The sequence below is a fragment of the Ostrea edulis genome, chromosome 4 (genome assembly GCF_947568905.1).
Source record: "Ostrea edulis chromosome 4, xbOstEdul1.1, whole genome shotgun sequence".
NCBI classification, from domain to species: domain Eukaryota; kingdom Metazoa; phylum Mollusca; class Bivalvia; order Ostreida; family Ostreidae; genus Ostrea; species Ostrea edulis.
In genome coordinates, this window is record NC_079167.1 from 39,285,583 (window position 1) to 39,352,000 (window position 66,418).

General features: G+C 36.1%; 6 protein-coding genes across 9 annotated transcripts in view; 5 read left to right on the forward strand and 1 right to left on the reverse strand.

Annotated features, from left to right (window-relative positions):
* LOC125669548 (uncharacterized) overlaps window positions 1-17,798 on the reverse strand; it is a 30,197-nt gene extending 12,399 nt beyond the window's left edge. Inside the window, exons 1-17 of the mRNA XM_048904133.2 lie at window positions 17,678-17,798; window positions 16,960-17,064; window positions 15,266-15,366; window positions 14,893-15,021; window positions 14,460-14,594; window positions 12,861-12,922; window positions 12,266-12,327; window positions 11,975-12,090; window positions 9,717-9,912; window positions 8,993-9,058; window positions 7,443-7,603; window positions 6,845-7,000; window positions 4,976-5,134; window positions 4,799-4,883; window positions 4,233-4,417; window positions 2,830-2,913; window positions 1,020-1,238 (exon numbers count right to left, since the gene is read on the reverse strand). Coding sequence (XP_048760090.2) covers window positions 1,020-1,238; window positions 2,830-2,913; window positions 4,233-4,417; window positions 4,799-4,883; window positions 4,976-5,134; window positions 6,845-7,000; window positions 7,443-7,603; window positions 8,993-9,058; window positions 9,717-9,912; window positions 11,975-12,090; window positions 12,266-12,327; window positions 12,861-12,922; window positions 14,460-14,594; window positions 14,893-15,021; window positions 15,266-15,366; window positions 16,960-17,064; window positions 17,678-17,768 — 2,112 coding nt within the window. The 5' untranslated portion in view covers window positions 17,769-17,798. The remainder of the gene's footprint in view (window positions 1-1,019; window positions 1,239-2,829; window positions 2,914-4,232; window positions 4,418-4,798; window positions 4,884-4,975; window positions 5,135-6,844; window positions 7,001-7,442; window positions 7,604-8,992; window positions 9,059-9,716; window positions 9,913-11,974; window positions 12,091-12,265; window positions 12,328-12,860; window positions 12,923-14,459; window positions 14,595-14,892; window positions 15,022-15,265; window positions 15,367-16,959; window positions 17,065-17,677) is intronic.
* Window positions 17,799-26,205: 8,407 nt separating this feature from the next.
* LOC125669556 (actin, cytoplasmic 1) lies at window positions 26,206-29,124 on the forward strand. Its single transcript, XM_048904145.2, has 2 exons — window positions 26,206-27,227; window positions 27,986-29,124. The coding sequence occupies exons 1-2, from the start codon at window positions 27,102-27,104 to the stop codon at window positions 28,988-28,990; spliced, it is 1,131 nt and encodes a 376-aa protein (XP_048760102.1). The 5' UTR covers window positions 26,206-27,101; the 3' UTR covers window positions 28,991-29,124.
* A 2,253-nt stretch (window positions 29,125-31,377) lies between these two features.
* LOC125669554 (actin-like) lies at window positions 31,378-41,858 on the forward strand. 2 transcript variants are annotated; one of them, XM_056162597.1, is made up of 2 exons: window positions 31,378-35,727; window positions 38,480-41,858. In XM_056162597.1, the coding sequence occupies exons 1-2, from the start codon at window positions 35,689-35,691 to the stop codon at window positions 39,488-39,490; spliced, it is 1,050 nt and encodes a 349-aa protein (XP_056018572.1). In that variant the 5' UTR covers window positions 31,378-35,688; the 3' UTR covers window positions 39,491-41,858. The 2 variants fall into 2 exon arrangements, with proteins under 2 accessions (XP_056018572.1, XP_048760099.1); XM_048904142.2 differs by lacking the exon at window positions 31,378-35,727 and adding an exon at window positions 37,864-38,041.
* Window positions 41,859-44,554: 2,696 nt separating this feature from the next.
* LOC125669555 (actin-like) lies at window positions 44,555-48,417 on the forward strand. 2 transcript variants are annotated; one of them, XM_048904143.2, is made up of 2 exons: window positions 44,555-44,826; window positions 45,166-48,417. In XM_048904143.2, exons 1-2 carry the CDS (start codon window positions 44,701-44,703, stop codon window positions 46,171-46,173), a joined length of 1,134 nt encoding a protein of 377 aa, XP_048760100.2. In that variant the 5' UTR covers window positions 44,555-44,700; the 3' UTR covers window positions 46,174-48,417. The 2 variants fall into 2 exon arrangements, with proteins under 2 accessions (XP_048760100.2, XP_048760101.2); XM_048904144.2 differs by lacking the exon at window positions 44,555-44,826 and adding an exon at window positions 44,847-44,986.
* Window positions 48,418-50,845: 2,428 nt separating this feature from the next.
* LOC125669557 (actin) lies at window positions 50,846-55,506 on the forward strand. Its single transcript, XM_048904146.2, has 2 exons — window positions 50,846-51,186; window positions 54,007-55,506. The coding sequence occupies exons 1-2, from the start codon at window positions 51,061-51,063 to the stop codon at window positions 55,009-55,011; spliced, it is 1,131 nt and encodes a 376-aa protein (XP_048760103.1). The 5' UTR covers window positions 50,846-51,060; the 3' UTR covers window positions 55,012-55,506.
* An 8,581-nt stretch (window positions 55,507-64,087) lies between these two features.
* Window positions 64,088-66,418, forward strand: part of LOC125669559 (actin-like) — a 6,001-nt gene continuing 3,670 nt past the window's right edge. The window contains exon 1 of one of the 2 annotated variants that reach the window (XM_048904149.2): window positions 64,088-66,418. This exon is cut by the window's right edge and continues 1,669 nt beyond it. The gene's annotated coding sequence lies outside the window, so the exon portion shown is untranslated. The other variant, XM_056162601.1, reaches the window with a different exon arrangement.

Here is a 66,418-nt window from a genome sequence, read left to right on the forward strand (position 1 = left end):
ACCCACGGAAAGGTCTTGTCACAAGGAATACTCATGTGAAATATCAAAGCTCTATCTCTTATTGTTCAAAAGTTATTAGCAAGGTTAAAGTTTTCAAAAAGTAGGTCGAACTCCAAGGTCAAGGTCACGGGGTCAAAAATGTTGGTACCCACGGAAAGGTTTTGTCACAAGGAATACTCATGTGAAATATCAAAGCTCTATCTCTTATTGTTCAAAAGTTATTAGCAAGGTTAAAGTTTTCAAAAAGTAGGTCGAACTCCAAGGTCAAGGTCACGGGGTCAAAAATGTTGGTACCCTCGGAAAGGTTTTGTCACAAGGAATACTCATGTGAAATATCAAAGCTCTATCACTTACTGTTCTAAAGTTATTAGCAAGGTTAAAGTTTCAGACAGAATGACAGACAGGACAAAAACAATATGCCCCCCAATCTTCGATCTCGGGGGCATAATTACCAGCAAAGTTATCAAAACTGTTTTATATCCAACAGTTTTTTAAGAAGTAAAATTCTAATGTGTTTGAGGTTGACCTTACATGATGTATATTCGATTTACGTTATGCATATTCGATGTCGATATTCTTCACATGCACTAATATGCATATATTTTGTTTGAATAAATTATCTAACTCAATTTAATTTTTTTAAATGAAGTCTATTTAAATACATTGCATTAATTCAATAATCATATGAACATGAGTTCAGATAAGCTCATGTTCATAAATAGGCTGATATCAAAACACCAATTAACTGTCAGGTTTCAAAATGCTTGCTTTGGATATATTGAGTATTGGTTATAAAAAGATATAACGTCCCGTACATCTTGAGGGTACAGTAAATCCAAAGTAAGGAAGCTTTCGTATTAATTCTATTGCGTTTGCTCCAGTGGTTCTAGTGTACAAATATTTTTGGAGTTACATATAATTCAGATATAAAAATGTTTCGTACATTCTCCATTTTATTTCTCTAAATCTTCAGAATTCAACGTATCTGAATGTGTAGCACTCTGCCTTTTGTTGTTTACCTTGGTAACAACCAGTTCCAGGTGCTGGTCTTCATATTCTCTGGCCGGTATGTCTACGCTGTATGCTGAGTAACACACTGCCTTTCCAAACAGTCTTTCACAAACGAGTCTAAAGCACTGGTAAGGGAAGTAATACTCTGGGTTTTTAGAGTGAGGGGGTCTGGGCAGGAAACGAGAATATCTAGGAATCAGCGTGCCCACCAATCTCACATCTTCTTTCTGAAACAAATTTAAGCTGCCAAGATGAGTTTCTGAAACACTGATGCCTTGTACGGTAGCAAAGTATTTCTGGTGCTCAAAGAAGTGTCTTGTCACACGGAATACACATGAGAAATATGAAAGCCATATTACTAACCAATTAAAAGTTATTGCCAAGGTTAACAAGATCGCTACGCGTAGCCCCCACTGCCGCAAAAAAAAATTTGAAGCACAAAAGTCCCATGTTAACTCCTGTAAAATTTGTTGAATTAAATGACGGCGCAAAATGATCAACTACATATGGTGACTAACAATCCTACAAAATTTAAACAAAATCCACTGAGCGGTTTTGGAGGAGTTGCAATGTGTTCCTAAATTGTAGCATGTACAAATTCAACAAAGTCCCATAACTCCTGTCAAATTCGTCAAATCAAAATGATGGTGCAATAAGATCGACTACATATGGTGACTAACACTCCTACAAAATTTGAACAAAATCTGTTGAGCGGTTTCAGCGGAGTTGCGTCCACAAAGTCAAGTGGGACGGACACCAGTATTTCTATGTCCCCTTCCGCGTTGCGGTGAGGGACAAAAATCTTTGAAAACCAACAAACAGGTGGACAGACCAAAAACTATATTCCCTAAATCTCCAATTATGGAGGCATAGAAATGCACCATGTTTAAACAAGAGGTACTGTGAGCAATGCTCACTAAGAATACCCCCCGCTTACCCCAATCTCCCAAAGGGTGTTGGTAATAGGTATAAACTACCTCTTTTCTGAGTGTAAAAAACAAATGGCATGACAAACCGAACCATATTGCTACTTCGATGTCCAGTGCACTTGACCTATGACCTCAAAATCGATAGGGAACATTTTCATCCCATGGGTAGTCCATATGTATGATATGGTGACTGTAGGTGGAAAGGATAACGCTTTAGAGCCCGGAAACCATATTGCTACTTCGATGTCCAGTGTGCTTGACCTTTGACCTTTTGACCCCAAAATCGATAGGGAACATCTTCATCCCATGGGTAGTCCAAATGTATGATATGGTGACTGTAGGTGGAAAGGATAACGCTTTAGAGCCCGGAAACCATATTGCTACTTCGATGTCCAGTGCGCTTGACCTTTGACCCCAAAATTGATAGGGAACATCTTCATCCCATGGGGAGTCCATATGTATGATATGGTGACTGTAGGTGGATAGGATAACGCTTTAGAGCCCGGAAACCATATTGCTACTTCGATGTCCAGTGCGCTTGACCTTTGACCTTTTGACCCCAAAATCGATAGGGAACATCTTCATCCCATGGTTAGTCCATATATATGATATGGTGACGGTAGGTGGAAAGGATAATGCTTTAGAGTCCGGAAACCATTGCGTCTACAGACGGACGGATGGACAGACGGACGGACGGACAGACAGACGGACAACCCGATTCCAGTATACCCCCCCCCTCCCACAACTTGTTGCGGGGGGTATAATTAAAGAAGAAAGTGTGTGCTGATTTACATATTCTATAGAAATGCACCATGTTTAAATTAAAGAAGAAAGTGTGTGCTGGTTTACATATTCTATTAAACTTTTGCTGACATTATCAGTTACCTACCATCTCTTCATCTGGTTTTTCAAACATCAGGTTTACAATGGATGTTCCAGCTACGTTTGCAAACCACTCCATAATGTTCTTCTCCTGTAAACAAAAGAAAATTAATTTCAAAAACCTGTCAGTGAGCATTTCAGGTGAGAGAAGGTATCATCTAGTATTGGACAATAGCTAGAGCAGTCTTAATGGGACTAATAACCCTGAGGGGGGGGGGGTGTGTCTCTAATTACACATACTGCATTATTAACTCATATCCAACTATTGCCATTGTCCAGTCACCTTGACCATGTGATGTAAAATGTGTTGAATGATTTCAATCCCAAAGGGGAAACCACAACAAAAAGTGTAGATGCTGACAAAACTGTGATAAAACTTTTTATTGAAGTGTAAGGCATATACATGTATGTACTCAGCTATCAGGAAGTAGACAAATCTGGGATCTGCATTAAGTCACACACAATCATCAACATTAAGTTTACACTATAACCAACCAAGAGAAAACTAAACACAACAATCCACAAAATTACAACAGAAAAATGTGTGATCTATGGACAGGGCTAACTTTTTATGTCACCAATCCAGTCGGACTGATAGGGTATAATTTCAACCAGTCCTCAGAAAAATTTACTAGTTCACCAGAGTTTTCCAGAAATAATTAAACATATTCTTTTAATGTTATTAAAATGAAACATGTAATTTAACTCAATATGCCTCAGACAATATTGTAATGTTTATGTGAGATTTATATTTACTAATTGGGTTTGCCTGATATCTACAGGGGAATGTCAAATGCGCGTTTAAGATTCATAAGTATATTTTTAAGAATAACGTTTTAGAAAATTGACCTGTCCCATCGAACTGACCGGCACAATTGTCAGTCAGTCTGCCAGACTTTTAACCAGTCATGGACTGACAAGCATATGTTAATTTCAAATTCTGATGGAGGGACAAATGGAAGGATACCAGGTTGTACAGGGGTGTACCAGGTTTCCCCTATGTTGGTGTGGAAGTCAAATGACTCCCATATCATTATTTCACAATCACCAAAACATAACCACTGAATGTTAAAAGTCTAATTAGCCTTCAACAAAACTCATTGCTACAGCTAAGGTAGCTCCATCCTCATGTTACATCAAATGTTTTAGTAAAATCTTTACTCATCCAAACTTTGCACATGATAGAAATATATCTTTTGGAGGAGTTTTATTCACTGAATAAAAACAATAAATTCAGTAAATTATTGATAGTGAATTTTTTTTTTTTTTTATATTTTCCATAAGTAATCAATTAATCAAAATTAAAAATTATTGTCAAGGGCAATAACTCTTGTGCTGCCCTAAAACCTGCTTATCAACACCTGTGGCAGATAAAATGTGTTTAACTTTCAAAATGTTACTGGTGCTTACCTGAATGACGCCATGAAAATCCATGCGTGTGTAGGGTAGGTGTTGGTTGCCGGGGGATACACAGTGGGAGTAGCCTAACCAGCCTTGTCCCCGGAATGCTGTGATGTAGGGGTATCCGCGAATGTTGTGTACCCCACACAGCTCGCGCTCAGTTGTGCAATTCACCAGATATAGCGATCCTCCATCTGTGTGGTATAATTATTCACAACATGTACGTATTTACGTGTGTGGCCAATTTATTAATGTTATACACTTGCATGTGTCTGGATTTATTCAATGTCTTCAAAATATTGTACACAGTTCTATTTTTCCTTCAAGAAATTAACTCCTTTACATAGCACTGAATAACATTCCTTCAATCAAAAACAGTGATAACAAATTTTCCTCGCAAAATATGAAAATAACCAAGATCAAATATACAGTGGGATTCTCTTGGCAAAAGTCATTCACAGTACCGGGTATATATAATTCTATTAAAATTGCTTTGTAATTGTTATTTAATCTGTGACAGGAAAGAAATAGTCAATGGTTCATTTGTTCACTAAACCCTGATTACAGAATCTTACCTAGAAAGCGAAGAGCTTTCTGCACCTTTAGTAAGGTTTCCAAACTGTTCGCACAACTCCTGCAATCTGTCTTCACAAATACAACCTAAAGTAGACCGTATAACGTCATTAATTAACAATAAAACACAAACATACAAATCAATTTATCCAAGAACATCAATTCTTCCTTGAACTTACCAGAGCTACTTTGGTGACCTCCCCTGCCCACTGGTGTCCTCCAAGCAGAGGGTGTGAGGGGGCATGAGACTTTTCAATGACCTCTGACCACATATCATGTGTCAAAAGGGGAATTCCATGAAATTTCTTCAGTCTCTTATCCACTTTTTCAGATCCATGCTGAATCAGAATTGTGAAAACTTTATTAATTTTTGTATAACTTAAAATAATCCACTAGTGTACTACAAGCAACCACCCAGCTGATTTCTGAATTCTAAGGATGTCAATTAAAGGAGGTTAAGTGAGTACTTGTTGGGGAATCAATGACCGAATACCAAAATTGTACTCGATAAATTGCAAAAAAATATGGTATCATTTTCTATTAAGAAATTCTTTAACTGGCAGTGTACACCTTCAACAAAACAGGAAAACATAGAGCTGGACTGGGAATTGAACCCGAAACCCTGCATTACTTGTCAGGTGCTCTAACCACTGAACTATCAGTTGATATCCACAGTCTACCTACACTACTACATATGTATAGCTATTAAGAGATAATGGTATTTAATCTTCATGCTACATGTACTTGAATTATTGTCTATCAGGTGTTTATAAAAAATTTGTAGTCAAAATTAAAATAAAATTCTTTTTTGTAAATTCATTTAAAACATATTCAATATGTCTGTTTACTGATCTTGGACAACATGCCACTCACAAATCTTCTTTTAAAGTTAGAAATATTCAAACTAAGTACCTGGTATATTTTTCTAATTGCAAACAGTACCATTTTGAATGCAAAATAGCAATAGATACACGTACCATCATTTTTGCTAATAAGATCTATAGGTTTTTTGCTAGCTTGCCCAATATACCAAATCGACCTATCTAAGGCCTATGTTTAAAGAAAATTGCATATGAAGATGAAAAAATCACTTTTCAAAAATTATCTAATTGATTCATGAGGCAAGTAAGGGGAAAGAAAGATAACTCTGTTTTAAATCGTTTGTATATAGCATATCGGGGATCTCATTTATTCATGTAAAGTATCTAAAATAATAGAGCTACCAGTCAGAATGTGCTATCACCCACATTCTGACTGGTAGCACTATTATTTTAGATACTTTACACGAATAAATGAGATCCCCGATATGCTATATACAAATGATTTAAAACAAATGAAACATATCAAACTATGTAATCACTTTCAATCAATTTTCTGGGCTTGATGAAAAACCAACATAATGGATGATAATCAGTAAACAAATTTCTGAATGCACAATGCTTAATGTTCGATTAGCAAAAGTGGTGATTTTATTTACTGTAACTTCACAACGAATGGCCTGTATCGATGCTTTCTGAAACATCTGCTAGATTTATATCAATATGACTTACACTTGCATGGATACCCCAGCCCTATTGACTTCATGATAGCACTAGAAATACCTAGGAATGTCTTCGGCCTATCTGCCAAATTGACCAATCTAAGAATTTTTCTCAGAAAATGGCTAAAAATATGCCCTTTACCCTATACACCATATCGACCCTATTTCTAAGAATTACAGCAGATCTCTCCATATTTTTTTTACCAAGATTTTAAATTCATTTGTAAGGAGTGATAATTAGATGTATATATGAGCCATTGCATCATTTCTTTATCATAAAAAAATAGATGGTAAATGGTGATGCAGATCTCAATAAAATAACGCTGAATTTAAAGTGATCAAGATGATGATGTTCCTTTCTAATATGCAGGTACTCAATTGGAAAAATAATCAGTTAATTCTATACAATCTGACATGACTACTTTAATACAATATCTTTTTGTTGTGAATTGATAAAGAATTTACTGCTGTGAAAATAAGCAACATAATAGGTTGTTTTCTCTTATACCCTCTCATGCCAGCCCCTCTCTGTGGTGCGTGTTTTGGTTGGTGGTGCCTTCCTTTTCCTCTGCTTGACCACAGGAAGAGGTGGGTCACTGTCTGTTCTATTGTGTGACCAGGGATGACAGAGTTGGCCCCGTGGCCCTTCATCCAGCAATGAATACTGAAAATACAACATATCATGTGATCAATCAAAATGGTGGGCAAACAGGCAAATATAAAGAATGAGAAAAAAGACTGGAAAAACACCACAGTAGAATCCCTTATACGGTGTTTAAAATAGCTTGTTCTGATTTTGTGGGCGCAGAGCTTTTGTTCTTCATGGTAGTTCATTTTCCAATTCAAGGAGGATTTGAATTTGTGTACCATGAATACAACAAAGATTACACTCCTACAAAAATAAGTTAAATTGCAAAACACTCCAAGATAGACACAACCGAACAGAAAGTGAACACTGCCAACTAGACACAACCAAACAGAAAGTGTATACAGAAAGTGTACACTCACAGCCAAACCCACCGAACAGAAAGTGTGCACCTGGTAAGATGTTAGGATTATTTGGGACATGTTTATTGATTTACAATACTGCATGAGATAAAACTGACCTGAGAGGAATCTGTTTGACCATAAGGAAGGTAATCATCGAACAGCCTCCCATCCCAGTATGTGATATTGATAGTGGCAGACTGGAACAGCTGATACAAGACAGAGGGGGTGGGGCGGTCCTCCTTCAGTCCATGCTGAATCAGGAAGTCATTCCTTACATCTGTAAAACCAATAGCTAATACATCCTTACAATAACTAATATATCCTCACAATAGCTAACATATCCTCACATCACAATAACTAATATATCCTCACAGTAGCTAATATATCCTCACAATAGCTAATATATCCTCACATCACAATAGCTAACATATCCTCATAATAGCTAACATATCCTCACATCACAATAGCTAATATATCCTCACAATAGCTAATATATCCTAACATCACAATAGCTAATATATCCTCACAATAGCTAATATATCCTCACAATAGCTAACATATCCTCACAATAGCTAATATATCCTCACATCACAATAGCTAATACATCCTCACATCACAATAGCTCATATATCTTCACAATAGCTAATAATATATCCTCACAATAGCTAATATATCCTAATGGGGCACATTTAAACTGGTTCTTATCTAAAATACTGTTTATTTTCATATCCTTATCTGTATCAATTTCTACAAATTCAAGCACTACAAAGTAATATTATAAAGTCAGAAAAAATGGAATTCCTATGACCTTGATCTTAATGTGTCGCGACCTATCAAATTATCTCCTGTAAACAGCTTTGCCATAAAAAGTTCAGAAATCACAAACATGTCATTTACAGATATCAGAATTTAAGAAAAAAAAGAGTATGCATTACATATATGTAAGACTCTAAAGTGCGATGGTCGCTCCAAAGTGCGATGGTCTGCGCCAAAGTGCGATGGTTTGTTAACATTACGGACACCAAAGTCCGATGGTGCGGAGTTCAGTAACGTTTGTGACGTCACGTCACTGTGACGTCATTCTCAACATCTTCATTCTCAACGTCTTTCAAAATGAAATCGAATAAATGCAACACGGACGACAGCAATGGCAAGGTTTACACTGTTGAGGATAGTGAGAACGGCAAGATAAATTTGTTGTCGAACTATCTACTTCGCCCAAACATTTTTTAATTCATGATCATTTATTACTTGTGGCGTACACGTAATAAAATCCTGGGGATATGCGATAATGCAAAACATTCTTCACGATTTCGCGCTGAACACTTTGTGTTTATTAACATGACAACTAGATGGTAACGAAATAAGTTGAACTTCTTATTTTTTATGCATGGATTTTGCACTGATATTTTAGTGAAACAACACACGGTTGGTACAGTCTGTACCAAAACACTGTGTCGTTTACAAAAACCAATGGATTTCGGCGTGTCACACCATCGCACTTTGGCGTGTCAGACCATCGCACTTTGGCGCATGAGTGTGGACCATCGCACTTTGGCGTGTCACACCATTGGGGTTTGGCGTGACCATCGCACTTTGGAGTCTTACATATATAATGTATCTGTATGTAGATATATAATGTATATATATGTAGATGTTAGTGTACCTGTATGAAACAGTATGGTAAATGGTACATTCCTAGATACCTCACTTCTAACCCATTTGGACACCACTGTAAAGAAATAATTGGCATATGCATTAGTATTCAAGAGGTGTTACCCAACATTGATTGGTAATGACAGATAATCTTCACATGTTAAAGTGGATTCTCATACTTTAAAAGATATTTATGCTTTTTTATCTATTACTTTGAAAAATCTGAATTTTCAAAGACTTGTTTCTCTCCAACCAGCATTAATATTCTATCTTTAATTTGGCTGTATCATTTTAGAGTGACATGTAAGGTGTGACATTATTCAGTTTATTCTCCCCCTCCCCCCCCTCCCCCCCCCCAATAATTCTGATAGTATGATAGTATAGGGCCTCCTTAAATTCAAGATAATGATTTTCGTGTTATAATTAAATTTTTTGCTGTTGATCATTAGACTTACACATGTCTTGACTATGGCGATGTCAATAAATTGAATTTAAAAAGTTTAAACAGCCCTACACCACATACGGTATCAATTGGTCGATAATTGACTTCATTCTTTTATTACATTCAATTCACATTGCTTTAAAACAGGAAAAGTTCAAAACAAAACTCTAGAAGATGAAAAAATTAAAGATTCCTGCCTTAAAATTGTCCAACCTTGTAACAGTGATGTTTACTTGAACATTCTAATACAGTATTTGAAACAGGAAGCATATACTCCTAAGTTTTGACTTACATTTTTTGCCAGCCTCTTGTGCGAGGTCTACCATCCCATATTCCACCAGTACCCCAAGGTCCTTGAATTCCTCCACACTCCGCCTGAAGGCGGACAGATAAGCTTGGACTTTCACTCCCCAGTAAGCATAGAAAACCATGACCTTTGGGATATAAAGGGTTCCTCTCAAGGTCATTACATTTTTTCCAAACTCCTCCTGAAAAATAAATTGATGCCAAAGTCTCTAAATCTTTAAAAAAAACGGAACATGAAGTGGCATCTGGCCAACATCAGACTTCATTTTTGTTTCATATTTTAATGATTATCTCCCTTTCATTTGCATCAGAAAGAACTAACAGATCAAATAGCAATTTATATGACACCAAAACAGTGATTTTTTAAGACCTATTTTAAGTTCGAATATCAGCCCTTTTCCCTCCTAAAAATTACCAATTTTTTCCCAATTTAACTTGCACCTTTCCCAATAATAGAAACTGGTGAAAACATATTCGTTTAAAACTAAGTTCAATGTGAATAATTTATGTGACAAAGACGCAATTCTAGATGATTTAGAAAGAATAGTCAAAAAATTTTAAGAGCTTAAAGAAAAGAAAGTTAAATATGTAAAATAAAAGAAGAATGACATCAATTTGTGTTTGATTGATATATTTAGCATGTTTACAATACTGTCTAGGTTTTCCCAATTTGATCAAAGATTTGACAATTTTTCCCAATTCGATAGCCACAGGACTCTTTTGAAAATTGTTGGAAAATCACTGCAAAAGCACAGCATACATACATGTACGTGTTTCAAATTAGGTAAAGTCGTATTACAAGAGTATCAAAGACTAACAAGAGCACTGCAAATAGTACATCATAGGCCTGTTGAACCGTGATATCTGTATCCATAACAGAGAAAAGTCTGAAAAACAGTTTGACCTACACTGTATTCTCAGACCTCAAGAAATTTCAACGCTGTACATGACCTTGTTGCATTGAATTTGAAAATTTTAGCCTGAGAATTAAATTATCAATTTTTGCCATCCTTTCAACAAAAAACATGTATCCCCCTCAAAGCATTTTTGAAGTACACGACCTTAACAGGAAAAGAGTACCAATTCATTTCTCATAGACCTCAATATTAACTTTTGGCCCTCTCACTAATGATAGACAAATGACCGCCAAACTTTGAAAGCTCATTATGACATTCCAAGAACTAATTAAAAATGACAAAAATTATATTGGGTCCCGTTGCTTTTATAGGTCATATTTATATTCTTTTTACAATCAGAACAATCTGCAGTAAATTACACCCTTCATTTCAAACATACTAGGGCCCTACCAAGGTAATCTCCTCAGTCATTTTTTGATTTTGTGCAAGAATTTTTCATCCCTACTATTAATCTAAACTTCTTTTAATATTTCTTTCCATTCCAAATAATTTCACTCTTGATATTAGCCAATGACGCAACACCTAGATATTTATTCCTCTGTGGGTAAACTGCGTCCAGGTTACGCATCTGGGGGTTTGGTACTCTCATTCCTAACCCTTTACAAGATGTTGAGCTATGTATGTACCTCTTAAAATGCTAAACTACTTACATTTTTAAAGAAAATCCCTGAAATTTATTTTTCTACATTCACATACTTTTCTGGTTTATAAAAACAAAACAACTTTTCATCAGACTTAATAGCGAGCAAAGCTCGTGTCGCGACGAGCTCGCTCCAATGATTACGCAATTGAGTCATGTGATTTGCTCTTCATCAGCTAAAAAATTATGGGGACTACACATAATGCTTCCAGAAAAATGTCGCCATCACTGCAGTATACTTCATTGACAACCTCATAGATAAAACAAATAAATAGTTTGGAAAGTACCACAAATGATTTCAAATTCCAGACATGTTTTCCCATACCTTCGTACGTTTTGTTGTGGATAATTTCTTGATTTGAAAGAAAAACAATCGCAGCTAATAATGACGTCAAAATGCACTGTTTACATCAACCGCATTATATTTTCCGCTTTAAATGAATTGCATCAAGTCATGTCGTAAGATGTTATGCACAGGGTTTTGACACAACCTGAGCAAACTGGTATATATAAGTGCTATTATGGTTCTTCGCTTGTCTCAACAGTCTTACCATAAACATATTAGTGAGAAATTAAGATTTATGAATGCTGGTAACCTATAAAATGGATGTCTTCTGGTACACATACGTAACTTTAAAAGATAGTCATTAGCAGTATAGCCCTGTAGTAATCAATGGTGGAACAAACCTCAGTGTAGCGGTGTACAGATCGGATCTGTAAAGCCTGAAGGTGGATATCTAGCATACTAGTCTGTATATGTTGTCTTGAAAATAAGCGAGGTACAAATTTGTTCCTTTTCCTACCTGTCAAACAACATAAAAAGTAAGACTGCAAGTATCCTAAAACTTTTAAAACACGGAGTATACAATGTTTTAGGTTTATTTCTTTAAACACAATGTGTGATCTTTAATGAAATTGCACAGAAAATAATGTTTCAATAAAAATTAGAGATGATATAAATTCTTTATGGGGACTTACTGTCTTTTGTTAGTACAAGAATTGCAGGTATATCTGGAACTTCATAGATCTCTCTTAGCTCACTACAATGACAAATAATATGTTCTACTGAAGCATGTCCTTTTGAAAAAATCCTTGTAAATATCAAGTCAATCAACCAATAAATCCACCATGTTAAATTAGAAATGATCAGAGACCGGCTTTACACATAGACTATAACTCACCTGGCGTGAGTGGAGTAAGGTAGACTATAATCTCATCTGGCATGAGTGGAGTAAGGTAGACTATAAACTCACCTGGCATGAGTGGAGTAAGGTAGACTATAACTCACCTGGCGTGAGTGGAGTAAGGTAGACTATAATCTCACCTGGCGTGAGTGGAGTAAGGTAGACTATAAACTCACCTGGCATGAGTGGAGTAAGGTAAACTATAATCTCACCTGGCGTGAGTGGAGTAAGGTGAACTATAACTCACCTGGCATGAGTGGAGTAAGGTAGACTATAATCTCACCTGGCATGAGTGGAGTAAGGTAGACTATAATCTCACCTGGCATGAGTGGAGTAAGGTAGACTATAACTCACCTGGCATGAGTGGAGTAAGGTAGACTATAACTCACCTGGCGTGAATGGAGTAAGGGTGTATCACAAACGCTTTACAGCTGAGGGTTTTCTCACTGAGCTGAAAGTAAAAGGACAACAGCTTTCACTCTGGCTGTCTTTACACTAAAAGGACAACAGCTTTCACTCTGGCTGTCTCTACATTTTTCTTTTCTTTGACTTTTAATCCCCCCTCTCCATATTTTCTACATGAAAAAAATGGCTAGTAATCAGCGTATCAATTACTTACAACTATAACAGTCAGTCACAGAAACTGTAATAATCAGTTGTGAAATACTCTGTTGGTATTGCAGATGATTAACACTGTAAATGTATTTATGCAAGACAAAATAATACTATCCAATAAAACCCCCAGATCTGATGATGTATTTGATCTGGCTGATTAGTAGTTTTGATAAAATTACTTGCAATTTGATACCAGCTTCCTCATCCCTTAACCTAAATAAGAATGATGTAACAAGCAATATTTGGAGTTGGTTTCAGAAAAAAAAGGCGACATCAAAGTCATGAATGCCATATTTTCTGTTGGATTTTATGTCTGATTAGGATCTCTGAGTTAGGTAGGGAAAAATCAAATGCAATGCAATAGATATTATCTATCTAACTATCCTCCCCCCCCCTCTCTCTCTCTCTCTCTCAAATTTTCATTTTTTAAACTTAAATGTATTTTATCAACACAGCCATTTCAAATGTCTTCTTGTCAGTAATCAATATGTATTATCACAATAGGAAATCAATAAATCCTTGGTATATTTGAATTAGATTAGAAAATTGTAAACTTGTATTTATAAACCATATACATTTGAAATAATCAGGTAGGAGATAGTTCCAGCACGCTCTTTTATATTGAAACCACTCTTTTTAAAATTTGCAGACTTAGACTTGGAGCTGGACTAATTTTCTTGACTTCAAATAAATGAAAAACAAAATAATTAGCTTAGTAACAAAAAATAATGAACTGCAGTTCTATTTTCTTTTTTAATTCTTTTCCGATAAGAAACTTGTGAGAAATGAAATGTGTTATCTCCCTTTAACCATGGAAATGACAAGCAGTCAGTGACTATCATGGTAAACTGTTGCTAGACTAATAATACTTAAAAAACATGTTATAATTCAGCAGAAAACAAATTATCCTTGTATGTCATGATGTTAACATTATTCCATTTCTGATTTGTCAAATCCTTGCAATACTTTCTAGTGAAGCTTGTCTATTCAATATAATCAGATCTGTCCTTTAATATGCAACCACACTGGGTACAATAAATATTTTACCAATACTGCATATCATGTTGTATTCATACTCATCTATGACATTTTTGAGACTTCAAAAATGTGAATTGCTAAATTTAGGATATACTACTGCCATATAACATTGAAACACGTTTGTCTCTTGTAGTTTTCAATTTTGATTTTTTCCCCCATTAACTACAACTACATAGAATACCTACTTCTTATGAACATCTGAGCAATAGTTTTCAGTTTGTGTCAATAGACAGAAGAGCATTTATCACAGTGCATTGTGTGTTTATTCATATTTCTTGCTTAACACTCTTTCACTTTCACAATGACAGCAGAGTTATTTCCCTTCACACTATTACCTCAAACACTTTTTCTTCAACATGATGATGATTGTAATGATCAGGAAAGGCCAGAATTGTCACATTATGTGTCTCCATAGCAACTCTCACAAGTTCTGGTGAGGCATCTTGAAGTTGTTCAGCATGCTGATCAACCTATTTAGAGAAATTCTATTATCAAAAAAAAAAATAAAAATAAAAAAAAATAAAAAATTCTTGTATATAATAAATGAATGTTCAAAATCAATTATCATCCTATAACATGTTCAATAAAAATGAATAATACATAATAAGCTGTGATTATATCATAACATACAAATAATTCACAGTGACATTAATAATCAATATCACTTCTGATATCATACCTATGCTGTATCCCTATTACATTGCATGTTTATGACAAATTGACTAACAATGCATACTTTTCTATATTCAGACTGCCTTGCATTCTTACCAATCTATTCAGCCACTGATGGATAAGAGATTTTTTTGTCTTTCCCTCATACATATATGATGAAGACTGCCCCAAGTAACATTTCAGGGCTGGCATTTGCTGGGGTTTTCTTTCCCTCACCATTTCACTCTACAAATTTCAAAAAATTTGAATTCGACAAAACCTACTCTCTACACATTATATGCATTTAAACACTGCATTTACTATTGTATATGGATTTTTACATGTATAGAAATATTTTATGGTTAATAATCTGATTACACTAGTATACAAGTCCTGTTTGAATATACACAGCTTCATTTCCATTAATTCAACAAAGAACAACAATAAGATGACACACATAAAACGTCACTTTTGTTCACAGAATACTAACTTTGTCAAAAGAATAGGATCCAAACTGCCAGTCTTTGTAATTGTTCGACTCATTTTTCCACAAGGTATAAACATGTTTTTCAAGTTTGGATCCATCAGTTGCTAAAAAACAAAATAAATAATATACCCTTGGTATGCTTATTTTCAAATTAAAATGTATTTGGAGAGAGGCATCAGTCAGATTAGAACTTAACAGACATAAGACTCTCACTGTTGGTTAGAACCTACACCCAAGCTGAAGAAAAGTGTCATTGAGGAGAATGCAACACCAAACTGAGATACGCTACCAAATATTTACATTTCCAATTTTTTGTTACCTTTGGTATGGATGCAATGCAGTTGCCAATGACTTGATAAATATAGTACATCTATTTCAACCGCTGGCAATTCCGACAGAAATGAAAGTTAATTGTAAAAACATGAATAAGATTTTTTAAAATACACGAGGATATGAACTGCAGTATTTCACACAGGCAAACTTTTTCATGAGCACTGTGCTTCACAAAGTATGTCAGCGTAACCATGGTAACATATCACAGTTCATGCTCCCATGTATTTTCAAAATCTTAAAATGGCAACATACATAGTCCTTAATGAATCACAGCCAAGATTCCTATTTACAATTAATTCACTGGGTAACAAACCACAACACTGGGGTAGAATGAATTGTTGCTGAAAATTAAATATTGGAACTATTAATCTACCTGTGTAATTTATTGTATTACTACTTCTGAAATAAATATTTTGTAAATGATTGCTGTTGGTCCCAGCACCTCAAATACTCCACTCTGCATGCCCACTCCACCAATATTACACCACCAACATAGGCCAGTTATTATAACTACATAAGAATTTGTAAGAATATTATACACAAAATCCTAGGAGTGAATGTCATGTCATACCTGTATATCATAGTTAATAAAGCTCTGGAAATGTTATAACTACAGTTCAAATAAAGATTAATATCCCACTTACTACGGCCATGATGTGCATCTGCAGCATCAGTATTCATAGCGAGCATCACTATTACACGTTACAAAGTATGTTGTTGTCACTGTTTCTTTTGTGTATCCTACTGTAATAACTAGCGAAGCTCACGTCACAAAACAATGCGACAAACTCATTCTAATACGAGTCACATTATTTGCTCTTCATCACCTGATAAATGATAGAGATTACCCATAATGCTTCCAGAAAAATGTTGCCATCACAGCCATAATCCTATACTTCAATGACAACCCCATAAATAAAATAAATTGTTTGGAAAGTACCACAACCATTTTAAAATTCCAAACAAGCTTTCTTATACCTTCGTATGTTTTGTTGTTATTGATAATTGCTTGGTTTGCAAGGGGAAAAAAGCAATGCAACTGATACGACTGTTTACATCGACTGCGCTATATTTCCTGCATTAAATGAATAGGCGGATTTCAAAAACTTCTGAAGTCGTTGTTGCAAGATGTAAAGGGTTTTCACTCAACTCAACATAGACACCGTAAAACATAAGAAAGGAGAAAAATTATGGCAGGACCACGAATTCAACCCAAGACCCCTGCATAACTAGACAGGTTCTCTAACCACTGAGTTACCCACACTGATATCCACGGTCCATATTGCCCTAACTATATATCTATGCTTACTTCTAAAAGACTCGCTGGTTAATTCTCAGCACATCTTATTTTACTAAATACCAACCACTTTTCCTAAACAAGATGCAGAGGGGTAGATGCCTCGCAGATTTAATGTGTCTCTCCATGACAGATGGAACAAAATCTCGAAAAAATACCGATCCATTTCCATCTGAAGAATAAAAGAACGTGGTTTTAAAAAAAAGAAAATACCCTAGATGATATATGATATCTATTTCAACTGTTAGTGTTAGCTGTTCAAACTTCAATGCATGGTATTTATGAATACTATATGTATAGAATTATATATATATTTATTCACCAATCAAGGGCCCTCAGGGGGCATATACAAATTAACAATTAAACATTATAACTACATGATACAATTTACACATGTGTACCACATACACGTTAAGGGTTTCTACATTGACATAGGTATTGAATTCTCATCACAATACTGATTGGAAATGTACTGTACAATAAGTGTGCTATATGGGAAGTAAAGTACAACAATATTATAAAATGTTGTCACAAGCACAGAGGGTACCAAGGGACGGTGCCTGAGCCAAGTCTATCAGACTGACAGTCTTGTACCCTAAGTGTTTAAGACAGCTTATTTATTGTATACACAAAAATAAATACATGATACCACAATATGTACACATGCACACCATACACAGATGTTATATATTCAAGACAGCTTACATGAGTATTGTATACAATTAAATAGAACTACACAATACGATAATGTGATAAAAGTATATTCGTTTTGAATAAATAATCACCAGTAACTGGGATATTAAAGAGAATTTGAAATGATACATAAATAAAAGGAAAATTAAGAAAAACGCATTTTTTCTTCGGTCGTGAAGTCATGTTTGGACGACCATAGTTGAGTATTTTTGGTAGCCCGATCCCAATCAGATAAGTCAGAGAGGGCTGATCAATGAGACCTCCGATGATTTTTAACATAGGACTGCGCTGTGAGGAAAGTCTAAGTACACCATATAAGAAAAAAAATCCTATCAGGGCCGTAAGTAGGGTTCTAAATCAGGGGAGGCAGGGGATTGGGGGCCGCCGATTGACTTTACGACTGAAAATGACACTTTTTAAATCCCAATTTATCATGTTTGTGTTTCATTTGTACTATGTAAAGAATCGTAATATGGTGTCAAAGACAAAGGTGCTTGTCTTCATTTTAAACATATATCCTATAATATAACATTTATATAATTTTATTTTCTTTTTTGCCAAAAAATCAGACGAGGCAGTTGCCTCGTCTGCCTCATCGGCAGTTACGGCCCTGCCTATGCTTACAGTTGCATGCCCATAAACGTGACCCACAGAACGAGAAAGATTTAGATTCAATGCACTTGTAAGATAAATGCATGGTGTTGGGTACGAAAGCCGGTAGTCCGAAATATCTGACGTTTTCCTGGCTTTTTTATGATTTTGATATTTATCGTGCCAGCAAACGTCAATCGTAACTACTCGGCTATTTCCGTAACCGTTTTGCGGTTACGGAAGAAGACGAGCGCGTGATCCGATTGAGCAAACGTCAGAACCGGCGCCATTACGTAAACTGGAAATTCGCCGCTTCCAACTGGAGGCGGTATTCTCGGGTCGATTTTAAATACTTTGGAGTGGAATTCAATGTTAAACTCATAATTAATTAACTCGGGCCGTATTTCCAGTTAACGTAATGGCGCCGGTTCTGACGTTTTCCTGGCACGGTATATATCAAAATCATAAAAAAGCCAGGAAAACGTAAGATATTTCGGACTAGAAAGCCGGATGAACTCAGTTTTGGAGGGGGAGCTCGTTATAACGATTGATATCCAACGTGTTATTTATCTCGTGATAAAAAGTAAGTTTTCTCGATGGAAAGAACACTTTGAAGACCAACATCATCCAATCCGGCAGACATACCACAAGCAGAGGAACACCTCCCCATAGGCGGCAAGACGTCCACCAGACAGGAAATCTGCAAGGTAATAAAGCAGTTGTAATCTCGGTTGAGATTCGGTTCGGCTGAATATTTGGACTGACGCCTTCAGTCCAAATATTCAGCCCAGCCGAATCTCAACCGATATTAAAGCAGTTGATGATCGGCAAGGCAGCGGGCCCAGACGGTATTCTAGTAGATACATTAAAGGCGGACCTAGACAACACCGTCGAGATGCTGTTCCCATCGTTTGAAAATACCTGGGAGGAGGAGCAAATACCAACAGATGAGTACCTTAATATTAGCATACCTAAAAAGGGTGATCTCAGCAACTGTGCAAATTACCGAGAGATTACTCTCCTGTCCGTACCAAGTGTTCAACAGGCTCATCCTGAACAGAATTAAGGACCAAGTAGATGCTCACCTAAGGGACCAGCAAACAGGCCTCCGTAAAGACAGATCCTGCACAGACCAGATAGCTACCCTCCGTATCATTGTTACAGATCCTGCACAGACCAGATAGCTACCCTCCGCATCATTGTTACAGATCCTGCACAGACCAGATAGCTACCCTCCGCATCATTGTTACAGATCCTGCACAGACCAGATAGCTACCCTCCGCATCATTGTTACAGATCCTGCACAGACCAGATAGCTACCCTCCGCATCATTGTTACAGATCCTGCACAGACCAGATAGCTACCCTCCGTATCATTGTTACAGATCCTGCACAGACCAGATAGCTACCCTCCGCATCATTGTTGAGAAGTCCTTGAAATGGAATTCGTCACTCTACATCAATTAACATTGTAGACTAGGAGAAGGCTTTCGACAGTCTGGACAGGAAAACTCTCGGGAACCTACTGTGACACTATGGGTTGTCAGGCAAGATGGTCAATGTTCATCATGAAATGACCTGCAGAGTAGTCCATGGAGGCCAGCTTACAGAGTAGTCCATGGAGGTCAGCTTACAGAGTAGTCCATGGAGGCCAGCTTACAGAGTAGTCCATGGAGGCCAGCTTACAGAGTAGTCCATGGAGGCCAGCTTACAGAGTAGTTCATGGAGGCCAGCTTACAGAGTAGTCCATGGAGGCCAGTTTACAGAGGCCTTCGAGGTTAAAACCAGAGTTCGTCAGGGGGTGCTTGCTCTCTCATTTTCTCTTCCTGCTCGGTATCAACTGGATAACGAAGATGTCGACGGTCAACACAACAACAGGAATCCAGTGGACACTTTTCAAGCAACTTGACGGTCTCGACTTTGCAGACGATCTGACACTACTGTCCCATACCCGACAATTAACAAATAGAAGAGATCAACAACATAGCATACACCTCAACGCAAGTAGTCCTAAACATCAACAAGGGGAAGACCAAGATCCTTAAGGTCAACACCGCCGGCAGCGAATGAATCAAGTTTGAAGATGAGACACTTAATGAGGTGGAGTCTTTGACATACAGGTACCTGGGAAGTGTCGTTGACAATTTGGGCGAAACTGAAGCTGGTGTGTGAGCTAGAATAGAAAAAGCCAGAGTAACATTCCTACAACTGAAGCTGGTGTGAGAGCCAGAATAGGAAAAGCCAGCGTAACATTCCTACAACTGAAGAACTTATGAAATTCCAAAGAACTGACCCTTCAGACAAAGATCAGGCTGTTCAACACAAACGTCAAGTCAGTTTTTCATTACGGGGCTGAAATCTGGAGGACAGCAATGGCAACAGTCTTGTCTGCGAAGGATACTCTCTAGTATATCCAAGGGTTCGTGTTTGCCCAATTCCTTATTTTGTATTGCTTATAGGAGTTATGATATTGATCACTGTTCGTTATCTTCAACTTTCATACTCCAGATCCGCTGGCTGAAAATCATCAGCAACCAGGACCTTTGACAGCAAACCGACCGACTCCCTGCAGAAGACGCTATTCTGAGGCGACCCTGGAGGTGGATTGGTCACACACTCCGTAAGGAATGAGAGTACCAAACCCCCGTATGCGTAACCCGGACGCAGTTTACCCCAGATTGAGCGGAGGTATAAATGTCTAGGTGCGTGATTGGCTAATATCAAGAGTGAAATTATTTGGAATTGAAAGACATATTATAGAGGTTCAAATTAATTGTCAGGATGAAAAATTATCGCACAAAATCGAGAAATGACTGAGGAAATTACCATGGTAGGGTGTGCTTAAAATGAAGGGTGTAATTTACTGCAGATTGCTATGTGTTGTAAAGAAGTACAAATATGGTCTATAAAAGGCACGGGACCCTATATATTTTTTGTCATTTTTTATCAACACTTGGAATGAACTTTGAAATGTTTGCGGTCATTTGTTTCAAATCGATATAGCTAATTAGTGAGAGGGCCAAAGGTTAACATTGAGGTCTATGGGAAATGAATTGGTACTCTTTTCCCGTAAGCCAGCATCAAACATCACAAAACAAGCGCTGACCTTGAATCTCAAAGGCAAGGGAAACAGAGGCCGAGAAACACGTGGCATCGAGACCTCTATGCTGACACCAAGAAAATGGGATACACCCGGAGACAGCTTGAACAGAATGATCAAGGCCGGGACGCCTGGAGATCTCTTGCCGGCGGCCTGGTATGCTCCAGGGGGGATAACAGGCATAAGTAAGTATATAATTAAAATGTCGATAGCCTGTGAATAACTCGTATTAACGAAATACTAACTCCTTAGATTATCAACTTGTTATAACGAGATACTACACTACCTCGTTATGATGAGATGCTAACTTTTTAAGACGATGACTAGCTCGTCATAGAGATCGAGATAGCTAGCGTTATGACGAGATTACCAATGTATTTTATTAATGACGAGATATCTAAAGCGTTATAACTCGACAAAACGTGATACTAACTCGTTATAACGTGACAAAACGAGATGCTAACTCGTTATAAGGTGACAAAAGGAGATACTAACTCGTTATGACGTGATAAAACGAGATACTTGTACTTATTCGTTATAACGCGACAAAACGATATACTAACTCGTTATAATGCGACAAAACGAGATACTAACTCGTTATAACGCGACAAAACGTGATACTAACTCGTTATAATGTGATAAAACGAGATACTTGTATTTATTCGTTATAACGCGACAAAACTATATACTAACTCGTTATAACGTGACAAAACGAGATACCAACCCGTTATAACGTGACAAAACGAGATACTAACTCGCGACAAAACGATCGAGATACTAACTCGTTATAACGCGACAAAACGATCGAGATACTAACTCGTTATAGCGAGTTTTCTCGAAAATGAGCCCACCTGGTTTTTGTTTTGGAGACTCTTAAAAGCATTTTTTTCACAATTCTAAAGAGAGTACTGGATGAACATTTAACAATAGCGTGTGTGTATTCTCTTGTAGACATTGTGAAGACTTCCTCACGCAATATTCAGGTTTCGTGGAGAGAGAGAGATAATATCGAATTAGGCTTTTGGGTTATACTAATAGTTAGATTAAGTGCAGCTGTATTTATATATATACCCTCCGTATTGAATTTCATGGAGTGTGATAAATCGACAATGGGGACTACAAGTTTTCACGCCGTCTGATTTTTTGTCCGTCTGCCACATATTATGTTTTCCACCACCTTTTGATTTAGGAAGTTGGTCTGTGATAAGCCAATGAATGCTTAATTCATGTGGAAGTTTAAATTTCATATAACAGTTGACTTATTTTTACAAGATTTACGGAATTTTGTACTTGATGCAGTTTCCGACCTTTTCTCCACTATACGCTTGGATATAGAAAATTGGCATGTGGTTGTCTAGTATGTAGATGCAGCATTCGGCACGGTTGACTTCTAACGAAAATCACAAGATATGTTTTCATGGTTGTTGAACTTCTCCAGCTCTCTACATTTATCAACTAAAGCGCACGTTGAAAATGCAAAAGTCCAACGGGAATGACGTTGTCCGTCCGTCTGTCCTTCTGTCTGTTATTAATCTCATTGTCAAATAAGCTCCGGTCAGCTCAGTATATTCCGTTACGCTACAACTCGAATATCATATTGATTCATAAGGGTGAACAGCAGACTGGAGTAGTCCGTGTAGTAGTACTTAGTAGTTACTAGTAGTATTAGTAATAGTGTCATTTATTAAATACTAAGTTATAAATATATACAGGCTTTTTGCATGCATGGTATGAGTGACATATTGACTAGAGCCATGCATTAGGGATCTGTATTTTACATTACTTGTCAGGAGTAAAAAACGAGATCACCCGTGGGTATCCGACGATGATTACTTGTGGGTAAATTTCAAATTCCCCTATTCACATACATTATAATTACATTACTTGAAAATTCTTTCCTATTCACATGATAACATGGAATTGAAAATTCCTCCTATTTAAACAAATACAGTAATTAACAATTCTCCCTATTTACATAATTGCAATAATTGAAAATTCTCCACTAAATTTGATTTGATTGTTTCTGGCAATGTAATATATCTTAGATTAAATTAATAATGATTCGATCTCTTTTTATGTTTATTAGTTTGTAATTATATTTGTGTGTTAACGTTAAGTTTGAAAACATAATGCATAATGTAGCACTGCCACACCATGTTAACTCTTAACCAGTATTATAGGGTCAGGATTGATAGGGGGTGTAACATACAAAAGTATATAACCAATTTCTATTCACAGGTACCCTCTCCCGTGGGGATCCGGGTTAGAATAGGTCCTCTTTATCCCTTGCTTGTCGTAAAAGGTTACTAAATGGGGCGTTCCCTCGGATGAGACCGCAAAAACCAAGGTCCCGTGTCACAGCAGGTGAGGCACGATAAGATCCCACCGTCAGCGCCGAGCATAGACCTAAATTTTGCAGTCCTTCACCGACAATGGTGACGTCTCCATACAGTGAAATCAATTTACAACCAACCAAGAACATATTTACCCCAATTACAATTACGACGTCAGATATCAAGGAGGAAAAAAAAAAAGAAATATAAAACATATATAAACTGATTCTAAATTGAACTTTGTTGTTTTTGCTAGAATATGATGAATGTTGATAATTATATATAAAAAATGAATAAATAAATAAAAAAAAGTATGAAATAAATTTATACAAGAAATTGAAACAAAGATAAATCCAATTAGAATTAGATTCTTTGGTATTCTCGTGTATATAGCTACACGAGGTATATGTAGCGATATGTACGTAAGTGTATCAAAGGCACACACACACACACACACACACACACACACACACACACACACACACACACACACAGATCTATTAGGAATTACTAGAATATCCACCAAATCATTACTTCCTTATTAAAATTCTTCCTTTTTTCCCTCACATTTTGTTAACCTCAATCTCCCAGCATAACACTATATTATGTCTATAATCAGATATACCCTGTTACACCACCAGGCCTATATATATACATTTATCTTCCTGTTGTTTTGATTTCCCAGCACCATTATCTGTCTAGTCTCCCAACCTTTCTCCCTCTGTATAGATGCACGAACTCACTATTCTCCTAACTTGCTAATATTTTGAAAGTACAGGCGGGTGGGGGGTTAACAGGATAGGAAAATAGTGCGTTCAAAATAAACACATATTTTTCAAGCCATTCTATGAGAAAGGGTTTCATATGATACATGATTTATTAGATACACAAGGCAACTTCATCCGCTACCAGCTAGAGTATCACAAATGATTATTCAATTCAGATTCCATTTACTACATATGTCTAAATGGAAATGTCTTAAATTTTCAATTAATGATAACAGTATTATTTTAAAACAATAAGTACTAGAATATATACATAATTTTCTATATCGCTTTCTTTAATCTGTATGAGAGTGTGAGTAAAAGGTGTATATGTATTTGTGTTGAAAATGATGAAAACATACCCCCAACCCCCTACACGTAGCAATAACACGTTCATTCTCGTATATGTACCCTGCACTTTTCGTCATTATAAACTAAAATCATTATTGGGTATACTGTATGATATAGTTTATTACACCGCCCGTTAGATCCGCCTCCCTCTATGAACTACATAATAGAGACAGAGCAGGAAGTACTTCTCGTGGAACACGTATCTTCTTCTGTTTAATCTGATTAAGGAAGATAGAACATTTCAACGGAGTCATATTTAGAAAATCCCCACCAAACTTAAAGGGAAGTGTAATACGGGTTTTTTGTTAATTTTAGATCTTTCTTGAAAGAAAAGTTCAAGGTTCTCCTATTGTATTTTGGGTCCTCGATCTGCCACAGAATGTAAACTCGTGAATAATCTGCATAGTTTACTGCAATGGTGCGTTCACAGTTGAAATGGCAAACACTATAGACACCTCGCTCCTTAGACAAGAATAATCAGGCAAGATTGTTTAATAATACACACCTTAACGTAGACGTTTTGTAACCCGTACCATCCTATATTATTAAAAGATTAATCGGTCCATCAGTTTACACAAAATAAACATATACTGATAAAGGATAAGAGTTGTGGAAGTGGGACCCGGAGGTGTCCATTAGTCCGATCCACCCACGTGTACACCGAGAAAATGACATATCAAAATTAAAGCACAACGATATTGAATACAAAACACAGTATCGAGAAACATATCAAAGAATTATGTAATTACATATACTAGTATTGTAACATGTTCGAGTATTTTTAATGAAGCTGGGCATAAAAGAAAATACTCTGAAAATATTATACAGCCAATCACTATCTATTTAGCATCATGTTTATGTGTGGTTTTGGAATATCTCCTTCAACTCATGTTGTAAAGTTCTAATTAAGTTTTTACTGAATCTCATAAGAATCTCTCTTACGAACAAAGCTTATTGCTTGACAAAATCTTATAACAGCAGTAATTGAGAGAGAGAGAGAGAGAGAGAGAGAGAGAGAGAGAGAGAGAGGGGGTGCATGGCATGGGATGTAAGCCTTTCCACCGGACGATTTAGTATCATGTCCCACTCATTGTCTAGAGATTTTCTCTATCGTGTATACAAATGTTTATGTCTATATGCAGAAGAAGAGAAACGCTTAAAATATGCCTGGCATTCGTGGTCTATGGGGAAGCATTACATGTTTTCAGTGGGAAACAATTGATCGTTACTTCCTTTTGATAGGGAAACCTAAACAAACGAATGTAAACAAGGCAAATAAAGTAGGTTTTCTTCTATATCTAAATCGAGGCCAAATCTATTAATCATTTAAAGAATAATATTCTTCAACTCAAAGGTGTTAAAATTTTTAATAGTACTTCGGAGAGTTTAGAATACTTAGTGAAAACATATTACTATATATAATTTGTTTGCATCTTTTTTTCTGTGTGGGTACTTAGTACTTATATTAAAGTTGTCTTGTATTGTATTGTTTATTGGCTTTAAGCCTTACGGCTCATCAGCATAATACATATTCAATTACAAAGTATAAACAAAAAAGATGTATACAGTATGAAAAGTGGAGTGAATATTAGAGGATGGACATACATGAAGAGAGTTATAAGACAAGTTTACATAAAAAAGAAACCAACAAAAACCAGCATATACATTAGACGATAGTTTGGCTAGATCGTAAGAGTAAAGCACCTTTTAAAAATTTACCCAGATTACAGATTTGTTTTCTATTATGAATTGACATCAATTGTACCAGTTTAAACATAGAAGCATGCGACCAATAATTTTTTTTATATATGCAGATCTGAGGTTTTTGTACAAAGGACATATTAAAATAAAATGATATTCGTCCTCAACTTCGTTCAAATTACAAAATTCACACAATCGATCTTGTCTTGCTGTGCCATTATATCTACCTTGTTGTCTTATTCAGACAGAGTAAACAAGTATTTATACTAAATATTGATTAGAAACATTGAGTAAACATCTTGTCATGAAAGGTCCCTTCCACCGGCCGTAGAAATGCAAAGTGTGTAATTATGCTTGCCATAAATAAGCATGGCGTGACCGCAAGGCCCAGATAGATTAGAGATCACAATCGGTTTAATCTTAATACCTACATCATTGTGGGGGTATTTAAATTATGTAGTCACTACATCGGCGATTCAACAGTATTCCTTATAAGGTAATGGGGGATTTCCTTATATGGCAAAGGACCGAGGACGTAGAGCATGATTTCGTGGAATAGGGCGTTACAGTTCGAATATAAGGTCAGTTTTACTACGAGATCGCTCACTTAGATCCGAGAAACGGAACAGTGACGATTGCTTGTCTAACCTTTCTACAATCAAATACAACAATTCATAATGGGTGACGAAGACGTTGCAGCTTTAGTTATTGACAATGGATCCGGAATGTGTAAGGCCGGATTCGCCGGAGACGATGCCCCCAGGGCCGTGTTCCCCTCCATTGTTGGACGACCCAGACATCAGGTATTTATTGAAATTATAATGTTAGAAATTTTTCTTTTCAACTAAAGTTCCATAGGCTTATATAGTATATTGTATATATTTGTGTATAGTAAACGATATTCCCCGGCGTCATGTTTGAATTTGCAACTTATAAGAAAAAAAGAAAAACCCTCTTTTTTCCATTCCGTAGTGAATTCATTGTACAAGTTTTAGAGAGGAAAAACGACATGATAAAGCATGAAAACATCATCTAGAGTTACTATCTTTTTTTCTGGAAAATGAGAGGAGAATAATATTTGTGTTCAAATAAGACAAACTGATTTGTACCTGGTACATGCATGTGGACCCGGAAGTGGGCGTTGACGCATTGATCGCCATGTACAGTATTATCGCTCCTTTTATCATTATAGAAAATAGATAGCTGATCTCAAGCAATTGGATATATGTCCATTTCTACTGCTGTCCTTTAGACCGATTTCCCCCGCAAGGTCGTTTTGATGTTAATTTCAAGATTAATTCAGATTATCATTCCCCTATCTTAACTGATCCTATTAAACTATTAAAACCGATTTAAATTAGTTACATGTAATAATCGTAAACAAATTGTAGTTTCGCTTCCTACTCGTGTACAAACTATATTTTAAAGAATCAATTATTTTCAATACGAAAACAAAGATCTGCTAGGCGTTAACAAACGAAAAGTTTTAAAATACCACTTATCCAAGATAATACGCGCCAATTATCAGTTTTAATATGGCTAATTGTGACTTAATTTTCAGGGTGTAATGGTTGGTATGGGTCAGAAAGACAGTTATGTAGGAGACGAGGCCCAGAGCAAGAGAGGAATCCTCACTCTCAAGTACCCCATTGAACACGGTATCGTCACCAACTGGGACGACATGGAGAAGATCTGGCATCACACCTTCTACAATGAACTCCGTGTGGCCCCAGAGGAACACCCCGTCCTCCTGACCGAGGCCCCACTTAACCCTAAAGCCAACAGAGAAAAGATGACACAGATCATGTTTGAAACCTTCAACTCCCCCGCCATGTACGTCGCTATCCAGGCCGTACTTTCCCTGTACGCTTCCGGTCGTACAACTGGAATTGTACTGGATTCCGGAGACGGAGTATCTCACACAGTACCCATCTACGAAGGTTATGCCCTTCCCCACGCCATCATGCGATTGGATCTCGCTGGACGTGATCTGACCGATTACCTCATGAAAATCCTAACAGAACGTGGTTACTCCTTCACAACCACAGCTGAAAGAGAAATCGTCAGAGACATTAAAGAGAAATTGTGCTATGTTGCTCTGGACTTCGAACAGGAGATGGGCACTGCTGCATCCTCATCGTCCCTGGAGAAGAGTTACGAACTTCCTGACGGTCAGGTTATCACCATTGGAAACGAGCGATTCAGGTGTCCAGAGGCTCTGTTTCAACCATCGTTCCTTGGAATGGAATCTTCCGGTATCCATGAAACCACATACAACAGTATCATGAAGTGTGATGTCGATATCCGTAAAGACTTGTACGCAAACACAGTATTATCTGGTGGTACTACAATGTACCCTGGTATTGCTGACCGTATGCAGAAAGAAATCACAGCTTTAGCTCCTAGCACAATGAAGATCAAGGTTATCGCCCCACCAGAGAGGAAATACTCCGTCTGGATCGGTGGTTCCATCCTTGCTTCTCTCTCCACCTTCCAACAGATGTGGATCAGCAAACAGGAATACGATGAATCGGGTCCATCCATTGTCCACAGAAAGTGCTTCTAAATTTACTATTAGAATCTGAACAAATCTTCAAAGTGCAATAAATAAAACTGTGTGCAGGTTATGTGTGAAATATTGAATGTTAAAGGTTGTGTATAAGTAATTTTCTACGTAATAAATAAATGTTGACCAATTGATTTCATTTCCTCTTATCTTAATTGTACTAACCATATATAATGAGGGTATTGAGATTGATCACTTCATTAGTGGTTTATCGGTAAGGACGATTTTCTTATTACAGGATGACTATCCTTGCATACGAATTAAAGGATATGCACATCAGATACTGAGTTATAGACATGTAGTCAAACAATCCCCTCTACCTACCCTAAAACAAAATACAGCCATTCATATTCATTTTAGAGAGAAAAAAAGCCACCCCGTCGATTTAGATCCTTTTTAAAATCTTGTATACTACATCTGTATATACAGCTTCCATAACAAAGTTGACATATTCAATACATTCATGCAAGGAAAATGGGGTGTATTTTATAACATTATATACATGTATAGAATGTTTTATTTCAATTAACCCCCAAGCCTTCATCGAAACATATTCGCACAACGTTTCAAGGTACTTGTAAAATTTCATTATACATATCGGCCCACAGGCACTTGTGTATCGGCCCTTGCATGACCTAATGATAAATTAATAGCGTTATTTGCGGCAAAATAGGAAAAAGAAACTTCTATTAATAAAAACCCATGAAATGTTAATGCATAATTTTTCTACTATTTGATTTAGAGTAGTTCTACTTTGACTAGTTTGACCTGGGTCATGCGGCTCATGACACTGAAATACTGTTAGATAAGATAACCTCTCGTCACGTGCCCGGTGTCGCAATCAGAAACAGCCACTTGACCTTTGAAAGCCAAGCCAAATTTTCTCCACATTTCCTGAGAATAATATCTTTATTTTGATAAACACGATCACCGATTCGATGTCTTAAAATCATCTCCATCGGAAGGAATAAAGACTGGATTTTTTTATGATGCCAACTTCACGTGATCGCCTTGTGATTGTCGTAATGTCATAAGACTGGGCAGGTGTATGTTATAAAACGATAATAGTCACATTTTTACGATAACATTTCATCGAGGTGCATACATTAGGCATTGTAAGCATTACTGAGGCTTTATAGAGATATTTATTATATATTTTAGTAGAAGATGACAATTATAAATAAAATGGGTCGCCATTTTGAGTGTCTCTAAATGTCGTGGCCTCTTGGCAAAATATTAAACACACACAGGTACACACTCTCTCTCTCTTTCGATCGAGGTGTATTACTTATGAAATACGTGTATTTATATTGTCAACGTTTTTGCCTTTGGTATCTTTATCAAGTTATCTTGATAGCCAGATCTTTATGAATGTGCCTCACTTGTGAATGATGCGCGTATGAATCTTGATAAATATAGTACGTACGCCTGTTTTAACGCATTGGAGATTGTAAAAATTAAATTTCAATGTTTGAAAAAAAAACCACATGATGGTATAAACCGCAACGCTTTTATGAAGCATGTTAACTTGCTTTATGACAAGTATGTCGGCGTGACGCGTTTCAGTTCACAATCTCATGTATTTCAAAATTGAAATTTATTTCTATAAAGTATTTCAGTTTTTGAAAGGATATCATATTCACTGTACATCTTGAAAATGGCAAATTGATTGGAACGCTTTATGAAATATAAGCCGGTGTGAAGAACCTCGGGGGTACATATCATCTCCTATGCATTTTTAAAAAACTGAAAGACTTTTCCTATATTTACATTTAGTAGCACGTGAACAATAACTTCGCATTGCCATACTCGATGAATTCCATTGAAGGAAGCATCCATGGCTATTTAATGACCGACTCGTTTGTTTATAACGTCTGGGGAATGGTCTTCAAAAAAAAAAAAAAAAAAAAAAAAAATAAACCACGTGTAAATCTAATGAAATTGTTGATGTTTTGACATTTATTGTTCTGTTAACAGGCAGCGATGTGCAGACATTGTTTTATGACGCATGTTATCATATGTTAGTGCTTGCCTTGTTACACTAAACAAAAATGCGTGCATAAGATAAATATTCATGAACTCAATAAATATATCACCAGTCGCATATATATATATATATATATATATATGAGAGAGAGAGAGAGAGAGAGAGAGAGAGAGAGAGAGAGAGAGAGTTTTATGTTGATGGCACAGTGAAGGCATCTTTCGTATCAAACAGATTTTGTGATTGATTATTACACATTATCTGGTAATAAGTTCCACCTTTGTGCCAAGTGTTAGCTTATATTGTCCCTTAATTACTACCTTGTTGCCTATACATGCAAAGTAGGAGGGATGCACGTACATGTTACATATAGCAAGACGCGGTAATTCTTCTTTAGATTGATTTTTATACGTTCTCTGAATTTGGGGGGGGGGGATAATAAAGAGAAAAAAAAAACAACAACCAAAAACCAACAATCTCAGATTTGTGGAAACAATGAATAACTTTTAAATTAAACAAGAAATAACAAAACAACAATTCCGTAATCTAGAATTCACTATACAAGATTACACTGAAAAAATATTACCAATAAACATGTTTAAATTCCTCATTTTGGGGGGAAAGCGACTGATTTTGCACACGAAAAAAAATCTCAGATTTCTTGAAACAATGAATAACTTTTATATTAAACTATAAATGACAAAACAAACAATTCCATATTTTATAATTTATTATATGTACAAGATTACACCGAAAAAATCTAACCAATGAATATGTTAAGAATTCCTCATGTTGGGGGAAAACAACTGATTTTCAAACAAAAAAATCACAGATTTCTGGAAACATTGGTTTCTTTGATATACCTGTAATACCTTACATAAGAAAAATAACGATGCAATGATTTGCACAACATTGGTTGCAAATATCAAAAGTATCCGATGATGCAAGAGTAACTTCTTTAATGCTTATGCAAGGTGAAGATAACGAACAGTGATCAATCTCATAACTCCTATAAGCAATACAAAATAGATAGTTGGGCAAACACGGACCCCTGGACACACCAGAGGTGGGATCAGGTGCCTAGGAGGAGTAAGCATCCCCTGTTGACCGGTCACATCCGCCGTGAGTCCTATATCCTGATCAGGTAAACGGAGTTATCCGCAGTCAAAATCAGTGTGTCAAGAACTGCTTAGCAATCGGTATGAAACACGTCAGACAGTATTTGACCCAATGCTAGGTTGTATTGACGAAATAGATCGTTATAACGACCATAGAATTTGCGAAATGCTGACTTCAATCGAGACTGTTGAAACCCCTGTACCATCAACTTGTTTATCAGTAGCTTACCTCGATATGAAATTGAAACTGAATGGAACAGGAAACCCTTTGCCAAAATTGTAAATTTCATTATTCCAGGTTAGGGTTTGTGGTGCCAGGATGGGACCAAAATGGTCACAATGATTAAATGTCTTTATCATTTGAAGGACTCCTTTAATGTTTCTGATACTATATAAAAGCTAAATGCATATATAGGAAAACAGAAAGGAATATACCGAAATTTTTAATTCTAGAATTTTTGACTCAAGGACAGGACCTAAATAGTCATGAAGTGTTACATAACATACTAGTGTACATGTGTATCATAATTTGCATCATCGGATACCATCGTTATTTCCAACCAATGAAAATTGTCCTTACTTTAATAGAAGAAACATTTTGCTTATTTGTAGTCAGTTTTCAATGTTGAAATATGACCCCACCACTTGTCCGAGATGTGGACTGTACAGAAAACATTTTGTACATTGAGGGTCATTTTTCAATGTTGAAATTTGACCCCACCAGAAATGAGCTCTTGAAAATAACATGTCTAAGGGTAATTTTAAACAAGGGTCACAATTTCACGCTGGGGAGGGTAGTTAATTAACGGTCTGGATCAATTTTCAACGTTGACAATTGATCAAACATTCGTTGAAAAATGACCCCTGGGGTCACTATTTAATGTTACACTGGCGTGATGTGTTAAAGTTCATATCCTCGTGTATAAAACACTGTGTTTAATACGGTCCTCAAAATCTTGCCTCAATATTCCCAAAATTACTTTGCAAAAAACTTGAATTATTTCACACTGTTGCTTTGTTATTACTTCTAATTCACTTTCTGGTACCATTCTAATATGAGTGTTAACGTATGTTAAAACGTCCACAAACGGAAGGAAGTAAGACGGCAAGCGACCTTCCTTGGCAAAAGTAAGCAGTTTTTCGTAAATTTTTATGGTTAGTTCCAAAAGACTGTAGGAAGGAATGTCACCGCTTTCGTTTTTCTCTTCGTGTAATACATGGAATAAACACGTCTTTAACATATAGCTCGAAATATTCTCCGAAGCATACATGACGTCACCGCCTTCCCATTCAAATTCATCCGACGAATCATCATCCATTTCACAAGATGACATGCTCTCTTCATTTATGTCGTTCCCGTCGACAGATATTTGTGTGCCTGATGACTGTTCATCTGTATTTATATCGTTCCCGTCGACAGATATTTGTATGTCTGATGACTGTTCATCTGTATTTTTCTCTTCTGAGTTTGTACCATCCATACCATCGGGGTTCTCTTCAAGCGCCATGGGGTTGAAATAAATCAATTTGTTTCTGTTATTTTCAAATACTGATGTTTTAAATTTCATTCCCATGTTTTCGTCAATGAATGTCTTATTCTTTGACTCCGTTTTAGCTTTGTCTTTTGGGGTGAATATCTTTCGAACATTGTTTGTTTCATCAATTTCCACGAGCCAGGGTACAATACGGTTGCGTCCAGAATTTTGTGCTTTATTTTCAGTACCTTCAGTTTTGTCTTCTGAAACTTCAGAGGCTAGAGAATTACTAGATAGCTGTGTGTAGTATAGTTTGTCTCCCCCTTCATTTTGGGTCATGTGAGCAGCCTCTAGTATACCGTCAGATTTTCCATGTTCTTTAAATTCTGTGTCATTACCTTCATCAAACTGAACTTTGGGGGGGAAATTGTCACTCTTTAAAATTTTTGCTACTGCGTAACTTTCAGTACAAATGTGAGGAAGGCTTTGTAAGTACAATCTATCCATTAGAGAGCTAGAAATTCTCACTAACTGCTTACTGTCGCTTTCATTCCATTTACGGCATTCAGGTGAATGGAATATTAGCAAATATTTTGCATCAACAGACCACGTGGACTGCTTGTTACTCAATTCCCTAGGCCTCCAATCCTTTACCATAGCACCTGGAACAATATCAACACCGACTACCATGTGCTTCATTATGCGTCCAAACCAATGGATATCAAGCTTTATAACTGGCTTGTCCGACGGGTACCCAAGTAGACCGTCAAAATACAAATGTTCTGAGGTCCAAATCTCTGGAGTGTTCAGAGCACAAGTTACTAGATCTTGAAAAGTATCTCGAACAAGATCTGCGGAGAGGATCTTGCCTTCGAGGAATGGCTCAAACTTCTCTATACTTTCACACGACTCAATTTTCAATCGAACAAACCCACTATTCAAAATGTCGTCATCTTGACACGGTACACAACATTTTGAAAAATTATCCAAGCAAAACAAAAAATCAAATTCGTCTGGATCCCCTATTTTTGTGCCTTCTGACGAACTTCCTGTTGGGTAAACAGTGCAGGAAAATAGTGGATTCAATTTTCCTACTACATTGGCTATTTTCTGCATGAGGATTACTATTTCTGATGTTATTTGTCTTGATTCAGGTCTTAATGTTGTCATTCCTAACCTTGGAGAATTCACAAGTGATGACAGAAGATAAGTGGGATCATCTTTGATTCCTAAACATTTAGCCAACACTTTCGTCATGTTGTCCGTGTCTGCTTGATTAATGACAAATCTACAATACTTTGTGTCATACTCAGCTCGAGTATCCTTTGCATATGATTGACCAAGCAGGTCGTAAACATTACTATTTCCAACGTGCACTGCTAGGTCCAAAGGCGAATATCCATTGCTATCCACTATATTCACATCCGCGCCATGTTGAATTAACTCGTTGATTACGGTGGGGTCTCCATACCATGCCCCGTAGTGAAGAACCGAGGAACCATGCTTGTCTACTTCATTGCAGTTAACCCCAGCTTCTAGAAATTTTTCAACTAATGGAGGGTATAGAGAAAACTTTTGTGATATAACAATAGTTGATTGTGGAAGATCTTCGGGGGTGTAAAGTGCAACATTGGTGATAGGAGTTCTTCCAAAGTTATCTTTCATGCAAAAATCGGCGCCAAATTGCTTCAGCAAATCAAAGCAATCGTTATTGAAGACACGGAATACACATGTTTGACCGAAAATGTCCTTTTGATTTGGGTTTGCCCCAGCTTTTAGCAGAATCTCTACAATTTCTGTTCGTCTTCTCAAGATTGCTTCCATGAGAGGCGTGGTTCCTATCAAAGAGGAAGTGTTGACATCAGCACCGCAGCTGATCATCAATTTTACTGTTTCAGCAAAACAATCGGAATTCCCAATATATGTGTAGAACGCCGAGTATCCACTGCGTTCTTTTTTATTTAAAAGTGCACCACAATTACATTTCAGGATTTCCCCACGAAGAAAACTGTGAATAAACTCTTCCTTTTCTTGGAGCAATTTCTGATAATCCTCTTTCTCTTTAATGTTGTCACTGAAGTCGGACATAAACAAATGAAAAAATGAGTACCCATCCACATTATGCGTTTCCATGACGCAACGTTTGGTGCGGGTCAAAAGGTACTGAATGATTTCTGGTATAAATTCCAGATAGTTCTGTATCACGGTATGTAGGGGAGTTTCTCCATGTTTGTTCTGTATGTTTAAATCTGCTCCGCTGTCTAAAAGGCACTGAATTCCTTGCTTCACTTTGTTCAGTTCAGAGAAAGTATTGGAATTCAAGAGACAGTGCAATGCTGTCCTGCCCTGCTTGTCCTGACGGTTAACTGTAGAGGAGTATCCATCGAGCAAAAGTTGTTCAAGTTTATCAAGGTCATTTTCTTCTGCTGCAGTGTGAAGAGGAAGTAGCTGTGCTGAACACAACGTCGCCATGTTTTGCAATTCTTACTTGTGCTTATTTATAGATTTAAATACGTATATCGACAGAGACACATAACAGAGAATATGTGTGTGTCTGATATTGAGAAGCGGTCGTACTTTTTTGAAAGTTTTGAAACATGACATAATTACTAATTAGTGACTTGGTTGGAAGCATCCATTTTGTATAAATTAAATATTCCCTAGGGAAAGACCCGAGAGTACAAGCCGGCCGGAGTGTGTGTGTGTGTGTGTGTGTGGGGGGGGGGGGGGGGGGGGGGGGGGGGGGGGGCAGAGATGACAAAAATGTGCTTTATTTGCAAACAAACGATTCCAAAGTAAAACTTTGCTGTGAGTTAATGCCTCATATTATCCTCTAATAAAACATTATAAAAAGACTGGGTAGACGTTCTGATTTTTGAAATGTTTATTTAAAAAAAATTAAAAGTTATTTGTTAATATTTATTAAATCTAAGAGTAAGGTCTTCAAAGATCATCAGTTGAAAAAAAGATCTAGTAGACAAACCTATTTCAGAAAAGCATTGAAAATGAAGTAGCAGATTTTAAAAATATTTGACAATTTTAACTAAACAAGAGAAAAAAATATCGACCGCGATCAAAATTGATAGAAAACTTAAAAAGATATTATTTTATGCACTTGTGATCAAGAAATTAGTTTGCTCTATAAATCCTAACGCAGTTTTTAACAAGGGAATGTAGTTTTCTTATTAAAATGTTATCGGTTACCATATTTGTGTAATAATCGGAATGAGCTCGTTGCGTCGCTTAGCCCGCCAATACCGTCAATATAATATATAGGTCTGTACTTTAGTCAGATTGGTCATGTACTCGAAGTTTTGGCAATGTTTGGGGCTGGGGATTGGAAGTGATTAATCTGATAACCTATGTACATGTACCGTTGTAATAAATTTTATGATTTAATGCACTTCGAATGCATTATTTTTGTGCATATGATAAAGTCTACCCTAAGCAATAAATTAAAGCTCGCATAATTTTTTTTCCATTCAGGTAGGCGCATTTATCCTAAGTATCAATCTTCATATATTTATTATTTCCTAATTGACTTCCCCAATAATATTGATAATAAAAATACAATGTATGAATAAATCAGTATTGTACTGGACAAATCAGTAAAATTCTATTCGATCAATATCCACAGGAATCTGGGTCAATGGTTCGAATTTTACCCTTTCTTATTTCTCCACTTGGAACTAGGAAGGACCTTTCTAAATTTTGAATGAGAAATGCAGAGCCCCGTCCCAGTTTATGTTTTTTAAAAATGGTTCTAGATATTTACAAACAATAGATTAGACTCTCATTATAATTGACATTATGGCTGTGTCGTATATCTATATATGAAGTCAATCCCTTTATGCAATTCTATGCATTTCAATAAGTGGACGAGAGATAAACCAGTATAGTGAATCCATTTCATTCAATATTTCGATATTAAAGTAAATCATACTGGCTCAACTTCAAGGTCATTCTTTTAAACATTAAAAAAATCCAATATCTAAATTATATTCATACAATTATTGCAAGTACATTTCATTGTTCGATTATTTAGAGTGCATATCGTGGCATAAAAACAGAGGAACTAAAAGAAAGAAATGTTCAATGTAAAACTTGTACGATACCAATTTTGATGCACCAGATGCGCATTTCGACAAATAATGTCTCTTCAGTGATGCTCAACCGAAATAAAACTTTTAAAAAATCGGAATCGCCGTTCAAAGCATTCTTGATACTGTTGAGTGAATTAAAACAAAGCAATAACAAACAAGTCTCTACGAGTCGTAGTAACAGTACCGTAGTTGCAAGAGGGTTATTTTTCTTCGAAAGAAAACGATAATTTTGACAAATCTAAGTAATGCATTTCGGAGACCTTCTACCAATACTTATTGACAATGGGTCCGGAATGTGCAAGGCTGGATTCGCTGGAGATCATGCGCCAAGGGCTGTGTTTCCACCCATTGTTGGACGACCCAGACATCAAGTAAATATAAATCAGCAGTATGGCTATTATGAATTCACTAAACCCTATACGTCTATTCACTTTATCATAATCATCAACGTACATAGATATTATTATGCTTATTTACCAATCAAGGGCCCTCGGGGGATGTACAGGTTAACAAGCAGTTAATTATAACAATGACAATAAATAACAATCATTCATAAGTACTGTCTGAGTTCACACTTCTCAGACAGTTCACACTTCTGCACATAGAATCTATAGCATATTCACGGGCAAATTCCAGGTTAGTAATTGCACAGCCCTAACTTCAGTTATTTCAATGAAGTCAATAAAATGCACTCGATTGACCAAACCATACCGCATAATTCATGGCTTGGTCAATCGACTGAAATTTACTTACTTTATTGATAAATGTTTGAACGTGCACTATCACAGGCTCTATATATAACTTTTCAGGGTGTCAAAATGGTGGGCATGGAACAAATGGACTGCTGTGTTGGAGATGAAGCCAGGGTTAAAAAAGAAATCCTCACTCTTAACCACCCCATTGAACACGGTATCGTCACCAACTGGGACGACATGGAGAAGATCTGGCATCACATCTTCAATAATGAACTCCGTGTGATCCCAGAGGAACACCCCGTCCTCTTGACTGAGGCCCCACACAACCCCAAGTCCAACAGGGAAAAGATGACACAGATCATGTTTGAAACCTTTAACTCTCCCGCCCTGTATGTCGCTATCCAGGCCGTACTATCCCTGTACGGTACCGGTCGCACGAATGGTATTGTGATTGACTCTGGACATGATGCATCTCACTCAGTACCCATTTACGAAGGTCATGCCCTTCCTCATGCAGTGATGAAACTGAATCTTGCTGGACGTGACCTAACCAGTTACCTAATGAAAATCCTCACCGAACGTGGTTACACCTTTACAACTGCAGCTGAAAGAGAAATCGTAAGAGACATTAAAGAGAAATTGTGCTATGTTGCTTTGGACTTCGAGCAGGAGATGGCAACTGCTGCATCCTCATCGTCCTTGGAGAAGAGTTATGAACTTCCTGACGGTCAGGTTATCACCATCGGAAACGAGCTATTCAGGTGCCCAGAGGCTCTGTTTCAACCATCCTTCCTTGGAATGGAATCTGCTGGTATCCATGAAACCACATTCAACAGTATCATGAAGTGTGATGTTGATATGAATATAAAAGACTTGTACGCAACCATAGTATTATCTGGTGGTTCGACTATGTACCCTGGTATTGCTGACCGTATGCAGAAAGAAATCACAGCTTTAGCTCCCAGCACAATGGAAGTCGAGATCAGTGGCGCAGAAGATAGGAAATACTCCGTCTGGATCGGTGGTGTCACCTTTGCTTCTCACTCCACCTTCGAGCAGATGTGCATCAGCAAAGAGGAATATGAGGAATATGGTCCATCCATTGTATACAAAAAATGTTTTTAAGGGAGTTAGCTACTGAGCTTTTGAGCACAACTACGCAGGATGCCATAACTAAATATTTATTGGATCAATACTGATCCCATTGGTGCAAACACATTACGCATCTATTACTGAACCCTATCAAGTTGACATTTTTGTGTTAATTAAGATTTTGAAAGGGTTTGGCATATTTATTTGGCCGAAGGATTGATTAATCAAGAATTTCTAAATTTGCATATTTAAGTCTCCCAAATGAAGTTTGGAGACTTATTGTTTTTGCTCGGTTCTTCTTCTGCTTCTTTCTCGCACTTAAAACTGTCCGACACCGTTCTCCGTAACCAGTCTATAAAAGTTATAGACATTCAAAGATATGATAGATCAATGTATCTAGATGTGCAGAAATGTTTCTGTTTTCAGATTGAAGGGGGTTAGGGTATATTTTTGTGGGATGAAATGTGAGTTGGGTTTAACATAGAACTCTATGGGAAAAAATTAATTCCAAAATTCAACAGATATAACTTGACAAATATGATAGATAGAGTCCTGGGGTCTTCGGATATAAATAGAGAATGACAGGGCCTACAAATTAGAATCAAGGTCAAGTGACTGCAGTGACCTTGACCTCTGGCCATGAACATAAACACTAGTATAACTTTAAAACCGGGACTAATAGCAACATGGGATCTTCAGAAATGGTAGGAGGATAGCAGGACCTACAAACTAGTATCAAGGTCAAATAAGTCCAGTGACCTTAGATAATAAACTTGGTATTACTTAAGAACTAGGTCTGATAAAAAAAATGGGGTCTTCAGAGAGGATGATAGGATCTACAAATTGGTATCAAGGTCGACAGACTCCAGTGACTTTTATCTATGACCTTGAGCATATAAATGCATATAACTTTAGAACTGGAATTGATAGAGACAAGAGACCTTCAGAAATGAAAGGAGGATGATAAGATCACATACTAGAATGAAGTTCAAGTGAGTCCAGTGACCTGACCTCTTACCTTTGAACATAAAATATGTTTTACTTAAGAACCAGGTCTTATAGTGATACAGGTCTTCAGAAATGATAAAAGGATGATGAGATCTACAAATCAGTATCAAGGTCAAGTGACTCCAACGACCTGACCTCTGACCTTGAACATATAAATTCATATAATTTTAGAACTGGAATTGATAGACATTGGATCATCAGAAATAATAAAAGGATGATGGGATCTACAAATTGTTATCAAGGTCAAGTAACTCCAGTGACCTTGACCTCTGACCTTAAACATGCGTCTGGTATAACTTTCGATCTCGGACTGATAGAGACTTGGAATCTTCATAATTGATAAAAGGGTGTAGTGACCTACTAACTAGTGTCCCTAGTGACGTTGACCTTGTTTTCAAAAACTTGAATAACTTTAGAACTAGGACTGATAGAGACATGAGATCATCAAAATGATGAGAGAATGTTGGGACCTATGAACTAGAAGCAAGGTCAAGTGACACCAGTTTTAAAGGGGATTTTTTGAAAAATTTTAAAATCAAAGTCGTCGTGATCTAGACTTTTTAAATGAAGTTACAATTGGCTTGGATTTTGTCGAGGGAGGAAATTCGTAGTACTCAGAATATACAGTCAGTGCTTTGTTTAGGAGACTTTATAATCGGTAGATTATAATCACATCTTGTACAGTTTCGATTTCATCCAATATATCTTCTATTTTATACTCCAATACGTGTATTTCAGTTTTATAACTTATGATACAAGTACATGTAGTTGAGACTTAGAACTAGTTCAAATGTTGTAATTTATTAATTTGGTTAATAGACTGTATATTTTTCCACACAGATTTTTAACACTTTTAAATAAATTTACTCCAAATTTGTATAGAAATTCAGTATTTTCGCCAATAATTTAAAAAAATTGCTCTCCAATCCCCACTTGTTTTAGTTTCATTTTAAATTTTAAGACAAGACCTTGAAAATTATGAGAAATTTCAGAAATTAACACTCCTAATATGTCCTTTTAAACTTTCAAATTTGATATCATGAATTTTTTTGTATATCAGGTGCAAAAAGGTCATTATTTATTTCCGTTACTAGTATTAAACTTTTTAATCTGTAGTGTTAGAAGACGTGATTATGTATGTATTTTATGTAATGATTGATTTGTGTTGCTTTTGTTGTGTTGACACCAACCACTAACAGATCAATTCAAGTTTGATTGCATAAATCTTGAGTCGATCTTAAGTGCAAAAAGGTAATGTTTAAAACACTGTAGTTCAATAACAAGCATTGCGACCCTAGTTTTTCTTTTCAATATCCTAATTCTCCTTAAATGTAGAAATAAAACACACACACACACACACACACACACACACACACACACACACACACACACACACACACATTAATTACTACAAATCTAAGGTGCGAACCTCTTTAAGAATAATTTGATTTTACTTGTTACACGCAATTTGATTGGTTCATTTCACTTTATCAACATTCTTTATATCGTATAAATAAAGTTGTCCTTTAGTCCCACTATATGACGTTATAGGAATGACGTCACAATACGTTTGGCCGTTCAGTTTCCATTATGTTGCTACGGCGATATTGGTCCGCGTCATATGAAATTTATATTTTCTTTAGAATTATCCATTAAATAATATCAAATGCGGTTTACTAAATTAAACTATAAGGAATAAAAGTAATTTTTGTTTTGTTTTATACGATATAAAGTAAATTGGGACAGTTTACGCAATTTCATAAACCGTTTTTTTTTTTTCATATTTGACTTTAGATAACAGTATTATAGATTCCATTCCCCAAAATGCATTTTACATATGAAATTTTCTTGTTATTTACTTGTTATGGACTTCATGAATGAATATATACATTGGTTTCTATGTTCAATTGTTATTTTTTCTGAGAACTAAAATATTGGCTGACTTCGGTCTGTAATGCTAAATTGTTCTAAAACAAATTTTGGCCGAACCACACAAACTATGACAGGAAGGAGATTATATATCTGATTCAGAAATCTATAAAAATTAAGACGAGTGCTTTAAATGGTTAGATATCAGTATATCGCATTGATTAGTATTAAATTCATCAGTATTTTGCTAGTTCAATATATATGTTTTCGCATTACAAGATGTTTGCTTTGTATGAAAGGTTAATCAAAGTATGAAAATCTTATCTTTTTTATCTAACAAAGTATTGATGTAAAGAATATATGTCCAGAATGTCTTTAGGCGGTTAGAGGGACTTGATCACCGGCGCCAGATAGCTCAGTTGATGGAGCACCTGACTGGAGATTCAAGGGGCCCACGTTTGAATCTCGGTCTGGTTCTTTACATTTTCTCTCCCAGTCACGTGTACTGTACGTTAGGTGCAGTAGATCAGCCCCTGGAACTGGCAGGTGAAAATGCCTCCCAGGGGATAAAGATCCTGCGTTGATGTCTTCAAATTGTGAAAGCATTAAAGGAGAGAGGAATGCCGTTCAGAAAGATTGGATTGTCGTTGCGGGATTACACAGGGGCTAAGCCCGTTTTAGGCTCGGACTCTATGATACCATATTTAAGGTATTACAGAGTTTGGGCCCAAAACGGGTTTTGCTGTGCCACAGTGTATAAAGCACCTGACTAAAGATTCAAGGAGCTTGTGTTTGAATCCCTGTCTGGTGCAATGCATTTTCTCTCCGTTACATTCGTATGATAGGGGATATAAAACACTGAACAGATGAGGGTGATTTCTGTATACTGTACAACATGGTTACAGGGAACAATGAACAGATGAGGGTGATTTCTGTATACTGTACAACATGGTTACAGGGAACAATGAACAGATGAGGGTGATTTCTGTATACTGTACAACATGGTTACAGGGAACAATGAACAGATGAGGGTGATGTCTGTATACTGTACAACATGGTTACAGGGAACTCCCAGGGCCAGTGATAAAGAGTTTGTTATAACTAACTTCGTTATATTCAATAACATTTTTGTTATTTTCCTCCCATATGGGAATGAATATCACTTCGTAATAAGCATGAATTTGTAATACGTGTGGTCATTATGAGCATGATTTACTGTAATTAGCTTCCTTCCATTGCTTATGTGCTCCTATAATACAAACAACCGTGACATTTATTATTCCTTACGACTTGTCTTTCTTATAAATAACCTTGATGTCATGCTGTGATTAGCTGTCATGTAAATTCACAACATAGCAGTGGTGTAAAAATGGGATATTATTTTAACATTTTTAGAATCAGTCCTGATGCTTTCGGTTTATAGTTTATATGAAATAGAAGGAAAGTGGTAGACCCTACCCATGCAGAGTTATCGTTCTTTACACGTAAATGGACACGTGTTCTGGGTAGAGATTGCAATTCTCAGTCTTGCCTCCATTACATGATTTACATTCGATGATGCCTCCACATTTCAGAGATAATTAATGTTGTTGATAGCCAGGTACTTGATTTTTGGCTAGCAACAAAGATCCAAGATTTATTTGTAAATCGGACATTCTTTGTAGTCCTTATATATTAGACATATTACATGTAATAGGATTGATAAAGGTTCTTTTCAGATTTTCACCCCCTCCCTTTATTTATATTTTTAAAGAATAGAGAAAATGAATAAACATGCACATCTAAAGTTTTCATCTGTATTTTTCAACACTTGAGCATGTGGGGAAAATGATGGGTTGTTCGAATTTTTCTTGTATAGTTACTTAGTCGTTGGAATTAATAATTTGAAACATATAATTGATTATTCATACAGTACTTTAGATTTTTGAAATATTTTGTGCTTAACAAGATTTTTAACCATAACTATCGGAAAAGACTGTAACAAAATTTATTTTCGTATCATGCATAAATCTCAATAAATCAATGATTTTACAAAATCTTATGACTTAGTGAACACGAGGGTGGCCATAAGCCATGGTATGGCTTGCTTTCCAATCTCTGTTGTTACTTGTATTTTGTAATTGCATATTGTCATAAATACATTGAATAAATATTGTTTAAGCTAAATACAGAGAGAATGAAAGAAAGAAATGTAACAATAAACTTTTTATTAGGGTAATCGGGATCGGCGTTCAAAGAATCCTTGAAACTGTTGAGTGAAAACAAAACAATAACAAACAAGTATAGTACGAAACGTAGTAACAGTACCGTTTTTGTAAGAGGTTTTTTTTTTCTTCGAAAGAAAACGAAAATTTTGAAAAATCTAAATGTATGATGAAAGCGTTGAAGCAATAGTCATTGACAATGGGTCTGAGATGTGCAAGGCTGGATTCGCTGGAGATCATGCGCCAAGGGCTGTGTTTCCACCCATTGTTGGACGACCCAGACATCAAGTAAATATGAATCAGCAGTATTGCCATTATGGATTCTTAACAAGCAGTTAATTATAACAATGAAAATAAATAACAATCATTCAGAAGTACTACCGGTAATACTGACAGAGTTCACACTTCTGCACATAGAATCTATAGCATATTCACGGGTAGACTCCAGGTTAGTAATTGCACAGCTCTAAGTTCAGTTATTTCAATGAAGTCAATAAAAAGCACTCAATTGACCAAACCATAAAGCATGGCTTGGTCAATCGAGTAAAATTTACGAACTTATGGCGCTCGTACATGTACTTGTAATATTATAGACTCTATGTATACATGTATGTATATAATGAACAGGATGTCACAATGGTGGGCATGGAACAAAAGGACTGCTATGTTGGAGACGAAGCCTGGAATAAGAAAGAAATCCTCACCTTAAGGGACCCAAATGAACAAAATGGCGTGAACTGGAACGACATGGAGAAAATTTGGCATCACATCTTCTACAATGAACTTCGTGTGGCCCCAGAGAAACACCCCGTCCTCCTCACCGAGGCCCCACTCAACCCTAAAGCCAACAGAGAAAAGATGACACAGATCATGTTTGAAACCTTTAACTCTCCCGCCCTGTATGTCGCTATCCAGGCCGTACTATCCCTGTACGGTACCGGTCGCACGAATGGTATTGTGATTGACTCTGGACATGATGCATCTCACTCAGTACCCATTTACGAAGGTCATGCCCTTCCTCATGCAGTGATGAAACTGAATCTTGCCGGGCGTGATCTAATCAGTTACCTAATGAAAATCCTCACAGAACGTGGTTACTCCTTTACAAACACAGCTGAAAGAGAAATCGTAAGAGACATTAAAGAGAAATTGTGTTATGTTGCTTTGGACTTCGAACAGGAAATGGCAACTGCTGCATCTTCATCGTCCTTGGAGAAGCTTTATGAACTTCCCGACGGTCAGATTATCACCATTGGAAACGAGCGATTCAGGTGCCCAGAGGCCATGTTTCAGCCATCCTTTCTTGGAATGGAATCCTTAGGTATCCACAAAATCACAAATGACAGTATCATGAAATGTGATGTTGATATGAATATAAAAGACTTGTACGCAAACACAGTATTAGCAGGTGGTTCGACTATGTACCCTGGTATTGCTGACCGTATGCAGAAAGAAATCACAGCTTTAGCTCCTAGCACGATGAAAATTAAGATCATTGCCCCACCAGAGAGGAAATACTCCATCTGGATCGGCGGTTCCATCCTTGCTTCTCTCTCCACCTTCCAACAGATGTGGATCAGCAAAGGGGAATATGAGGAATATGGTTCATCCATTGTACACAAAAAATGTTTTTAAGAATTTTTGTTTTCATATTTAAATTTAGATTGATTGATTTTCACTGGAGAATTTTTCACTCATATGGAGACGTCACCATTGACGTGAAGGGCTGCAAAATTTAGACTTTAGACTTTAATATAAAAAGACATTTGGGGTACTCTGTCATAAAAGTACTCCGAATAGAATCTATGATACTGGCATGTTTTTTAGTGTTTCACTTAAGATAGACTTTAGTCACAATCTTCCTCTCAAGTTCAGTTTGCATTTCAGTGAAATTGGTCTGTCCATGTGTCAGTCCATGTTAATATTTTCCGGACCTTTTTCTTGAATGGATGCATGTACAGCATTGAAATTTGATCACAATTTCTTTTATAAAGAAACGTAATTAGTGCACCGTAACCTACGTTAAGGCTATAAGTATATCAAACAGTTTTCCAAACTTTTGTCGTTACAAATACAGATATTTCCCTGCAATTTAGTCTCAAGCTTCCTCTCGGAGAAATACAAGTTCAGTCTGAATTTCAGCTGGATTAGTGCACCATGATCTTCATAGAATCGGTGTATTTCATTGTCGGGGAAAGATGTACATCTTATTTTTGTTTTATTGGTGCCAGAAATAATTGTCTTGTAAAATAAATGTATATCAAGTAGTGATTTAGCCCGAAAGTAATTAAGACCGAATATATTTCAGTATACAAATATGAAATATCATACGAAAACTAACATACAAAACTCAAAATGCGTAAACATGCTAGTACATCGTTTTAAGAGGTCTATTAAAGAGTTACTCCTCTGTTCACATACATGTATTAAAGACATTGTAAAACAATTGCATTTACTCAGTCTCAGATGACAATCTAGAACATTTATGGGCGAATTTTTTTTACAAACTAAAAATAGATTCTGACTAGAGCGTTTTGGGTTTTTAGCTCACTTAAGCCAAAAGCTCTAGTGAGCTTTTCTGATCAAAATTTGTCCGATATCTGTCGTCGGCGTCGTTATTGTAAACTTTTCACATTTTCATCTTCTTCTCAAGACCCACTGGGTCAATTTCAACCAAACTTGGCACAAAGCATCCTTGGGTAAAGGGCTTTCAATTTTTGTTCAAATGAAAGGCCATGTCCCATCAAAGAGGAGGGGGGAAAAAAATGCAAAATCAGGGTAGGATTATTTAAAAATCTTCTTAAGAACCACTGGGCCAGAGGAGTTGACATTTTCATGAAAACTTCCTGACATTGTGCAGATTCAATTTTGTTCAAATCATGGCCCCGGGGATAGGTTGGGGCTCACAATAGGGGGTCAAAGTTTTACATGGGAATAAATAGAGAAACTCTTTTAAAATCTTCCCAAGAACCAATGGACCAGAAGACCTGAGATTTACATGAAAGCTTCCTGACATAGTTCAGATTCAAGTTTGTTCAAATCATGGCCCCGGGGGTATTTTGGGGCCACAATAGGGGATCAAAGTTTTACATAGAAATATATAGGGGAAATCTTGAAAAATCTTCTTCTCAAGAACCATTGGGCCAAAGAAGTTGAAATTTAGATGACATCTTTCTGACATAGTGCAGACTCAACTTTGTAAACACCATGGCCTCCAGAAAGTGGGGGGGGGGGGGGAATTGGGGCCACAATAGGGACTAAGGTGTTACATGAAAAAAATATGTATTGGAAGTCTTAGATATGGGCCAAGGTGGCTCAGGTGAGCGATGCGGCCCATGGACCTCTTGTTTCAATGTTATCCTGAATTGATTAAGTTTATGTTTGTCAAATTGGTGTTGAAACATCTCTGTGTTATGTGAATACATACATTTCAGTTATGTTGTGATCCTTTGGGCCTAGGTTGGAGCCACAATATGGAGTCAATTTTTTTTAATGGGAATAAAGATTGATGAAACAAATCTTTAATAAATCACAACAGCTGAACAATGGCAGGGCCAAAGTTACTCAGGTGAGCGATGTGGCCTATGGGCCTCTTGGTTTTTTTTTTTTTTTGTTTTTGTTTTTTGTTACCTTGAATTAATCCTTTGGTAAATATCATGTAGATATTATTAGAGATGTACATTAGTCAATTCAAACCAGTAAATCATGTGCACTCAAGCGTGATAATTGTATTTGGTATTGGGAATTATTTCATACTAGTGAAAAATATTTAAAAGCCTTGAAAACAGAATGAATTGTATAGAATGTACTTGAACTTTGTATTCTGGTAGAGTAAGCCAGGCAGTCTGAAAAAAATATAAATGCGTATTTATGAAGTCATGTCAGTTTTAATTTGATCATATACACGATTGAGAGAGAGAGAGAGAGAGAGAGATGATAAACTTGGATGGTGAATACCCGCCAGTACCGTTTCATTTCAAAGTTAATCAAAAAATTAAAAAAAATAAATAAATACATAATTTAGTACTCTGTGGATTGTCCCTTCATGGTATAGCCAGTACGATGAATGAGAAACAAGTTTATCAAAATATAACAAAATCTTCCTGTGAATAGATATAGCCAAACAATGCATCTATATTCGTTTCATTCGGATGTCACCACTCGCTCTGTGAAGCTGCTGCAGGTACAAGTATTATACAAGTATTGTTTATTGTTTGTTTATTAGATTTAAGTCTTACGTCTTATCAGCATAATGCATAATATATTTCAAAGTGTAAACAAAAAACTGTATACAATATGAAAAGTGGAGAGAATATTAGAGGATGAACATGCACGAAGAGTTATAATTTATAAGTAAAGGCTACGTAACATATACATGTACATATTAGATGATAGTTTGTATAGATCGTAAGAGCTGGCACAAACGTCTCTGGTAACAGTAAAGCACTTTTTAAATTTTACCAATATTACAGAGTTATTTTCTATTATGCTTTGACATCAACTGTATAAACATAAAAGCATGGGGCCAATAATACCTTTTAATATCATTACTTAGGTTAAAACCCCAAATTTCACAACCATAATTCAAAACACTTGAAACATAAGTTTAAAAAAAAAGAGAGTTTAATTTCAATATTGAATGACAAATTATTACAAATGCGAAGAATATGGTACATGTACATTTTCTACCCTACTCGGCGATTATAGACTGAGATGTAAATTTACCATTAAAATACAAAGTACATGTGTAAGACCAAGGTAATGAAAGCTGTCAGGAGCTTCTAGTTTGCTACCATTTTAAAACCAAATGCTGGTGGTGTTTGTTTTCCCTCCTTTACGGAATATAAGAACTTTTGGCTATTTTCTAATATTAACTTTTAAGTCCCGTTTGTTACAAACACTGAAAAGTATTTAACATGTTTTGTAAACCTGTAGCTGATTCAGAAAAGAGGACAGTATCATCAGCGTACATTTATGGCAAGCCCTTTTACTATTTACCATCTCTTTAAATAAGAGAGATATCTCTTTACACTAGAGAGATATCTCTATTGGTTGTAGAAATATCTCTACAAGTTAGTGAGATATCTTTTTACGCTAGGGAGATATCTCTTTAACTAAAAAGATATCTCTTTAAACAAACGAAATCATTTAAAGCTGGGAGTTTTTGGGTCGTATGGGGCTTTATTGAATATTTGAAGGTATCTTTGGATACAAGTATAGTAGGAAAATATGTTAAGAATTTTTTGATATTAAATTTATGAGACAACAACACAAGAATACAACGATATAAGGCTTCAACCGTGCGCAGCTTTTTGTGCGCCGTAAATCGAAGGTTTTTACAAGGTGTGGATCTGTAGATCTCTGTTCCGTCAAAATATTTTTTCAAAGAGCTACAGTTCTGCAGCTAATCCGAATTAATCTCGAGTTTCGAAAGATGCAATGGCTATGTAAAACCTCCAGAGGATGTCGAGAGTATTGGCGCTATTTGTTATTTTTGTAAATCAAATCATATATTGGGTGACGTGAGTGCCCCCCCCCCCCCCTTATTTCTTAAATGCATCCTCAAAATCATTCTCATAGAGGCATAACAAAAAGGGAGACGATCTCTTTCCTTGCATTAATCCATTTGTACATTAGAAGTTCGATAATTCAGATTGAAATCTTACACAACATTTTAAGTTGCTATACAATGATTTGATGGTTGTTAGTAGTTTACCAGTGATGCCACTACGAATTTTTTTAAAAATAGCTTTTTTGATTAACATGATCGAAAACCATTTGATAGTCAACAAAGCAGCAAAATAACTTATTCCACTTAGTGACGCAACTATAGCATCTGTAGTGCCAAAACAAACATAACATCCGACACAACATTATTCTCGTTTTTTAGCAGTAAATGTTTTGACAAGCAAGTTTCTTGAGGTATACGTCTATAGTTATGAGTGTCGTTAGCATTTTTTTTCCTTAAATGACAGGGAAATAATTCTCTCAGACCAACATGTCGGAAAATTACCTTGATGAAATAGAATATTGAATAGACATGACAATAATGGAATAAAAATACCACGAAATTTACATATGTATTCATTTAACAAATTATCAACAGCTGGCGATTTACCAACTTTCATTTTCTTTAATACATTACAAACTTCATCACATGGAATCGGAGCATCTAGTTCCTCAATGGTGTAACCTTGAGCACGGTTCATATCTGTATTATTGTTATCTACATCAATATTACAGACAAACTTGAAATGTTGAAAGAAATTATTTAAAGATAATTGTGTAGGCTGAGAGCGAGAACTCTTCTTAAAGGCCTTTAATTATCTCGGATTGCTCTTACGTAACGGGTATATCAGGTGATTCCCAAATATTTCAACGTCGAATAGTTTTTACCATATAAGGTAATCTTTCAGGTGAATGTTTCTCCGCTATATTTAAGAACCTCACCGGCCGGCTTCCTCATTCAAAAGAAAATTTGTACTGACGGTGGTTTGCCCAGGAAGTGAAAAATAAAACAAAATGGGTGACGAAGACGTTGCAGCTTTAGTTATTGATAATGGATCCGGAATGTGCAAGGCCGGATTCGCCGGAGACGATGCCCCCAGGGCCGTGTTCCCCTCCATTGTTGGACGACCTAGACATCAGGTTAATTTTATGTTTCCTTCACTATATTTAATTGTAACAATCAGTTTAGATTTTTAATGCACTATCATATATAAAACACATCTATTGGACGAATTCATTGGAATTACTTACAAAAAAGACACCACTTTGTGGTGGGGGGCGACCTTTAGGAAAAAAAACTTTAACAGTCCTCATTACAATTAACACTTGTGACTAATGAATTACATGTGGACTATAGCACTTATGACTGGTACTGATTTACAAGTCTTTTTTAGAGCACATGGCTTTCAATACTTTGAGTGTGGCTGGCGAACTAGTTTGTAGGGGCGTGGCATCGTACACACTGTTAAAAAGATAATTGCTTATATTATAGAGATTTCATTAAGCAGTTTTTTAAAATCAGCTAATTAACATCTACATGGATAGCACTGAACAGGAACCACGTGATTCATTAATGTATGGTAAAGCAGCCAAATCAGAATTAGTCCCTACATTTCATTAGAATTAGTCCCTACATTTCATTAGAATTAGTCCCTACATTTCATTAGAATTAGTCCCTACATTTCATTTTGATTAGACTGATGATGTATAGCAAATGCGCATTTAAAATTTAAAATTTCTGGACGAGACGTGGTTTCATAGATACCTTTATCGCGTTTTTCCTAATTCTATACAATAATAACGTTCTTTGGTATTATTAGTTACACAGTTAGTTAGTGACCTGATACGGAAAAATAAATGGTGCGAAAAGAAAACCCGTATCAGGTGAGGCGAAAAATAAATGGTGTGAAAAGAAAACCCGTATCATTCTTTTCTTGTTTTGTTTTTTTCACGCCATGTATTTTTCCGTATCAAGTCACTTACTAACTGTGTAACGAATTTATCACGTCGAAGACCTCTAACTGTATACATGAGAGTCTATATCATACATCTTATCGCTTCCCCAGTTTTTGAACAATATCCAATCAATCAATCAATCATATGCGATATAGAAAAAAAAAAATCTGCCACAACAATGGTCGAAGTTTCAAATCGATCACAGGTTTTCGACGTTTTTAAGAAACCACATCTTGCTGGAAGATATAAATAATGATTTGCTGTTATTTTATTTCTAATTTAAACCGTATTAAGAACCTTTGGAATCAGTATCTAATTACTAATGTAGTAATATTTAATTTCAACATGCATCATATATACATACATGCATGTACGTTAAAAATGATGTAAAAAAACTGCTTTAAAAAAAACACCCGCACAAACACGTCAATATTATTACAAAGTAGCAATAAGTTTTATGCATTATATTTGATATATTTGTATTAAAGATAGTTTAAGATTTAGCGAAAAAAGTAACAGACATCCCAACTATCTAGCTCTTGAGATATAACGTATCAGTACCCATTTTTGCGAAAACGGCCGATTTCCGCAATCATTCTTTTTTAAAATTCATTTTGTTTGCAGCCAACAATTACCGACACCATATTGATAATGAAAGAAGAATATTAATGGATAATTAAACATGCAAAATATAAATCTGGTTGTTGCATGCAAAAGTATTTGTTTTTGCGTTTATTCATGACGTCATAATAAAATATTATGTCATTTTCATATATCTATATTGCAAATCACATTTTCCTCTATGAACCAACCAAATTTCAGCGCGCGACACAATCCGTTCACAATAACTATGAACGGATTATGAACTAGCTTAAAGCACGCGACCGAGAGAACGTAATAGTTTGAAGAAAAAAAATAGAACATCTGTTACAAATATCTCGCAAGTCACACCTTTGGATTAAGATTGTAAACTTACGTGGATTATCATCCCAATCTTGCGGTGTCCTACCTCCAAAATACAGTGCAACTTGCAATGTTGATAAAAGGCAGGGTGAGACGAAATTTGACGTCATGTCTATGTGTTGACGTACCTCACAATAACTACTGTGACAGAGGCTAGGAATTCGGTTTATGCAACAAAATAGAAGCAATGTAAACAAACGGTGTTTTAGTAAATGAATATAAATATAAGAAATGAACATCACTTTTGAGCTGAATTTGCATCAAATCCAAATCCGTTCATACTGACCATGAACAGCTCAAAAGTGATGTTCATTTCTTAAGTAAGTGGGATTAGAAGAACATCCTAGTTGTGTAAATAAAAAGAATAATTAAGCATAGTATGAAAGTTGAAAAAATGAAAAAAATCTCGGCGGTATATAGCCAATAACGTCCCTTGTCCTTACTCGCTCAATACGGATTTTTCTCGCATGATATGTTTTTTTCCCGTGGGGATCCGGGTTAGAATAGGTCCTCAGTACCCCCTTACTTGTCGTAAGGGGCAACTAAATGGGGCGGTCCTTCGGATGAGACCGTAAAAAACCGAGGTCGCGTGTCACAGCAGATGTGGCACGATAAAGATCCCTCCCTGCTCAATGGCCATAAGGGCCGAGCATATGCCTAAATTTTGCAGCCCTTCACCGGCAGTGGTGAAGTCTCCATATGAGTGAAATATTCTCAAAGAGGGACGTTAAACAATATTCAATCAATCAATCACGGCGTCATGTGACGAAGATCTGACCAATTAGATTTCAAAAATTTTGTCTGAGGCGTGATAAAGTATGTCCTGCTTCGATTCACTTCATGTCTTCTTGAATATTGCTCAATTAGCATACAGGTATATACATGTACGGTGTCGTGGGAATGGAACACGAGTTCAAATCATTTGAATGATTTATTTTTGGTGAACCAAAGTGTGAATAACATATAGAAGAACTACATCCATAATCCATGTATACACATCAATTCAAAGTAATGCATAGACTTTTACAATTCAATTTCCAGGGTGTAATGGTTGGTATGGGTCAGAAAGACAGCTATGTAGGAGACGAGGCCCAGAGCAAGAGAGGTATTCTCACCCTCAAGTACCCCATTGAACACGGCGTCGTCACCAACTGGGACGACATGGAGAAGATCTGGCATCACACCTTCTACAATGAACTCCGTGTGGCACCAGAGGAACACCCCGTCCTCCTGACCGAGGCCCCACTCAACCCCAAAGCCAACAGAGAAAAGATGACACAGATCATGTTCGAAACCTTCAACTCTCCCGCCATGTACGTCGCTATCCAGGCCGTACTTTCCCTGTACGCTTCCGGTCGTACAACTGGTATTGTACTGGATTCCGGAGACGGTGTCACCCACACAGTACCCATCTATGAAGGTTACGCCCTTCCCCACGCCATCATGCGATTGGATCTCGCTGGACGTGATCTGACCGATTACCTCATGAAAATCCTCACAGAGCGTGGTTACTCCTTCACAACCACAGCTGAGAGAGAAATCGTCAGAGACATTAAAGAGAAATTGTGCTATGTTGCTTTGGACTTCGAACAGGAGATGGCAACTTCTGCATCCTCATCGTCCCTGGAGAAGAGTTATGAACTTCCTGACGGTCAGGTCATCACCATCGGAAACGAGCGATTCAGGTGCCCAGAGGCCATGTTTCAGCCATCCTTCCTTGGAATGGAATCTTCTGGTATCCATGAAACCACATACAACAGTATCATGAAGTGTGATGTCGATATCCGTAAAGACTTGTACGCTAATACTGTCTTGTCTGGTGGTTCAACGATGTACCCTGGCATTGCTGACCGTATGCAGAAAGAAATCACTGCTCTCGCACCACCAACAATGAAGATCAAGATTATCGCCCCACCAGAGAGGAAATACTCCGTCTGGATCGGTGGTTCCATCCTTGCTTCTCTCTCCACCTTCCAACAGATGTGGATCAGCAAACAGGAATACGATGAATCGGGTCCATCCATTGTCCACAGGAAGTGCTTCTAAGTACTGTTCTTTCCAGTGACTTTAAGTTAAGGATTGCATAACACGGAAAATTTCATACATTGAGACCATCATATTTCATCCATTATATATTTCTTATCCCCTCGCACAACTAGTTACGAAGGGGATATAGCATCTCTAATGTGCACACACACACACACACACACACACACACACACACACACACACACACACACATATATATATATATATATATAGGAAATACTCCGTCTGGATCGGTGGTTCCATCCTTGCTTCTCTCTCCACCTTCCAACAGATGTGGATCAGCAAACAGGTATACGATGAATCGGGTCCATCCATTGTCCACAGGAAGTGCTTTTTTTTTCTTTTTTTTTAAAGTAATGTTCTTTCTAGGAACTCTAAGATATTATACAAATTTTCATATATTGAGACCGTAACATTTCATCTTTTATATATTTTAAATACTTTGTTATACCCTTAATATATTTGTTACAATATAATAGATTTATAATGCAAGAATTTCTTCTGTCAATAAATCAAAGGAGGGATACGTATTGAAATCGGAATACTTGAGGAACATGAACAACCCGCAACGTTTTATTTTATATACATTTAATTATTAAGTGTTGACATGAAGAATATACCCATGGAAATATGGGAGCTTTTGATCTTGGCCCCACAATAATGATTCATGAATGTATGTCGGGAAAAGACATAGCGTACATCCAAAGCTTTAGGTCTCCTTTGGTCGATCTTATTCCGCAGGTGATAAAAGCGGCGCACAGACAAATAAAATAGGACGGCTTGTGTCACTTTCATATAATATTCAAATCGTCCAAATCGTTGACACAACTCTCGGAAATTCCATGAAAGAATGAAAACGATAAATACATACAAAATAAACGTGGATTCTGTTTTGGCACAAAGAATTCAATCAAAATCCTATCATTTGCACTTCTTTATGCATCATCGTCATTCGACATTATCAAATTAGACTAAATATCTTATACTGAAAATCGCATTTACTTGTGTCAATTGCCATTTTTCATAAAGCGACAAGAAACCAGCGTATGCAGCGTACGTGGGCGTGCAAAAAATAAGCAAATGAAGTTTCGCGCCGGGTTATCAAAGATCAACTGGTGTGCGGTTTCACAAATGAAATTCCTGTTAACCTTATTTTTACGATGGACTGTCTGATTTCGTTATGGGATTTGGACAATGTTCTTTAATACTGTAAGTTGGACTGTATGGTTGTGTTTCTTCATAAATCAGTTGCCATTCTAATTTTTACCGTATATTTTCTGAGGGTGGAAGTTTTTGCGATTCGATTCCTAAATGGTAGTATGCAAGGTGAAGATAACGAACACTGATCAATCTCATAACTCCCATAAGCAATATAAAATATACAATTGGGCAAACACGGGACCCTGGACACACCAGAGGTGGGATCAGGTGCCTAGGAGGAGTAAGCATCCCCTGTCGACCGGTCACACCCGCCGTGAGCCCTATATCCGGATCAGGTAAACGGGGTTATACGTAGTCAAAATCAGTGTGCCAAGAACGGCCTAACAATCGGTATGAAACACATCAGACAGCATTTGACCCAATGATAGGTTGTATTGACGAACTAGATCATTATAACGACCATAGAATTTGCGAAATGCTGACTTCAATCGAGACTGTTGAAACCCCTGTACCATCAACTTGTTTGTCAGTAGTTTGCCTCGATTTAAAAACTGACTATACGCAGAACAAGCTCTTGGATATCGAATCAGTTGAGAGATATAAACACCATATGCAGGTGATAATGGAATATTGCTACATAAATATGGGAAGCTGACGATGGAGAAACTGAAATCATCCCGTTCGTCATTAAGTTGACTTGTCAGTTTGCCCTTAATATCTACTTTCAATAAAATATATAAGTATGAAGCAGAAGTGGACGACTCTGTGGTGTCTTTTATTTCGAGCTCACAGGGATATATCGAATCGACATATAAATGAAAGTTATAATTGTTAATAGACAAAATTTCATCGATATATCGAAATGTCGAATTGAAGGCCACAGCAAGAGATTTCTTCTTCTTGCGTATAAGTTTTTGAATAAATTCTGCTTCATATGAATATAGAAACAGGTCAGCTAACAAAGAAGCACGATTCGTGCCCATGGGAATTCCAACAGAATGTTGGAAGACCTGATCACCAAAGACCACAAATATATTGCCAATGAGGAACTCTAGCATATTTTTATATCAACTTCAGAGTACTTCTGCGTGGAATCAGAGTGGTGTTTAACAATGTAAGTTTTTGGATGACTGATCACTAGATATAAATATTTCCTTTTTCCATTTTTGTTGAAGAAGCAACTGTCTATGATGTCAAAAAGTCTAGTCTTTAATTTATCGTGAGGAATGGTCATGTATAGTGTTGAAAAGTCATAGGTTTTGATGTTGTTGATTTGGGAAAAGTTTTGCGATTTCAAGTTTACTGAAAGTTCTTTAGAATTTATTTAGAATCCACATTTGATCGACACCACTTCTGGCATATGTAGTCGCACAGTAAGTTTGAAGTTTCTCCTTCACAGCTGTTAATCTTTTCGTCAGGAGCAAAGATAGGGGCTTGGTAGAGCACTTACTGGATCCAGCAATGTATTTTTTTTGTAAGGGTTTTTTATGTAGTTTAGGAATCCAGTATAGGTACGGTAACTCATATTCATTCGACCCATTGACTGGGATATTAGATATGTCTAAAACTGAAGCATGATTTGAAGAATTTCCTATTTTGAAAGGGCAGTTGGAGTATAAGTACGATTACCAAAAGTGAATTAATGCCAAGTTCGTTTAAAATACAGTTGCAATAATGAGCCTTACAAACAAAGACAATGTTGTTACTAGCTTTGTCAGCTGAAACCAAAACATATTCCTCATGTAACCTATCTAATTCTTTTATCACTTCTGGTTTACTAAACACAGAAGGATAGATGGTACGTACTTTTGTTTTGATATGTCTAATGCGGGATTTAGATATTCCTCTTATGCTTTTAACACATTCTGACAATGTATCAAATTCTTCTTTTTCATATTTAGCCCATCGTCTGGCATAATCGTCGACATAATTCATAATAAAGATGAAGTTCTGTCGCCAATTAAAAGACCGAGGTTCTCTGTATTTAGGACCTTTTAGAATAAGTGATTTGAGGTCCTCATTTTCAACTATATCAGCATCACCAGTAATGACATGTCCAGCTGGACTACAGTTGAAAGAAGACGAGGAACACGTGGTTGGATTAAGTATAAGATGGTCTATATCTAGGCATTGTAAAGTTTGTTTATAATTAAACAGTTTGGATGCAATAGTAGAAGTATAGCTGTAGAAAATACAGGGTGTAGACTTGAACTTGAAATAAGTTGGAATGCACGACTGAACCCTTTTATTACGAAAAATGGTGCTTATGTTCCTTTTTTTGTAAATTTGAACTTAAGGAACTGACGGCATGATTTGGAAGGAATATCGTCCATGGCTCGTGCTGGTTTAAAGAGCCTGTGATAGGCAACATCCATAATCATAGAGTTCAGTCTATATTCAGGTGTTCAAAAATCTAAATATAGACTAGCCTTAGCTTCTTCAAATAACGTTTGTAAAACTCTCAATGGAACAGAGTAAAGTTTTGTGAGAATATGATGTGGACCTAATTGTCTGTTGACGTAAGGAAATGCAGTGCCGAAGGTCCTAAAAATTCTCTGAGGCTCTTCTACCTCAGAATGTGATATACATGTAAAGTACATACATTATTTTCCAAATATGTGATTTTTAGTCAACGACAAGTAGGACCAATTTGAAGACAAAATAAAAACCCATTTCATGTCCATGTTTTATAACAATGATGACCAAGGAATGAAAAGTTAGATATATTCTTAATATTACACCTGATACGTAGGTTCAGACCACCCTATGTCTGTTGACGTAAGGCAAAAGTGAATCAAACGTGACATCATTTTATATGAACGATGTCCATGACTGCGTTTCCGTCTGTGTACAATACTTTATTATCATTTATTGTCAGGACAGGATGATCCAATTGTTATAGTGGATCTAAGAGGGGTGGAAGGTGTACAATAGCTTGTGGACACAACATTTTCCTACGATTTACAGTGGATCAAAGAGGAGTGTTTGATAGTTTTTCATGTACAAGGGTACTATATCATATGCAACAATTACATTTGTCATATCGAAGCCGAATCTTTTCTCTTCATCTTTCTCCGCAATGCAGTGGTAAATGCACAAAGTGCAATTCATAATATGGATGTTCCTGCTCATGCTTCTCCTCCATACCATGCAGTACATTAAGGGAACGAAGTTGTAATTAGAGCTCTTTCAATTTGCGTAGTTAGGTAAACATTCGTTTTAAAACAAAAACAGACGTTATTTCTTTTACTTGTTCAGTATATTGCGATTGTGATCTTTGAGGATTGTTCCTTTCATATGTTCTATGGTAGCCTGTAGTCTGGCAGGAGATGGGACACGCCTTAACAGACTGATGAACGCTCAAGACTGTCTTGTTTGTTAATCACGAAGAGAGGAAGAAACCTGCCAAAACGCTTGTATTTTCAGAATATCGACTATCCTTTGTAAACAAAATTCCCAAAATTTCCCATCTAATTCTCGTGTCTTAAAATTTCTTGATGAAAGGCGAAAGTAATTAAGAGTGATCAATTTAAAAAGTCCTATAAAGAATATATTATTGAATAAAAAAGAGGAAGACAAAAAATTGCTAAAAAAAATCGGAGACCAAGAAGTCTTTTAAATGTAAATTACAAAATTGTTGCAAAGATTATGTCAACTAGGTTGAAATTAGTTCTGCCTAATATTATATCTGAAAGTCAAACATGCTGTATTATGGGTAAAGATATAGCAGATACGTTAGTAAGTATACATGTACGAGACATTGTTGACATGGTTGAAATGGACAATATGGAAGGTTATATTGTAAAAATAGATCAAGAACAGACTTTCGATAGAGTTAGCCATGGGTATCTCCCAGACGTGTTAAAATATTTGGTTCTGGACCTTAGTCTAGAAAAGGGATTGGCATATTTTATACATATATTTATAATAGTGTAAAATGTAATGGATTCTTGACTAAAATTCTTTTCGGTCAATAATTTTGTGAGGCAAGGATGCCCAATATCTGCTCTGTTGATAGTTTTATTAAAACCGTTATGAAAACTGGACAGGCATATATTCCCTTCTCTACTTTGTGTTCTCTCTTTTTCTCTCTTCTCTCTCTTTTTCTCTCTTCTCTCTCTTTCCTTATCTCTTATATTATTGAAAATTCCTTTCGCATATGAATATTAATGAAGTTACTGTGCAGTGCTAAATTACATGTATGTATAGAAGTGAAAGTCAAATAAAAATCAAATTATCAAAAATATCATCTCTGATGTTTCCAGGCACCTGTCGATGCCCTACTCTAAATTACAGTTGTATGTTTTATCATCTGAACCATTAAGTTGTTTAATTAAAAAGTACGTATATTAAAGGTATACCAATACCATTGTCCAGTACATGTTTCAACATGCAGATGATACAACGTTAGCTGTTAGTGATAAGAGGTCTGTTTTTGAAGCATTGAAAGTTTTTGATTTGTATGAGAAAGCTCCAGGTGCCAAAGTGAATATACAAAAGTCTGAAATAATGTGTATTGGGAACGGTATACCTACGAATGATGATAAGGATGCCCCGAGGATAAGAGAAAGAAATGTTATTAAAACATTAGGTATAGATTTCGGAAAGAATAGTGAGGAGTGTGAAAGCCTCAGCTGGAGAGACAAAGTTATGAGTATTAAACAAATCCTCTCCTTATGGAGACAAAGAAAAGTATCTTTGCAAGGCAGAATAACTGTAATCAAGACATTGTTAATATCAAAAGTATGGTATACATTTAACAAGAGTATCTATTCCGGAATGGGCTAAAAGAGATATTCAAAACGATTCTACTGATTTTTTTTTTTATGGAATCATGGTGCTCATCTTGTATCATATAAGACTATTATTGGTGAGAAAGCTCAAGGTGGTATTAGAATGGTAGATATACACATGTACGTCTAAAACAATTATCATATAGGCTAAAACATTTAATTGAATATTGCAGCTGACGATAGTTTAGATTTCTCTGCCTTTCCACATTGTTGTGAGAAGTGAAAACACCAATTTTTACCTTTCATAATTTATTGAGAAAACACAGCATATTGTACAATACACACAATGTTGGATGGAACTGGCCGCAAATTTTGTAGACGTCAAGGGAGAGAACTAGCATACCATAAATAAACGGGCAAAGTAGTGGCCGCTTAAATGTGAGTGCCTTCCTCCTTTTAAAGAGGTGGAGGGTGTCTGAGCACTGAAATGCTGCAGACCCCAAGCGGTTTCCAGTTATTCCACACATTTCCTCAATAGCATTTAACTTCCATGTTAACACCCAGCCATGAGACATCCCTCATGGTTTGATGCAGATGGGCAGACACAACAGCTGAAGCTTATACAGGGCTGATATCTCGCTTGATTCCGCTACTAACATCGATATGATGTTCCCGACCAATATTTGCCTCAGTCGATGTATATGAAATCTAATGACAGGTTATAACAACCAACCCGAAATGAAATGGTCATGCAAACTACTGAGCTTGTTCGGCATATAGTCAGTTTTTAAATCGAGGCAGGCTATTGACAAACAAGTTGATGGTACAAGGGTTTCAACAGTCTCGTATGAAGTCAGCATTTCGCAAATTATATGGTCGTTATAACGATCTAGTTCGTCAATACAACTTATCATTGGGTCAAATGCTGTCTGACGTGTTTCATACCGATTGTTAGGCCGTTCTTGGCACACTTATTTTGACTACGGATAACTCCGTTTATCTGATCCGGATATGGGGCTCACGGCGGGTGCGACCGGTCGACAGGGGATGCTTACTCCTCTTAGACACCTGATCCCACCCCTGGTGTGTCCAGGGATCCGTGTTTGTCCAACTATCTATTTTGTATTGCTTATAGGAGTTATGAGATTGATCACTGTTCGTTATCTTCGCCTTTCATATGTTAATTTTGAAATGGCAAGTGTATTTACCAATTAATTTTCTTCTTTTCCAGGATTCAAACAGTTTTTCCATTTTATTATATATTCTCATCCAATTTTTATTGTAACATTCTTCTTTATCGTGACCTAAAAATGCCTAGACATTTGACCGCTTTACTTGTAACTCTAATACCAAAAAGTTCTTCAAACTGGTTTTTCAATCTTTCAAGCAAAATACATTCAGTTTTGTTGATATTAATTTTAAAGCCAGCACTTTAACAAAATTTATTTATTTCATCTAGGGTTTTTTCCTAGAAATTTCATTATTTACCACAACTGTTAAATCGTGTGCGTTCTGTATACTTTTTATTTCAGAATTAATTATTACAACACCGTTAATGCTGTTATTTTTTATTCTAATCAGAATAATCGCCAAGATTTCTGCTACTAAAAGAAAAAGGAGGGCTGATAGGGGACACCCTTGTCTAATCCCCCTTGTCATCGAGCATATTTTAGAAAGCCATCCATTATTTTTCATTTTAAAGATTGGTTCCGTATATAGAATTTTGGTTCATTTAATAAAATTATTTCCTATTTTGAATTCATTCAACATTTTAAAAAGAAAATTCCATTCCACAGAATCAAATGCTTTTTCAAAATCTAAAAATAGTAATATTCCTTCCAAATTTTCAGTTTCACAATATTCAAATATGTCTAGTATGAGGATCACCAATAGTGGTATATTTACCTTCGACAAATAAGTGTCAATGATTTCATCTTCTATGTTTTTACTAGTGTATAAATTTTGATAAAAGTCAACCATTTCCCCCAATATTTTATTAGGTTTGTTTATCTTTTTATTTCTTGAGTTTAAAATTTCTGAAATGACATTTGAGGATTGATGCTGTTTTTCTAAGTTTAAGAAATAAGAAGTACTTTTTTCTCCGTTTTCTATCCATTTTGCTTTTGATCTTATTTGTGCGCCTTTAGATTATCTATCATAAATACAATCTAACTCCGCTCCTAAAGTTTGAAGTTTTTTTGTAATTCAAGTCTTCAGGTCTCCCAGTTTCTCAATTGCTTTAATCTTTTTTTTTAAACCGATCTTCGTTTAAATATTGAAAAATTTATCAAAAATTCTTTTACTGCGCGTTTAATTTGTTTCTTTTTTATCAATTGGGTCTATCTTTTATCTCAAAATGACATCACAATATTTTGCAAGAAGACAAAAAAAAAAAAAAACAACAACAAAAAAAACAACCAAATTTGTAGTATTAATAATGAGTTATCTATAGCTGCAGTGCTTTGAAATTGAAGTCATTTTGACGTTTTAACCCTTTGGACAATATATTAAACTGGTGCCCTTCTGATTGGTGGCTACACACAAACATAAGAGATACGAAGTCAACAGGGAATATGTACCAGTTTAGGCAAATGAGAACAGGGGATTATTTTGTAATTACTATCGTAACCAATGTGTTTGTAAACATTCTGAGGAACTTTTGGTGATTCTTTAATTTCGCCACCTTTTTGGAACATGCAAAATTTTACTAATATCTTAGACCCTATGCCTTTAATGAATTGTCAATGTTGTTAATGACGTTTTTAATTCCCTTTTTATATTTCTCATCTTGTAAGTGTGATACGTTTAATTTCCAGTACCCTGGTCCTCTCTTATCGGTTGAAATTATAAAGTGAAATTTTAAAAATATATGATAAGATATTCGAGATCCTTTGGAGTGAGTGCCTGGAATTTCTTTTTATTATCATTCCGCTAAATCTCGGACAAAGGTTATCATTAATGAAAACATAATCTATCCGACTTTTTGGATTATTATCAGCATCAAACCATGTTAGACCACCCATATCGGAATAATTTCTTTTCCCGAAATGAATTAAATCAAAACTATTTACTATGTTATTAATTAAATCTATACTTTTGTCATGTTTATCATTTAATTGACAGTTGAAATCTCCACAGAGAATTATGTTGTCGTTTAAACAATTTTTGGAAATAAAATTTTTTAAATTCTTGAAAAAATCACATCTTTTACAGCTCTTATCGGGAGCGTATATATTAACAATAGAAAATATACGACCCTTTATATCAACATTTAAGAGAATTTTTCTAAATAAAATTGAGACACTGAATCGCTGTAGTTATGGAATGGTTTTCCAATATTATATTTACTTTCATACTTTTTAACAAAGTGTGTTTCTTGTAAAAATGCAATATCTATTTTCGTTTCTGATAGCTTTACCAATGATTTGTCCTAAGATATTCTGAGCGGGCCAATCAGATGGTTTCGTGTTTTGGGTACCTGTCTGGTCCAGTCCTGTCCCCCACTTGTCATTAAAAGTAGACTCGGCGAACAGGGTATCCTTTTTAACAGATCTGAGCTTCACTCTGAATCTCTTCACTTGAATGCATTTATTTTCTATTATTTCTTTCATAACATCCTCAGAGGATTCGTTCCACTGAGCATTGATTTTCACTTTATCATCATTGCGTTTGGCGGAAAGCGCATCTGTAGCATTTTGAATTGATTTGGCGGCATCCAGGTCCCCACATCTGGGAATATTGAATTCAACAAGAAGGATATGCAAACATTACCATCATTTTATGTTGAGATGCTCAGTGCATGGTATGCAATTGAAGATTTCGTTGTTTTTAATTATAATGACTGTGATATATACAAATTCTGTTTGTTTTATAATCTAAGTTATGAATGCTGGGAAAATGTTGAAATGGGAACATTTTAACAAAGCGGGCATTACTCACATAACAGATAATACATATAAAGTTCTATATATAAACTTTTTTTTTTACCATTATCGTGTATTATTGAGATTATTCAGGAATGTAATCCAAATATCCGCGAAAACTTCATTAAGGACAATTATAAATGTTTATTGTCAATCATACCAGAAGAATGTATAACGAAATTATTTTTAAAATCAGACAATTCTGTACATGTACATCGCAAAAATAGAGGCAATATATCTTCAAATTTATTTGAACATGAAGGACATGAATTAGAATCACTTTTCCAGACCTATATAATGTTTCATAACCGAAAATTGCATTATGAAAAATTTTGAAATCCAATCTAATAATTATAACAGGTGGTTTACACGACTGTTTATACGACTGTAACAATCTTGAACATTTATTGAAGGATTTTGAGAATTCGGTTTATAATCATTTGAACGCTGATGTAGTCTATATATCAGTATTGCCACCTGAAACAAAAAATATCAATTTATTTTTATTGATTTTTTCATATCACTCTGTATATTTAGCAGATTTAGACGGAGACAAATATTTAAAAAAGAAAACAAAAAGTTTGTCAAATCCTGCTTATGCAAATATATTTTAAGAAATTATATCTCATATAATCATGATCAACTTTGTGTTGCTGAAAACGGAAATGATGTGTTCTATAAAAAAAAAATCTTGTACAGAAATCCTCTAGTCAAAGAAAGAGATGATATTTTGATGTTTATGTTTTAAATATTTTGTGTTTAATAGTTATCTTCTTAAATTCAGAGAGAGAAAAGCACGTCGACTGCTGAACCGTAGATCTCGGGATCGAGTCCAGCAGGGGTTTTAATCCTTTTTATGCCCCCGAGATCGAAGATCAGGGGGCATATTGTTTTTGTCCTGTTTGTCATCCTGTCTGAAACTTTAACCTTGCTAATAACTTTTGAACAGTTAGTGCTAGAGCTTTGATATTTCACATGAGTTTTCCTTGTGATAAGACCTTTCTGTTGGTACTAAACGTTTTGACCTTGGCATTGACCTACATTAAAAAAAATTGATATAGGCCATAACTTCTAAATGTTAAATATTTTTGATATTGCACGTGAGCATTTCTTGTGACAAGATATTTCTATTGGTACCAAGATATTTGTCGTTATGACCTTGGCCATCTTTGTAATGGCCATTGTATCATGGCTGCGGTGTTTTTCCTATTATATAAAGTGTACAATAACTGGAGATACACCAGTGGGCGGAACCATCATTTGCATATTTTTTAAAACTGTGCGGTGTAAATAAAGGTGTTGCACGTCTCATGTTAATTTCCCTAAAGGTGTTGCATGAAAGATCGAAAAAAAATGAGTTATTCAAATATATTATGAAACCAATTGGAATGTATGTCTTGATTCAATAATTTTTGAAAATATGTTTAAAAGACATGTGTTGACAAAATTAGCCAAACTATTTCGAGCTTCAATCAAGCAATAAGCGATTTATATGATTTTTAACGTTAAAATGTAGGGGTATCCCCGAATTTCAGAAAAACTGCCTCCGTGAAACAATATAAATTTAGCATGAACATGTTCTTCGAG

What these genes read in the sequence shown, in the direction of transcription:
- LOC125669556 (XM_048904145.2), top strand. Translation starts at nt 27,102, where the DNA reads ATGGGTGACGAAGACGTTGCAGCTTTAGTTATTGACAATGGATCCGGA. An exon ending in TTGGACGACCCAGACATCAG is followed by an intron (nt 27,228 to 27,985) that starts GTATTTATTGAA and finishes CTTAATTTTCAG; the next exon opens with GGTGTAATGGTTGGTATGGG.
- LOC125669554 (XM_048904142.2), top strand. Translation starts at nt 37,916, where the DNA reads ATGCATTTCGGAGACCTTCTACCAATACTTATTGACAATGGGTCCGGA. An exon ending in TTGGACGACCCAGACATCAA is followed by an intron (nt 38,042 to 38,479) that starts GTAAATATAAAT and finishes ATAACTTTTCAG; the next exon opens with GGTGTCAAAATGGTGGGCAT.
- LOC125669555 (XM_048904143.2), top strand. Translation starts at nt 44,701, where the DNA reads ATGTATGATGAAAGCGTTGAAGCAATAGTCATTGACAATGGGTCTGAG. An exon ending in TTGGACGACCCAGACATCAA is followed by an intron (nt 44,827 to 45,165) that starts GTAAATATGAAT and finishes TATAATGAACAG; the next exon opens with GATGTCACAATGGTGGGCAT.
- LOC125669557 (XM_048904146.2), top strand. Translation starts at nt 51,061, where the DNA reads ATGGGTGACGAAGACGTTGCAGCTTTAGTTATTGATAATGGATCCGGA. An exon ending in TTGGACGACCTAGACATCAG is followed by an intron (nt 51,187 to 54,006) that starts GTTAATTTTATG and finishes TTCAATTTCCAG; the next exon opens with GGTGTAATGGTTGGTATGGG.